The sequence below is a fragment of the Moschus berezovskii genome, chromosome 26 (assembly GCF_049115385.1).
Source record: "Moschus berezovskii isolate FMDL1 chromosome 26, NW_MosBer_1.0, whole genome shotgun sequence".
Taxonomy (NCBI): domain Eukaryota; kingdom Metazoa; phylum Chordata; class Mammalia; order Artiodactyla; family Moschidae; genus Moschus; species Moschus berezovskii.
The window spans coordinates 48,186,307-48,257,939 of NC_142485.1; the positions used below are offsets into that span (position 1 = coordinate 48,186,307).

General features: G+C 44.3%; 2 long non-coding RNA genes and 3 pseudogenes across 5 annotated transcripts; all 5 read left to right on the forward strand.

Annotated features, from left to right (window-relative positions):
* The first annotated feature begins 9,382 nt into the window (after window positions 1–9,382).
* LOC148773806 (uncharacterized) lies at window positions 9,383–14,165 on the forward strand. 2 transcript variants are annotated; one of them, XR_016036495.1, is made up of 4 exons: window positions 9,383–9,799; window positions 11,819–11,852; window positions 12,142–12,277; window positions 13,972–14,165. It is a non-coding gene; the product is annotated as an uncharacterized LOC148773806 (long non-coding RNA). The 2 variants fall into 2 exon arrangements; XR_016036496.1 differs by lacking the exon at window positions 11,819–11,852 and having other exon boundaries at window positions 9,392–9,799; window positions 13,972–14,162.
* Window positions 14,166–18,882: 4,717 nt separating this feature from the next.
* Window positions 18,883–19,807, forward strand: LOC148773807 (ankyrin repeat domain-containing protein 26 pseudogene; annotated as a pseudogene).
* An 869-nt stretch (window positions 19,808–20,676) lies between these two features.
* Window positions 20,677–26,232, forward strand: LOC148773808 (ankyrin repeat domain-containing protein 26-like; annotated as a pseudogene). The gene is made up of 5 exons (XR_016036491.1): window positions 20,677–20,766; window positions 21,526–21,693; window positions 23,728–24,017; window positions 24,608–24,777; window positions 26,009–26,232. The product of XR_016036491.1 is annotated as an ankyrin repeat domain-containing protein 26-like (transcript).
* A 6,022-nt stretch (window positions 26,233–32,254) lies between these two features.
* Window positions 32,255–40,852, forward strand: LOC148773809 (uncharacterized). 2 transcript variants are annotated; one of them, XR_016036480.1, is made up of 4 exons: window positions 32,255–32,366; window positions 37,270–37,374; window positions 38,391–38,460; window positions 40,805–40,852. It is a non-coding gene; the product is annotated as an uncharacterized LOC148773809 (long non-coding RNA). The 2 variants fall into 2 exon arrangements; XR_016036481.1 differs by lacking the exon at window positions 40,805–40,852 and adding an exon at window positions 40,197–40,590.
* A 13,490-nt stretch (window positions 40,853–54,342) lies between these two features.
* Window positions 54,343–55,719, forward strand: LOC148773810 (COP9 signalosome complex subunit 2 pseudogene; annotated as a pseudogene).
* Window positions 55,720–71,633: the final 15,914 nt, after the last annotated feature.

The window sequence follows — 71,633 nt, forward strand, 5'->3', positions numbered from 1 at the left end:
AAAGTACACACTGAGAGCATAGTATCACTGGTCAAAGTGCTAGATTTATTTTCCCAAAACTCATGTGGGTTTTGGCCTTTTGTTTTCCATACCTTATTTTTCTAAAAATAAATTCATCCTCAGCATACTGTTTTCTGGTTGCTGAAGTTTATACAGCTCCATATTTAATTCTCAGGGCCCAGATTCTCAGGAATCTCAAGGTATCACTTGGCTACTTTATCTAATTTTTAAAGTCCGTCTAGTCGTCTACCGATGACAAAAGGTAATCTAATCTTCCTAGAGGCCTTTATCAGAGTTCGGTGCTTTCCTCAATAAGGGAAAAAGGGGTGTTTTTTCTTTCTTTCTTAAAAGAAGAGAAGCATATGCCACTAAATTAGGCAGAGGAGTCAATTTGGAGTTGCAGCATGTCTAGGAAGGAGGACAAAAGGTCTGCTTTTTGGCCCAGAAGAACGGAAATTTTGAATTTTGGTTCCCTTCTGACTGTAGGCAGACAGAGCAGCAGAGCAGCTCAGCAGGTATAGAGGTAAATGACTGCTCTATAAGGTTGGTCAAACAAGATCTTATTTTACAGAAGTAGTTTGGAGAGACCTGTAATGTGTATTTACGGGAAAGGGGTTACTTGGCAAAGCCAATATCGCAGGAGCAAGGAAACAGAGACTTGACAAGGGGGACGTTACCTCCGTCTTGAGCCTTCTTTTAGCCTTTAGTGGTGTGCTGACAATCAAAGGGATAGAGAAATCCGTAGTTCTGTTAGGAAGAACCATTGACTCCTCACAATAACGCTTTCCGTCCGTACTTTTTTTTTTTTTTTTATCCCCATCCGTACTTTTAAGCAAATCAATGCCATCTTTTTCCTCCAGAAGAAGAAGGAAAAGAACACAGAAGTGTGTGTTTGAAGTACCACACCCCAACATAGAGGTCATAAGATAGGAAAGTGATGTAAAAGCTTAAGTGGGCTGGCTTTCAAGGATAGAGCTGAAAATAAAAGATAATTGAGATGCAATTCTTCTTACAGTGTTGCTTTTTCTTTAGTGAGATAACAGGTTCTTCCTCTCCCCTCCCCCCCAACTGCTTTGAAACTGTCAGGAAAGTAAGGTAAAGCCTTACCTTTACTTAAAGTAAAGCCTACCGTCCGTCCTACCTTCTCTTTCCTCCTCCTCCGTTATTTACTTATTTTTTTCTCATCCACTCATATTCCCTGCCTCTGCGTCTCTCCCGAATCTACGAGTGCCCTATTAATAGACGAAGAAAGGACTGTAGGTTCTTTCATCCCTTCTTCATCTTAGGTACTGTATTCCTCTGAGCTTTGTTTTGTGCTTTGGACACTGAGGTGGATTTTTGTGGAGAGAGCCCCAGCCATGATTGAGAGATTGGAAGCAGGGAGCCTTGCGGGGAAGATAAACAGTCAAGTGCACGTTCTTTCTTTGTATAGCACAATGCTGGGAGAGCGTCATCATTGAGCAGAGAGAGGGGCTTTTAAATTCCCTGTAAGTCCACTGTTGCCCACTTCACAGGCAAAGAATCTCTCTCTCCAACTTGAGTTTCATATGTGTGAGTAAAACTATGAGATTTCATAGCGAAAACTTACTCTGAGCATGTTAGTGTGTTGATGTTAGACTGCTGTGGACTTTATTTTCTTCAGAAGACTTGCGATAGGAAGCAGTTCTTAGCTGCATCTTTCCCTTCTTTCACAGCGAAGAGCAGTGTTGGCCTCAAGTGTTTTTTAACCCCTAAATCTCTAGAGTTAGAGACGTTGAAAGCTGCAGTTGGCCAAAAAAAGAACAGTAGTGCGAATGAAAAGCAAGACTTTGAAATATGTATGAGAGGAATTGTTCAGTATAGATTTGTGAGAAGAAGGGTCACAGCGTCTTGAGGAACGAAGTGAAGGTTTTTGATAGTGGCATTTCCAGAAGGTTACGAATGAATTTGCTTGGAGAAGGAAATGGCAACCCACTCCAGTGTTCTTGCCTGGAGAATCCCAGGGACGGGGGAGCCTGGTGGGCTTCCGTCTGTGGGGTCACACAGAGTCAGACACGACTGAAGTGACTTAGCAGCAGCAGGAATGAATGTTTGAAGAGTAACAGCTCCTCTTTGACTAGAAAGCAGTTTTAACTGACTGTTGCGTCAGAAATGATGAATCTATCTTTGAGTTACAACCTTTGAGTTATGCTGAGAACTAGCAACAGTTTTGGTGGGTCCAAGGAATGCACTGTGAATGAAGTTTAAGAGAAAACAACTAGGCTAGTAGGCCTAAAAATATCTTGGTTCCCAAAGTTTATCTCATGAAACTGATTGTATAGTCAAAACATGCAACCATGCTAAAGGCGGGGCGGGGGCGGGGGCAACAATCAGGAGCTTGATATTAGAGCATTTTCTGAACACATTTTAATGAAAAAGGGAAACCAGGCTGGAATTTCAACCAGATTTTTTTTTTTTTTTAAGTCCAGATTCTGGCCATCTTCCAACTTTCCAGTTTTGCTTTTAAGATCTTCTGCTTTCTCTAGTCTTAAAAGTAATGTATAATTTGTAAGATGGACTGGCTTTTGATGCCTACTGTTCAGTTGAATTTTGAACTTTACTGTGTTTGTTTTTCCTGTGTTTTTTAAAGCCCCATCACTCAGCACACTGGAAGATTAGATTACCTTTTGTCATCGGTAGACGATTAGACGGACTTTAAAAATTAGATAAAGTAGCCAAGTGATACCTTGAGATTCCTGAGAATCTGGGCCCTGAGAATTAAATATGGAGCTGTATAAACTTCAGCAACCAGAAAACAGTATGCTGAGGATGAATTTATTTTTAGAAAAATAAGGTATGGAAAACAAAAGGCCAAAACCCACATGAGTTTTGGGAAAATAAATCTAGCACTTTGACCAGTGATACTATGCTCTCAGTGTGTACTTTGCTGTCTGACAAGACGATGATTTTCTTGCGAGAAGAAGCTTCAGAGGTAGTGATTGCTAATCCTTATAATGCAGTCTTGGAAAACTCTGAAAGAAGACAAAAGCATATCCTCCTGTTCCAGTGTGTAGCCAGTGTGTTTGAGGCAACCTTTAATTTCTGAATTGGAAAGGCAAAATGTTACGTACGTGTATAGTGTGCCAAGATAAGGAAATCTAAGCTGAGAAAGATGAAAGGAATCACTTTCTGTACGGAAAGTGTAAATTGGAATAGAGTTGCTAACATCTTTGGTTGCAGGGCCTCGCTGACAAGTCCCCAGGGCCCACTTTTGTCATTGTCTCTTCTGGGATTCAGCCTGCTTTCTTTCCTCGTCACAGTTGCCATCTCCTACTTTTCCCAGCTGAGTTCTTTGGGTCTGGCTTTGTAGCCAGCCTCTGAAGACAGTCTTCCAAGATTGCATCCCCTTTATTGCTGGTCTTCAGGACAAGTACTCACCTTATTTTAGGGGCTTTTACTTTTTACCTTCACAAGAGAACTGGTCCATTGGGGAATATCAGATTGCTGATGTTACACATTGACAAAAATTAAAGTGTAGGGTTAAGTGTATCTAGTCCTTTTTGTTTTCTGATGAAATCCTCATCAGGTCACTTAATCTGAAGTTAGTTTTCCCGCATATCTTATACTGCTCTGTAAAGAACTGAATGTCTCTTTTCTCAGGGTTAGGGCATGGAAAACTGTTTCCAGAGCCCTCATTTTCTACTGGTCCTTGGCGCCCGAGACTGTTGCCTCCAGTTAATCCAGCAATTCCCTTTCTTCAGCTGAGATTCTGCAGACTTCTATAGTCAAAGATGTAATATCCAAAAGAGTGCAAAAAATCTTTTAACCTTTATGTAATCAGTTGCTGTATTCTGTCAGTATTTCTTGGTTTGCTCCATCTTCTGTGTCCTGCTGTCTGCAACTTAGAGCTTCTTCAAGGATGGTTCTCTTAGGAAAAAGGATTGTTGCTATCCATGCTCACGTGATCCTGCTTAGAAGCATTTATTTCATTACATTATTGCAAAAGAATTTAGAATATATATCCACTTTTTTTTTTAACTGTGCATAATATTTGGTTATGGACAGTAATGGCCGAAAGTGAAGAGGAACTCAAAAGCCTCTTGATGAAAGTGAAAGAGGAGAGTGAAAAAGTTGGCTTCAAACTCACCATTCAGAAAACCAAGATCATGGCATCTGGCCCCATCACTTCATGGGAAATAGATGGGGAAGCAGTGGAAACAGTGTCAGACTTTAATTTTGGGGGCTCCAAAATCACTGCGGGTGCTGATTGGAGCCATGAAATTAAAAGACGCTTACTCCTTGGAAGGAAAGTTATGACCAACCTAGATAGCATATTAAAAAGCAGAGACATTACTTTGCCAACCAGGGTCGGTCTAGTCAAGGCTGTGGTTTTTCCCGTGGTCGTGTATGGATGTGAGAGTTGGACTGTGAGGAAAGTTGATCGCCGAAGAACTGATGCTTTTGAACTGTGGTGCTGGAGAAGACTCTTGAGAGTCCCTTGGACTGCAAGGAGATCCAACCAGTCCATTCTAAAGGAGATCAATCCTGGGTGTTCCTTGGAAGGACTGATGCTAAAGCTGAAAGTCCAGTACTTTGGCCCCCTCATGCGACGAGTTGACTCACTGGAAAAGAGTCTGACGCTGGGAGGGATTGGGGGTGGGAGGAGAAGGGGACGACAGAGAATGGGATGGCTGGATGGCATCACCGACTCGATGGACGTGAGTTTGAGTGAACTCCGGGAGTTGGTGATGGACAGGGAGGCCTGGCGTGCTGTGATTCATGGGGTTGCGGAGAGTCGGACACGACTGAGCCACTGAACTGTTGTGAACTGATGAAGGAGAGAAGGGAATGTATTGTGACTTTATATATCTGTCCTGTATTTTGAAATTTTGTTTGGTTTCAGGTTGTTTTATTCATTGATGTTTGGATGAATCTGTGAATGAATCTTTGAGCTGTTTGTGTGCCTGTAACCTGGTGACATCTGGTATTTCCCAAAGGATTTGGTTGAAGTTTTAGATCATTGGAAGTATTTCTTAAAGAAGTAGATATTCAGCTGAAGATTAAGATTGACTTAAACTGTCATTTGATACAATGTTTTAGGTCTACGTTTTAAGTGAAGATTATGTCTTTTATCTAAACATTCGAAGTAATTTTAACTAAACATACAAATTTGTCAGCAGAACTAGACTTGGAAATGATGTCAGAGGAAGCACAAGAAAAACTTGATGGAGAGGAAAATAACCATTCACAGGTATGTAAAACTGTAAATTTCAGTTTCTGGTTTAATGCTGTATGAGAAAATGTGTATTAAACAAGGCAAATGAGATTGGAAAGATAAGTTAAAACCCATCACAAATGAGTTAAAGCAGAAGTTTGGTGAAATTTGTGAGAAACACAGAATTACCGTTTGTCCTGAGGAAGATCCACTACGTGATAACCCTAAAAAAAGGAGTAAACACAAAGGAAATAAATCTCCTAATATGACAAATAATATACTTGATTGTGAGGGAAAAGATGCATTTGGAGTATCTACGTCTCTAGTATTCCAAGCATTTCCTGAACAAAAAGAACCCAGTCTTGAAAATTTTTTCCATTGTCTGTAAAATCTGGGTCGCTGGGATATGCTTGTCGGTCATCGTCAAAGCTTTGTTTCACTGAAAATAGACGTTGAAAATGATCAATTAGACATTGAGCACGTGTTTATCAAAATTGAGGAGACTTTTTATAATGATACAGAAAATCAAAAAGTAGGAGACCCGGTAGTTACATTTGAAGGCAAAGAAGACCAAGAGTTTGATATGCAAATGTCACAAAATAAAAGGCAAAATCCTACTAATCGGAAATTAGACATCAGACAGTCACATCAGTCTAGTCTGTGGCTTGTCTGCTCTGGGAAGTTGAAACATTTTATTCAAATAAAGAGTGACGGTACCCCTGCTGTTGTTGCAAATACTGATCAGAAAAGCAAACCAATACAGGACTGGTTCCAGAAGCCACTGCATGTGGATAATTAGTAAGGATAAAAGCATGGAACTCGAATTAGAAAATGGGAATTCTTCACCAAAAAGTCACAGAGCATCCAAAGTGTATGTAAATAAAGAATTACAGAAGGATGTGCAGAGATTTAGAAAAAGAAAATTCAACTTTCAAAAGAGGTAGAGGTTCATTTGCCCTTGCTTTGGTTTGTCTCTTTCTCCATGATCTGGTCCATTTGATTTTCCACTTTTGAATAAAGTGGAGTCATCTAAATAGGTAATCGTGTAGAAATCGATTATTTTTGCCTTCTCAATAATAGGGATTCTGGAAACAGTTTTCATGGCTTTTGTCCTTCAATCAATCTAATATCTAATTCTGTCTCTGTTAGTCTTTCATGTGGACTGGGAAACTCATTTAGCTATGTACCATGTGGTCTGAGCCAGAATAAACACCAAGGAAATTGCTTAAGACATATAATCAGCTAGGGTTTTGCAGTTTTGTTTTTTTTTTTTTTTTTCTGTTGGATTAAATATGTTGTATTTCCATAGAATGTGAAGAAAGCAGTGACTGAGAGAAGGGACATAAACACATGTTCCCTCTAATCTCTTCATTGTGGTTGAATATGTGTGATCTTCTCTGCTTTCCACAATCACTGGGCACTTAGAATTCCAGCATGGCTGCTTCAGGATCTTTTTAATAACAAATGCATGTACTCCCACATATGCTTTAATCACCACTCTCAGATGTTTATTTTGAGGCAGTCCTTTCCATTATGTTTTTTACTAAAATGTAGTAAGTTCTGACATGTGCAATTTTGTCACATAGGGTGTGTGTGTGTGTGTGTGTGTGTATGAGAAAGTTGGTCAGTTGTGTCTGACTCAGGGCGAGCCCTTGGACTGTAGCCTGCCAGGCTCCTCTGTCCTTGGACTATCAGAGTAGGTAGCTGTTCCCTTCTCCAGGGGATCTTCTCAACCCACATCTCCCGCATTGAAGGTGGATTCTTTAATATTTGAGCCACCAGGGAAGCCCATAGGTAGTATAAATGCTCAGCAAAAAAGAAAAAATAAAAATTAAGTGTTTGTCTCCAAAGGAGAAAACTGAGTTTTGAGACACTGTGAGATTTTTCTTTCTTCAGTAATAGGTTTTTAAACTTGTTTGTTTGCTCTTTTGTGTAAGAGGTGCTTTGACTGAGTTTCAACAATAGACAAGGACAAAAAGGAGAAAAAAACTCTTATATATTCTCCTGTTTAAAAAAAAGGGAGATGAGCCCTATCCCCAACTAAAGCAATTTAAAAATACTGTGCCAAAGTCACATTTTTAACTTATCTGATTAATCTGATGAATTCATTTGGTAATTTATCACATTCAAGGTTACAGAATTGTATCATTTCTTGTGGTGCCGTAAAATGCTAGGGAGTGCCAGTTTAGGGACTTTGAACAAAACCTTGTACTTTTTAAAATTTTATTGCTGTTTTTGGTAAAGAGTGGGACGACAGAATGCAGTTATTTCTGTACCCTTTAGCTGTAAGGTTTGACGGTTATTGCATGTGGAATGGGGAAGCATTACTTATATTCCAGAATTCCACACTGACTAACAACTCCTCAGTTTCATTCTGCTCCTTGTGTTTTGGTAAACTTTGGTTCATATATTTTAGTGAACACCATCACTTTTTTGCTATCTCCCAGATCCAAATGAAAAAAAGAATTGTCAAAGGCAGAGGGAAAAGAGTAGCTTTAGTGCAGAAAGAAGAATGTTTCCCTTCTGTCTCTGAGGCACTGTGTCGCATCTGGCTGTTTAATGGAAAATCCAGGTGGTAAAGACCGAAGAGGACAGATTTTGTGTCTTTGGCTTTTTATTTCTCTGTCTCTGCCAGTCAGATGGGGAAGACTGAATGTGAATAATTGCATCTTATGAAGAAAACCATTTTTGAAATTTTGTTTCTTTTCTTCAAACAGAAGGGAGCAGATTTTACAAAAATTTCAGTGATTTGGAAGTGGTAAAATAAGCACAAAACTATTTTTATCACTTAAATGCAGGGCAAACGCTGAGGCAAATAATAAAATTGAAAACAAAATCTTTATAATGAAGAAGTAGCAATTATTCTTAGTGTCAAACTTTCACTAAAGGCTCAAGAAGAAAAGAAACACAAAAGTAGTGAAGTGGAAGTATCAGACAACGAATGTGATGCTGCTGATGAGAGTGGAAGAAACAGCAGCCAGGAGTTTCCTGCTACGGAGAATGAAGATTTTGATAGGTAATCCTGTATCAATATTTAACATCAGGTCATTTGTTATTCTTCTAAAAAGTAATTTCTGACTTGAACTAATGTTTGTGATTTACACATTTTATATTTTACTAGGGATATCGTGATTTTTAATACTCTTGTCCTTTAGCCTTAACACTAGAGTTACTTTGTTAACATACTATCATGTTACAGTATTATTCTGGATTTGACTGCATACTTGCCTTAAGCAGTGTGTTGTATATTTACATTTATTTTGTGTCACTAATGAACATCCTTTCATTGCAGTTTGAGGACTTCTTTCAGCATTTCTTATGAGACGGGACTAGTGGTGACGAACTCCCTCAGGTTTGCTTTGTCTGGGAAAGTTTTTATTTCGCCTTTATTTCTGACAGACAACTTTTCTGGATAGAGTACTCTTGGTTGGCAGTTTTTTTTCTCCTAACACTTTGAGTATGTCCATGGATGGAGGCCACATTGTTGTTGGTGGCGGGAGAACTGATGAGGCCCCTGTTTTTCAGCCATGATGCTCTTGTCTCCCCATCATGTGGGTGGTTTAAAAGCAAACTCCTCCCCACTCTGGCCAGATATTTCCTCGATTTCTTCTTTCGTATACATACCTCATGTCATTTAAAATATTATCTAAATTGTTACTTTTTTCTTTGAATTCTCTTTCCAATTTACTTTTGGCTGCACTGGGTCTTTGCTGCCGCAGTGCTTGGGCTTCTCATTGTGGTGGCTTCTCTTGATGCTGAGCATGGGCTCTAGGGTGCTGGCTTCAGTAGTTGTGCAGCATGGGTTTAGTTGCACCACAGCATGTGGGATCTTCCCTGACAAGGAATTGAACTGGTGCCTCCTGTATTCGCAGGTGGACTCCTAAGGAAAATCCAGGAAAATCCCTAAATTCACCATTACTATATTTAGAAGCAAAACAAAAAATATAGTGTAAATTTAATTATGACTCCCATGTCTAAGAGTCATGGTGTTTAGGCAGTGGACTCCAGGTTTTCTGTGTAACCCTTGAGGTTCTTCCCAATGTCTTTCCAGATGCATCTCCCTACTTTCTTCCATGTATTTTGTGCTCTTCCTTCCAGGTTCCTTGGAAACAACCTACATGCCATGTGCCTGATGTTTGTGCTCGCATTTGAATCTTCAAGTAGAATGATTTTCTCCCTTTTCTCTCTCTCCTGACCTCCTCTCTTCACTTCTTCTGTGAATCCTTCCTTATTCCACTTATGACTTTCATATGTCAACTCTTACGTATCATATTGTATCATAATTGTATATCTGTGTTTGAAGGAAGAATTTGTTTTCTTGTATACGGTTGGTACTTCATAACTGTTTTGAGAGTTAGTCAATGACTTAAGATGGGTAAGAGTTGGAATTTTTCAAGACCTGGTTTTTATTCTTTATCAGTTGAATTATTAGAAAACATGGGCTTTTTTGTGAATTTTTTAAAAAGTAGCGATCCTGGCGTGCACAGGAAGAAAGTAAAGAGAAAGAACAATGACAAACGGACCCCAGAAGACTGTGATTGCACCAATATCTGAAAAGACTGATTCACTGACTGGTGGTCTGCTGCACGTGAATGATGAAAGCCAAGTGAATCAAGATGATGACAGGTACATTCTACAAACTCTTTGTTTGTAGGGTAAGTAATATTAGCCCTGAGTGCTTCTTCTGGAAACAGAGCATCATGATACAGTGCACAGGCCAAGACAAGACATTCCTCAACTCTAGTGGACGAACTGTACTTGAAAGTTGCTGAAAGGTTAAGGTGAGGACCAGTGACTTTGGCTGGAAGTCATTCCAGTGAAGAGTCCCCTTGGAAGCTGGACTGTAGTGAATACACATAAACAGCTCCGTAGGGAATATTATTGGGACAGGCAGTGAAGAACTGGATGGTAATTGAAGAGGAATGTGGAGTTCAAAGGAGTTTCTTGTTTTATGTTAAGAGGGGAGCTTTTAGAGTGTGTATGCTCTTGGAAATGAGCCAGCGGAGGACATGTTTATTTAATCTTGCTTGCATTTCCAATATTAGAAAGCTTATTGATTGTATGACATTATCTTGAAACTATTCCAGTAAACTAATTGTACATAATACTTCTGCTCATATATAGTTTTATGGGAAGGGCTTGTTCATTGGTTCTGAAGTATAATATTCATATATAATTGAATATGCAGATGACTACTTAAGTTAATTCTATCACACGTAGATTTTCAAAAATTAAATAATTGTGAATTTACAAACACTTAGGCTACACTGAATAGGATTTGATAATTCCTTGATGATTCCAGTTGACAGTAACTTCGTGAGTACCTATGATTTTGTAAGGTACTGTGAAACATCACATCGTATTAACTTCATAGTTGTTTATAGATTCCAGGGAAAAGGGGAAGATTTTGTTGATATGAAATAAAAAAAAAAATATTAACAGTCTTTCACAGATTATTCCTTTTGGATGATAAAGATCTGAATGACAAAAACCATGTTTCCTGTACTAAGAGAGTCATTAACATACATTGTGTGTTCAATATGTGGATGTCAGATGCATGAAGAAACAGCAGAATGGTTGAATGAATGCCAATTTATGAATTTCTATACGAAAAACAAATCTTTATTGAAAGTAGATTTCCAGACTTGCCTCAGTTCAGTTCAGTACAGTTCAGTCGCTCAGTCGTGTCTGACTCTTTGTGACCCCATGAATCACAGCACGCCAGGCCTCCCTGTGCATCACCAACTGCCAGAGTTCACTCAGACTCATGTCCATCAAGTCGGTGATGCCATCCAGCCATCTCATTCTCTGTCGTCCCCTTCTCCTCCCGCCCCCAATCCCTCCCAGCATCAGAGTCTTTTCCAGTGAGTCAACTCGTCGCATGAGGTGGCCAAAGTATTGGAGTTTCTACATCTGGTCTTTTTATTTTTTGAGAAATACGTTTTAAGGTTCAGACATTATTATTTATAGTTATAGCTAGACATGGAATAATGCTATAGATTCATTCACCATCATGTTACTTAAAAAGACTTTTCAATATTACTTTCTCAGCGTATTTTGGAAGAGCAGTGTTGAAGCCAGATTTCCTGGGTTTGAGTTCTGGGTCTGTTGGTGATGTGCTGTGTGGGCTTGGGCGAGTTCCTCAGCCTTTCTGTGCTCCATCTCTTCTTATACCTATCTTCCGGAATGACTGTGAGGATTAAAATGCCTTTAAGACACGTCAAGTGCTTATAATAATGCATAGCAGTTGCCTAGGAAGTCCTCAAAAAGCTAATATCGTGGTTATTCAAAATGTGTTTCTTTCTTAGAAGGACTTAAGGAATATCTCCCAGATAGGTTTTATTGCCATAAAAGTTAGCTCTTATTGAAAATGACAGGTGCGAAAAACCCTGGTATACTGCTTTCTATCACATAACGCAAAAACGTTATGTTTTTCCTTTTCCTTGGATCTAAATGTAATGCTTTATTACTATTACTGATATATTATCTTTGTCCTTTAATGCTCCTATTACTAACTATTGCATCCTTTTATAGAAAATTACTTACCAATGCAAAGAGCTTATCTAAAAAAGAAAAGTTTAGGTATTGTTTGCATTTTTGAGTATTTATTATTAGCCTGAAAAGAATCATTTGTTTTTTTTTTAGGCCTGCGGGAAAAACACCGTATGAAAAGAAGAAGGTATCATAAAAAGACAAACAAAAATAATGAACTTTAAAAAATATTATCCTCGTAAAAAATACTTTGTAAAAGGAAGAGTGGCAAAATAGAAAGTCTTCCTTTGTTGTAGAGAACTGTACTTTGAACACATCATTTAGAAACACCAATGATAAAGTTATCCTTTTGATAAAAATCTATTCTTTTAAGAGTGTCTGTTTTTGCTTTGATAAAGAGATTTATCACCTCGGTACACTTAATCTATTTTACACATATTTTAAGGACATTGTGATACAGTATCATTTATGTGTAGGTCAAAGAACAAATTAATTATGTGAACCACCTGGATGACTTAACTCAGTCTTCTGAGACTGTTTCTGAGGATGATGACGTGCTTTACTCTACAAATTCCATGTTGCAAGTAGAACCACTTGGCTTGGGGCGTAAAGGTAGGAGCGCAGTGCAAATATTAACAGAAAGCCTGTTTGTGTATAGAGTAGTGATATACGCACATCTTCTCTAGTACTGCTCTAGAGCCAGGGATCTGTTACAGTGCTGTGCACCTCAGAAGTATGTTTTGCATTAGAAGAACATGAAAATGCGTGTATACTCTGAGCCACAGGCCTATGACCATTCTCATTCACTGTTCTTCTGCTGACTCTTCTTTCCTGTGCCTTCACTCAAGGTCATGTTAGCATCATTTCCCTCCTAGAGTAGCTGAAATAATCTCAGAACTTCCTTCCCTGCCACTCCACCTTGAGGAACCTCGGTCTGCACAGCAACTTTAATTATTTACTATTTTTAAAACTTCAGGTCTCATCATGTAACCCAAGTGTTGCTTCTCTTTGCTGTGTGGTTAAAGGTCATAGTTGTCTACTTTATCTGGTTTTATTTTTTACCCTTCTTTCAACATGAATGTTAGAATCAGCTTGCCAGTTTCCTACAGTGTCTGCTGGTCTTAACGTTCTCATTTTCCTTCAGTTCAAAATACTTTGTAATTCTTCTTTTCATTACCTCTTTGATCCGAGGGTTATTTCGATCCGTATGATTTTGTTTCCAAATATTGAGAGTTTTCCAGAGATCCTTTTGTGCTCGTGCTTCTTCTGATTTGTTAGGTGCATCCAGAGGGACCCTGAGGCTGGGGCTAGGGCTGATTATTTCCTGCCTTGGAGCCAAGACGTTACTGACTACCCCATTCATTCTACTTTAAGAAGTTTTTCCAGCCTGACTCATGAGAATAGATGGAATTCCTGGGACTGAGTGAGCACCAGTCACAGGCTCCTATAGTCTTTTCAGATGGTTTCTCCCTGGTCTCAGGTGGTTTCTCCCAAATGGGCGCTCTTCGTTGCTCTGCTGAATATCCGAGGGGCTCCTCCTCAGATCTCAAGGGTCCTTTTTCTCTCTGTCCCACTCTCTCCTCTCCTCGGGTCTGCTCTGTGATCTCTGCCCACTTTGGTTTCACCAGACTGTCAGCTTCATCACCTCCTTTCAGGGAGTCTGGCTGACTCAGCTTCTGTTCCTTCTCCCCTTGTTGGGGCCTGGAAATTCTCTCCAGGCAGTGAGCTGGGGCATTCCTTAGGCTATCCTCATGTGTTTCCAGGATCATTGTCTTTCATTCCCTGAAGTCCTTTGTCATGAAAATCATTGTTTAATGTATTTTGTCTTTGGCGTTGTTTTTGCTCGCTCCCCTCAGGAAGGTCAATCAGTATCTGTTCGCTCTGTCTTGGTTAGTAACGTACGGCAGCTGGAGACTGTCCACAGTGTTGTTCTTCCTACTCTACTTACTACTTCCTGCTCATCCTTCATTTCTCAGTGTGACATCTCTTCCCCAGGAAAGTCTTCCTGGACCCAATCTATGTCAAGTTATGTTGTGTGATCATAGAACTCTCTCTTCATAGAGTATCTATCTGAGTTCATAATTATTTTATTTGTCTTTCTCTTCTACTAGACTTCAAGCTAAACAGGAGCCGGGGCATCTGTTTTATCTGCTGAGCTTAGAATAATGTCTTCCACATTATAGACACTTAATACTTGTTCAGTGCGTGGATGAGTGAACGTGAAAGGCACAGTCCGTTATACTCAAAAATTACTCACATCAATTTTTTGTTTGTTTGTTTCTATTTTTGTTTTCTTCATAATGCAGATTCTGTTAGCTTGTTCAAAACTCAGGATACAATTCTTTCACATGAAAGATTAGTAGCTTTTCTTAGAAGCCAAAGAAGCCACTCTGAACTACTTAGAGGAGAATTTTACAAAATGAAAAGTCAGGTTCCTGGGCTCTGAACAAAAGAAACAAAAGAAATGAAATCACAGTCAGAGCATCGGAAAGTAGAACGGAAACAAGAGCTCATCAGCTTGAGATACGGTACATCTCGCTTTTAAAGAAATATTTGAACTGCTGTTTCCTTTAATAGTGCAGAGACGTAGCTGTATTATAAGGACTAACTTATCCTCTCGAATTTTACAGGGGAGAAATTGTCACTAGTATTGTGGAGTGTGAAATTCTTGGTTCTTAATAGTGAATGTTTCTAATGACTTAATGTATATTTTTCCAAATCATCATTTTCATGACCATACAGAAGTCTACCATAATGGAAGCCCCATTAAATATTTACCACATTGACTTTCAGTTGTTTTTCACTTTTCTGTTTTCTGTTTAATACTGCAAGGAACACCTTTTTCTATAAATTCATTTCTACATTTCTAATTATTTTGAATAGATTTTCTTTAATAATATCGTATTATTTGGTTAAAGTATGAGAATTTAAAAAAGGTCTGTGATCTATATTTCTAAACTATTCTTAGGAACGTTTATATTACTTTACATTCCCACCCGCAGATGTATGAAGTAGCCATTTTTCTCAAGAGAAGATGAAAACAAAATTCTGTGCAGTTTTATTCTTAACCCTCTGTCTGAACACAGTGATGATTATTAAGTGTTTTTCATTGTATTCTCCCCATGTTTACTATTTTAAACACTGTGAAGAGGGAACGAAAGTTATTGCAGCAGTGAATAATCTCATGATTTTCTAAGAAGAGCTTTAAATTTTGCAGAGTCACCTTAAAGCAAGAAGAAGAGACTAGAAGAAATGCCGGTATGTCATATGAAAAAGAGAGGGAGCACTTAAGAAGGAAAGAAGATGGATATAGTAAAGTAGTTGAAGTGAAACAGCAACTAGAACTCACTTTCCGAGCAGTGGAAATGAAACTGAAGACTGAAAGAAATAATCTGAATCAGGTAGAGAAACCTTTGGTGAAAATTTCAAATTTCTAACACTATTTCATCAGTATTATTTATAATATCCCCCCTTTAAAAAAAATACCAGTTTCTTTAGTGTTGTACCATTTATTTAGTGTCATTTTGTTTAGTGTTATAGGAAATTTTAGGTTACTTGTTAAAAACAAAAGAAATTCAAAATTCACAAAGTAACAAGGCCGGAAATAAGAATTGTATGATCCTGACATGCTGGGTGCACTTTTTCGAGCAGAGGGAGGAAAAGATCATGTCAGTATCTCACAGAATAGATACTGAGAAACCACAGGGTTGAGAATGGTCTCGAAACTGGAGGTTAAGCTCTCAGCCCACCTCAGGCAACAGATCCTTCAGCCTTGACAGACCATTCGTGAGTAAATAGGTCTAGAAGAGAAGGGGCACTGGGAGGGACCATCGTGCCTAATTTTACATCAGGTTGCCTCTGGCCTTCAATCTGGCAGGTGGCTGAGGGTCGTGGACCCCCCTCCCTCTGTGCCCTTCAGCCCTCCAGTCCACCTGCCCCATGAACAGCTCAGAGCTGGCCCCAACTTTCCCAGCTGGCTTCTCCCTCACAGTAAAGTCCTCAGGGACAGGTGTTAACTGGCATCCTCGAGAGGTGCAGGGATTTTTTTCCAGCAGTTGGTAGAAACCAGACACTCTTGAAGTTTGTTGTCCTTCATTCTGCAGAGTTCTCGAGGGGCATCTCAGAGCAGAGGAATTTGCTCCCACACCCGATGTCCCTCTCAAACACGGACTGGGTCCCATCCCCGAGATCCTAGCAGCAGATCTCCCACAACGAAAAGCAAAGAGCTCGGGAAAGTAGTATTTGTCATTCAAATCCATTTCTCTAGAGCAGTCAGGTAGTGACATGCGATGGCCTCTTCCAAGGAGAGGCCTTTAATATGTTCCATAGGAATCGATCTCAAATCTTTTGTGACTCTCTCGGAGGAGCTGGGACCCTGATGGTGGTTTAGGTAAGGAAGACCGTGTGTGGTCCACCATCAACTACACTACCAGACAAAGTCCCTCTGCTTTGGGGTGAATATGTCTGTCACTCCATGCACGTTGTCACCTTCAGTGTCTAAATCAGAGTCCGTTCTTAGCTCCACTGTCATTTCTTTAACCAATACCCTATCAACGACCTTTTCACATCACGTACTGTTTTTCATTTTGTAAAAACTGCCCCATCCATTGTGAAAACACTTTTGAACACTTTAAAAAGTTGTTTCTTTAGAATAAACTTATAAAAGTGCCCCCCCCCCACCAAGACGGGGGAACTCTTGTTACTAATAATAGTTATTCTGGGTTTTGGTAATGATTTCACTTCCTCAGCTGCTCATTAGGTTAGTTTATCACTTCCCCTGATGGTAAGGAGGAAACTATAGGCAGTTCAGAGACCACATTTTGGATGTCATTCTTCTACTTGTGAGGAAATGAGCACTCTGCTCTGTGATTGTCCTATTTCAGTACAGGGAACTTTTGAAAACAGTGATAGATAAGCATAGTATGTATTTAGTGATAGTTATTAAGTGTTTTTCATTGTATTTTCCCCATCTTAATATTTTAAACATTATGGAGAGTTAATTAAAGTTATTGCAGCAGCAAATAATCTCATAGTTTTCTAAGAGCTCTCTAAATTTTACCTTATTTACCATTAGTGTCTGTACCATGAATGAAATAGGAGGCTTGTTTTGTTTTGATGTGTTTGTCCTAGAGACACGTCGTTGGATGTAAGAGGACTAGTAGAGTCCACAGACCTGGTGGGAAGGCAGCAGCTTCCTCATATGTTTAGCTCTTTCCTTTTAAGAATCATTACAGCTAATGAGTTAAGTGATGTTTGTAGAAGTGCTTAGTACAGTTGTCAATAGGTGTAATTCTTGTAACTGCCTGTTAAAATGTTAGAAGTTAGCATATTCTCAAGGAAAAACTGCTTGTACAAAATTTAGTCTATTTATACAGAGTTAAGCCTCTTACTGTGAAGTAGCTGTATAGGAGGTATCGGATGCAGTGTTTGTAAACCTAGCAAGTGGTGCTGTTTATTGAATTATAGTTGATTAACAATATTCTGTTAGTTTCAGGTGTACAGCACAGTGATTCAGAGATATATGGATATGTGTGTGTATATTATATAAATGGGGCTTCCCTGCTGGCTCAGACTGTAAAGAATCTGCCTGCAATGCAGGAGACCTGGGTTCAATCCTTGGGTTGGGAGGATCCCTGGAGAAGGTGGAGAAGGCAGTGGCAAACCACTCCAGTACTCTTGCCCGGAAAATCCCATGGACGGAGCAGCCTGGTAGGCTGCAGTCCATGGGGTCTCTTAAGAGTCAGACACGACTGAGCTACTTCACTTTCACGCATTGGAGAAGGAAATGGCAACCCACTCCAGTGTTCTTGCCTGGAGAATCCCAGGGACGGGGGAGCCTGGTGGGCTGCCATCTCTGGGGTCACACAGAGTTGGACACGACTGAAGTGACTTAGCAGCAGCCTGGAGAAGGAAATGGCTACCCACTCCATTATTCTTGCCTGGGAAATTCCATGTACAGACAAGCCTGGCAGGCTATAGTCTGTGGGGTCGCAAAGAGTCGGACATGACTGAGTGACTAATACACATACACACTCACTCACACGTACACACATATTCCTTTTCAGATTCTTCTTGAAGAATATTAAGTGTCGTTCCTTATGTTGTACAGTAGATCTCTGTTGGTTATTTTATCTCTACTAGTGTGTATATGTTAATCCCAACATCCTAATTTATCCCTTCCCCTACCCCGCTTTCCCCTGTGATCACCGTAAGTTCGTTTTCTGTGTCTGTGAGTCTCTTGCTGCTGTGTGAATAGGTTCATTTTAGATTCTACATATAAGCAGTATGATATACTTGTCTTTGACTGACTTACATCACTTAGGGTGATAGTGTCTAGGTCCATCCCTGTTGCTGCAAATCGCATTATTTCATTCTTTTTTATGGCTTACTAGTTTTCCATTATATAAATATTCCACATCAGATGCAATTGCTAAGTGTAGTCAGATCTATGAATCTTTTATTTAAGCCTTCTGGGTTTGTTGTAGTTCAGAGAGGAAACCTCTCCAGTTCGGAGCTTCTTGAAAAGTCTCTTGGGATTTCTTTGTGACTTTCGTGGATTCATTGTCGTCCATTAAATTTTTGAACCTTTGGGAATGTCTCCTTGTATAAAGTCTGAGGATTGTATTGAACCTGATTTTTTCCTGTTGGAGACACCCTTGGTGCAGTCTTTTCATTGTATAAACATAGAGGTTAGTCTTTCATTTCAGAGGAGATCATGAAATGTCACTTTATTGAGTACTAGCTAAAAATCTCCTTTGTTTCACTCAGGTTTCCGATAGTTGTGAAGAAGCAAAAGACCTGTTGCACAAAAACCACATGCTGCAGGATGAAATTGCTGTGCTAAGACTGGAAAGAGACGCACTGAAAAATCAGCACCGGGAAAAGGAAGAGAGCTATTTGGAGTACATTGACTTTGGCCACCTCATGAGACGAGTTGACTCACTGGAAAAGACTCTGATGCTGGGAAAGGTTGGGGGCGGGAGGAGAAGGGGACGACGGAGAATGAGATGGCTGGATGGCATCACCGACTCTGTGGACATGAGTTTGAGTGTACTCCGGGAGTTGGTGATGGACAGGGAGGCCTGGCGTGCTGTGATTCATGGGGTCGCGGAGAGTCGGACACGACTGAGCGACTGAACTGAACTGAACTGAACTGAACTGAAATGCTCAAAGTAAACTATGAGGATCTTCAAAAGGCAATAAAACTGCATGAGGAAATGTTAACAAAGACTATATCCCACTTTCCAGGCCAGCTTAATGCTCTGAGAGCAGAGAATACAAAGCTAAACTCGAAGCTAGAGAATGAAGAAAGCAAAGAAAGGCTGGAAACGGAAGTGAAATCCTACCATTCTAGACTGGCTGCTGCCTTACACGATCATGAGCAAGGTGAGACATCAAAAAGAGATCTGAAACTTGCCTTCCAGAGAGCAAAGGAAGAGTGGTTATGCTTGCAGGACAAATTGAAGTCCGATGTGGCTCATCTAAAAGCTAACAATGAGATGCTTTCCCAGCAAATATCTACAGCGGAACGTAAGTTCAATAAGCTGAAAATCAAGCTGCATCAAATGAGAGATAATCTTCAAGAAAAGACTTTGATGTTAGAACATGTCCAGAGAGACCTAAGTCAAGCAGAGTGTCAAAAGCAGGAAACTGAACACATTTATCAGAACGAACAAGGCAAAGTGAATACATACCTTGGAAAGCAGGAATCCTTAGAGGAGAGATTATGTCAACTCCAGAATGAAAACCTGTTGCTCCGACAGCAGCTGGATGATGCACGAAACAGAGCTGACAGAAAAGAGAAGACGGTCATCAGCATCCAAGACCAGTTTCAGCAGATCGTGAGAAAGCTTCAGGCCGAACGTGAGAAACGAGATCTGATGCTGGAGGAAAGAAACAGGGAGTTAATCAACGAATGGATTCATTTAAAAGAGAGAATGGATCAGTACGAAAACGAGAAAGCAGAAGGAGAAGTGAGTATCCAGAAGGAGAAATAATTCTCAGCCTTCCTGAAAGAAAGTTCAAAGTGATTCTTGATTCTGGCGAAATGTTGAATCTAGTTGAATATAAAAAATACACAGGCTGTGAATCTATGGTCTCTAAACCAGCCTACAAGCATACCTTGTATCCAGCAAATAAAAATTAGACTGAAGAAATGCTTCACTTTGAGTAGGGACATCGTGTCGTTTGTGAAATGTTAAGAAATTCAGTTCTAAATTGTTAACATAGACAGGTATTAGCAATTTACTCTTTTAGTATTAAGGTAATAATTTTCATCTTTATGTTGCCACATGTCAGTATCATGATGAAGCAGATAAATGAAATGCTCAAACCTGAAATGAATATTTCCAAATTAAGCTTCAGTTACATGGATTACCTTGACAGTCAATTCCAGGTTTCCCCCAGGCTATATTTTATATCTCTTCCTTTGGCTTCAGTAGCTTTTCATAGCCTTTTGTTATATTTGTTGGTACAATTTTATTCAGGTCAGTTTGAGTTAATGTGGGAAACATTTCAGCCTTGAATCATTTATTCTTAAAGCCTCTCAACTCTTCAGGTGTATCTGCTTATCATTAAGTCATAATTTGGGACTCAGAGGGTGCGCTTTAGCAAAACTATTCTTGATTTAATCTTCCCACTGCTATCAGTCCTGGGTGTTCACTGGAAGGACTGATGCTAAAACTGAAACTCCAATACTTTGGCCACCTCATGCGAAGAGTGGATTCACTGGAAGAGGGTCTGATGCTGGGAGGGATTGGGGGCAGGAGGAGAAGGGGACGATGGAGAATAAGATGGCTTTATGGCATCACCGACTCGATGGACATGAGTTTGAGTGAACTCCAGGAGTTGGTGATGCACAGGGAGGCCTGGTGCGCTGTGATTCATGGGGTGGCAAAGAGTCGGACACGACTGAACTGAACTGAACTAGAACATTTTTACAAACAATTTGTTCATAATTCTCATTTTAAGGATCAATTACTACCATTTGAATCCAAGTTTGTCCTCTAAAAATGAAGGGTGGCGGGGTTCGTGAGCAGATGGAACGGAGTGACTCAGGGAGAGGGTTGAGGGGCCGAGGTCTGGAGGCAGGTGGAGGCCAGGTTATCAAGGCTCCTTGAAGCCCATGGGAGCAGCCTCAATGTTTAAATTTCATTTTCCTTGTATATTGAAATATAGTTGATTTACAATTTTGTGTTAGTTTCAGTTGCACAGGAAATTGATTCAGTTACACATACACATATATCCATTCTTTTTCAGTTCCTTTTCCCAGGTAGGTGACTACAGAATATTGAGTAGAGTTCCCTGTGCTCTCCAGGAGGGCCTCACGGTTAGCCAAGGGCAAAGGTGGGGAGGAGGGATAAATTAGGAGTTTGGGATTAACATAGACATACTACTAGATATAAAATAGGTAAGCAAGAAGAGAATGGCCTCATTTTTCTGCTGAGGTGGGAATGTGTTCGAGAGATCTGAGCACTGGTTGGAATATGTGATGATCTCTGAGTTAATCAAAACTTCTAATAAAAAAAAAAAGAGGGCAAATGTTTCCACAGTGTGGAAAATTTTCCACCACTTGTCCCACCTACACACTCATTTCTTTCTGGACACGAGGTGGTGAAGCTCTGCAGACATATTAGGAGGGGCAAGGCGTGGAGAGTGGGGCCGCATCCTTTGTCTGAGTAACTTAATATCAGGAAGGCTGGAGGGTGGCCACTTCTGTGTCTGTAACCAGATTCAGTGAGGAGGAAAAAGAAGGTGGGTTGCTGTTTGTGGTGATAATTTTCAAAGTACATCTGTTGGAGTTCTCCATTAACATAATAGTAGAGTGACTTGATAAACTCAGTGACAGAGCGTCTTCTTAGGCAGTTGTGAGACAACTTCAGCAAGAGCTGGCTGACACTGTGGGAAAGCAGTCTATGTTGGAGGCGTCACTGAAAGTCCTGGCATGTTACTGCGCTCACTTAGAAGCTGCGGCCCAGGATTTAAAGAACAATGTTAAACTACTACAACTCCGTCAACCCACAAGTCAGGTGTGTACGAAATTGAACATGTTGACAGTTAATATGTGGGATAAAGTGTTTTAGGACACCCATTTTCATGGTCAGCTCTCTTCTGTATTTTTGTTACAAGTAACTTACTGCACTTTTCTTATTTTTATAATGCACTCGTTTCTTAAACTCCAACTTTCATCCTGCCATTTGCATTATATTATTTTTTTCTCATGTTTTTTACCCTTAGGAAAGTTGAGAATTGTGCCTCATTGTTCACACAAGTTGAGAGCCTTTTTTTTTTCTTTGAAACAATACTTTTTAAGTGGTAGCTGCATTACCATGACGAGGCAAGCCAGATTAAAATCAGAGTTTAGTATGAGTTTAATGGAACGTTCAGGAAAAGTATCATTTCTCATCTTCCCTTTTGTGAATGGCTGTAGAGTTCCGTATATATTTATTTCATGGATTTCAGAATAACTTGTGCAGAAAGGGTATTATACAAACCAGTTGAAGTTTAGGCACTGCCTTCTTTCCTTTTCATTTTGAATATATGGTAAAAGCATGGAGGCACTCAGATGGTGCATACATCAGATGGTACACACATCCAAACTAGAGAATTAAGATAATCTGGATCCTGCCATTGGATTTTTTTTTGAAAAGCTATTGAGTTATGATTGACATATCATAGAATTCACCCACTCAACATGTGTAGTTCAGTATCTCTTAGTCTAGAGAGGTGTAACCTGTGACCACAGTCAATTTTAGAGCATTTCCATCACCCCCTGAAAAAAACCCTGTATCCCTTAGCCACCACCCGTGGCCTCTCATCTCCCTCAGCCCCAGGCAACCCCCAGTCTCATATCTGTCTCTGTAGACATGCCTGTTCTCGGTATTTTATATAAATGGAATCATGCAGTCTGTGCTCCTTTGGGATTAGCTTTTCTCATTTGACATCATGTTTTCACGGTTCATCCATGTGATAGCACGCATCGGTTCTTCCATTTCTGTTGGTTGTGAGCAGTAAGCTAAGCCATTTAGCCATTCACCATCTGATGGAGCTTTGGGTTGTTTCCACTTCGGGGCTAGTAATAATGCTGTTGTGAACACTGATTTACATGATTCTGTGTGGACATGTTTTTATTTCCCTGTGGTTGAATCTTATCCTCAGAGTTAGCTGGCTGATTTCACCTTTTCCTGGCCCTTGCTCAGACTGTCCTTTCTGTCTTTACAGTTGACCTGGCGCCCAGTCTCTCCTCCTTCATGGAGCTTTCCTGACTGTCCAGCTCTCATTGAACCTTTTCACATCAGCCCTTGTTACCTAGTCTCTGAAGAACAGTTTAGCCCCTAATTTTACACTGTTGACATTTCTTCCGTGAGGGGGAATCTTGGCTAAGTATACATCGGTGTACCAGGGAATATTTATTGATATGCACAGCACTTGTCTTGCATAAATGGACAGTAACAGAGGATTACAGGAATGAGGCATTTTTTGTTGTTGCTGTTTAGAAAACTGATCATCTCTGTAAACTGTTAGGAAATGGGATTTCTTTCACTTTGCAAATAATTTCTCTTTGGAATGCAATTCAAATTAGCAAAAAGTCTTTGTACTTCAGAGGCTTATGGGATTAGAATCCATATTTATGAGATTTATTCATTAGAGCCTTATTCTCACAGTCTTCTTTTGGGAGGCATTTATTAACTTCGCCCTTGATAATTCAATGCAGTATCCCTCAAACTCTTTAAAATCCTGGGACATTAAGATTGGGGAAGGAGTAAGAGACATTCTACTGAGAGGTGACTTGTACTCATATTATGAGGAAAGATAGAAAAATATTATTGTAGAACAATAAAAGAGTGTAAAATCAAGTGCAATTGCTGTGTGCCAAAGATGACAGTGAAGAATATATTTTGTGACTCTTGGTGGTTTGAACTTCTTTCTTGATCCTCTGAGTAATCCCTGGTCCTACATTCTACAATACAGATACCATCGTTATTTATTTGATCCTGGGTTTGGGTTAGGCTGTTCTCAGTCTACTTTCTTCATTAGCAAACGGTATCATTTTATTCTTGAAGACTGATGGTCTTCCAGCAGAGCTGGAAACTGCATCTTCAAAATGTCTGCACCTAGATGCAAAAAATCAAGTTTTTCAACAGGAGTTATTATTTATGAAGCTAATGCAAAAGAAATGTAAAGAACTAGAGAGAAGGAAAAGAAGTTGGGGCAAGAAGTTGTGACCCTCAAAAGTCATACAGAAATGAATATGATAGAACACAGTCCAGTAGAGCAGTATCAACAGGAGATTGAAGAAAGAAAGAGACAGAGTCTCGTAGAGAAATTAAAAGAAGTCAACCTGTTTTTGCAGGTTAATTTGTTGATCTGTCATGTGCTTGAATTCACTTTCACTGTCTATTACATTTTGGATGTATACAGATTATGTGTTTCCTCTACCTCCCTTACAGCAGTTAGTTTTGTAGATTTCTGGAAGGAAGGGGGACACTTGTTTTCCCTTTAAATATTTCAGTTTCCATCACAGTTATCACTAAATTGGCCTATCAGAATGATTCTCACTAGAGAATCCTTTTACTTAGAAGACCAATTTGTATAAAACAAGACCATTTGGAAGAAAAGAAAATATTGTGGTTTAAAACTGGCACCATCCTCTTGAATTATTCTTAAGTTGTCTTGTTCAGTTTTTAAAATTTTAAGTTGATCCTCTTATTCTTTGAATTATCAGATTATATAAGTACTACTATAACACTGATTCCACTTTAATTTTATAATTCAGATTCACTTCACATTGACGATAATTGTTTTAAAGTCCTGCTCTTTTTTTTTTTTTTTTTCACCTTTAAAATCGCTCTCTGAATCACTGACTCAAAACTAAAGGGAACAAGTGTAATTTTCCAGGTTAATGATTATTTTAAAGCTGTTATCTTTTTCAATTTGCCTTAGACACAAGCTGGATCTCAACAGATGGAACTCAGAATTAAAGACTTGGAATCTGAGCTCTCCAAAATGAAAACATTGCAAGAAGATTCTAATAAAGCAGAGTTGGAAAAATATAAGCAACTCTACCTAGTAGAATGTGAAGTTAGATAGTCATTGCAAGATAAACTAGACAAGTAAGTCAAAACACAGAATCACAAAAACTAAATTTAGTTCATTAATTTGTCTCTAAACCCTAATTTTTACAGAGTGGGGTACATGAGATTAGTAGGAAGTGAAAGCTAACTAGATGGTCACTGCTAAGGGGGCGCCTGAAGACAAACTATTAGTACTGTATCAAGTTTTTCCACGCTATGTCAAAGCATACTTATGAAATAGGGGGAAATTAACACATGGATTAAAGGCAGGGTAAATCACAAAGTGGCTAAAAGTAATGTAGTGACCTGAATGAAGGGATGTGTGGAGAATGGAAAGGGCAGATCGCACCTGCAGTGTCTAGTCCAGGTTTCCCCACTGTCTGAAAGCAGAGCATTCCTAGGAAGCCTAAGCCAAAACAGCATACAGCAAAGAAGCAGGTCCCCGAGGGCACGTTCTGCTAGTTGATGCATAAAGTGAATATGCACAAGGGAAGCACAGGTGCTCAGACAGAGTTCAGGGCTGTGGAGACTTGATGCTGGGATGTGGGCTGTGGCTTCCGGGGAAGGATCTCGGTGGGGCCGATCTCCCTGCTTGGGGACCGCGATGCCCCTCCCTGTAAAACGTACACTGAACACTGTTTAGAGTTTTGGCTTTTTAAATGAGACCAGAAATTGTCTCCAGATCTTTATTGTTTTTTTTTTTTTGGACCATCAGAGGTGCTTCGTAGAAGTGAAGTAACATAAAGTGAACTTTGGAAAAGCACGGGATACTTGTCATTGTTCCTGGGGCTGTTTTAGCTCTCTTCTGTCTCACCCATTGACTTTCTCATCCCCCGCTTGAGACTGTGGCGCTAGGTGATACCTCAGAGCCAAATGCTTAATTTCTCAGAGGTTATGAGTGAAACGTATGTACAAGGGTGGTGAAAGGAAGCACTTGAAAATGGCTTTGTGGGATAGTGTGTTTCTTCATCCCTGAACTGTTTCCTGGAGGCAGGTGTGTCCCAGAGGCAGGAAGTGTCACTGTGAGGCCACCTCCCTTTCTCTCTGACGCCCTTTCTCTCTCCCAGCTGTGATTTGTTACTTGAGGAGCCCCAGACGCATGGGTACTTGTTTAGAACAGGATTACAACTGTCATTGATTACAGGAGGTCTGCTCTGTGTCTTCAGTGTTCAAACAGTTTAATGAGAATTCCATTTACTATATGGCAACTTTAAAAATGCCAGTCATTTAGGGAAACATGAATGAAATTGGTGCTTTCCATCTTCCCCAGGACTAATGAGAGGCTGGCAGAGATGAGCACCAAACTTGAGGTGGAGAAACACCAGAATGGATCTTTATTCAGCCCTCTTAGCAGGAGGCCCATCCTGGAGCCCTCTTCTGTTGGAAATTTCAATCCTACTTCAGGGTTCAATGCAAATCTTATTTCAAGAGCGAACGTAGGGTTTTCTCTCTCAATTCCACGCCCTTCAAATGACAGCATGAAGACTTACTTGACCAAGGTTAGTTCTATTTTTTTCATTGGGTTTCAGATTTGTGATATAAGTGATCCTTGTTTTGAATTTGGTGAACTTGAGTTGTGTTTTTTTTTTTTTTTTTTTTACTTATGCACCCTAAGTAAAACCATAATCAACTGTGATTATCAAGGAGACATTTAATGATTTTTTTGTCCTAGATGTCTCGTTTTTAAGAGATACTTCTTAAAATCTTAAATTTCTTGAAAAGCTGCATTGAAATTCTACTTTAGGAATGAATTTTATTGTCTAGTAACCAAAAGTGTACTTGCAGAAGTTTGATTAACTTTCCAATTGATTTCACTTTGGCAGTCGTTCATAATCATTTCCAGGTTCTGCTGCTCCCACCACGGTTTTTCTACCCCTAAGCATAAGTGACTGACTGGCATCTAAACACTAACAACATATGGATGTTTTTTATTTGAAGGAATCCTAGATAAGTCCTTTTTATGAATTAAACAAACTTGTAATACTTAATCAAAAGATTAATTTCTGGTTTTAGGTTAACATTTTTTTGTTATTTTCTTATACAAGAGCACATCTTTAATTGCTATTTTACTTACAGAATTTTGATTTACATTTCTGAAACATACCTTGCCGAGCGGTTGTACAGTGTTTCTAAGTTAGTAGTTAAATCAAATATTTAAAACTTGTAAATGAAGCTCACTTTTGTCCCTGCCTTGACATCACCTGGCTGAATGATGACTGAGATAGCAATGATAGGGAGTCTTTAAATTGCAACTAGTTTCCGTTGTGTAATCATTATGATTAAAATATCCATTTCAGTCAGTGCACACGGGTTTATGGTTTTGATGGTGTTTTCATGATGTTGGTGATGCAGAGAAAAGTAGCCCTTGTTAAATGCAGTCTTAACCTGTTTTCTCATTTGGCTTCTCGCCATCATAGAAGAGCAGTCTAAGATTTCTTCGATAGCACTGGAGCTACGTTGGGTCTTAGTACTTGAGAGCCATGAACCTGGAGGATGTGCTTTAGCTGTGCAGTCACCGCGGGCCTCCAGAGACTTCATCCCACGTCAGATACTTGCCCACGCAGGCCTAAGAGGAGGAAGCAAATGCTTGACCCCCATCCCAGGGGCAGGCTGCCTGCTGCAGAACCCAAGTTCACGGTGCTGTGGGCACATAACCTCTTTTCAAAGAAGAGATTTGGAACCAAGCAAGCACTTCTTAGTTCCTTGTCCCAAACGCACCTGTTAGATAAATCTCCTCTCTTCTCATACGGAGGGTAGGAATATAAGTCCTCCCCTTGAAACTTCAGGCTGAGGAAATGAAGTTCAACTGTAATTTCTGACCAGATTTAGATTATAATTGAGATTACATTCATACTTTTTGTATATACCAACTAAAGATGAGAGCTTGGATAGAAGTATACTAGACAGTAAAGAGAGATCTGTTGTGTGTTTTAAATTTTGTTCTAAATAACCCAAAATGTGGATAATTCATTCTTGACTGATTTTAGTTAACCAGTTTTCATCTGGAGAAAATGAACATCCTTTTAAGGATGAATCTCTTCAGTTTTGGCCTGCTTGACTCAAATAAAGATTTTCTCCTTCAAGTCCCCTGTCCTGTTTTTAAAAAACATTTATCCTTTCTAAATTAACTGTATCGACTGCTACAGATCCGTCTCCGTTCCATCGCTCAGTCGTGTCCAACTCTTTGCGACCCCGTGGACTGTAGCCTACCAGGCTTCTCCATCTATGGGATTCTCCAGGCAAGAATACTGGAGTGGGTTACCGTTTCCTTCTCCAGGGGATCTTCCCGCCCGACTGCTACAGATAGGAGTTTGCTATTGATTTATTCTTATTTTTGCATTTAAAGCACATGATTTAGTTAGAAAGTAATGTCGTGCCATGCCACAAGCGTTGTTTAATTATATAAGAAGGATTTACATATTCATTTTGTCTCCATTATAGTTAAAAATCTGTGTGTTTTCTCTTAATCTGAGAAAGTAGCTGGCATAGGACTCAGTAAGAAGGCCATTGGCTTTGTTACTTCTTTTGTGGAATGAGGAACTTTGAGTAAATCAATGACTCTTATACCTTACAAAAAGTTTTTTCTTCAAAGAAAGCAACTTTTCTTTTAAAAAAAACTTCTGTGTGGAATTGCGTTCTATAAAATGGAGACAAGTATAGAACCGTTTAGCTAAAGAGTGGCCAGAGGCCCTGCAGATGTGACTTCTCTGTTCCTCAACACTGGCCTGTAAAAGCCAAGTGACCAAGTGGGCTTGTTGAGTTATATTTGATTCTTTGGGTGGATAAATGATGCTTGTTACAAACGAAGCCCTTTCTCTTTTATTTTTCCCTCTGTGCTATGCAGCTTGCAGGATCTTAGTTACCTAACCAGGGAGCAAACCCGAGTCCCCTGCAGGGAAAACACTCAGTCCTAACCGCTTTGCCACCAGGAAGGTCCCAGAGACCCTTCCTCTTAAGTCTCCCATCCCCCCGAATCTCCCCTACGCATATGAGCATATTCCCCCAAACTCTTGTGGTTTTAGGTGTTAAAAGGTCTCTGTATTTTCTCCATGTCTCACTTTCACCGCACTTTTTTCACCCTGGGTCCCTTCTGTGTATGCAGTGATGGAAAGTGGTGCCAGGCATAAGACGTTGGGAAATGACTCCCACTCCTTGTCGCTTCCGGAGCTGTTCGTTGCCCGGGTGTAGTGTCGGTGTCCCATTCTGGAGGTTGGGACCTGATCTGCTGGGGCCTAAACTGTTTCCTGGGCTCCAGCCCCCTCCGCTCCTGGGCCTGGTGGCTGCAGTGTCTGGAGGAATTGTCTGGCTCTGCCCACAGGACCTGCAGGACCACAACGACGAGCTGCAGGCGACCCTGGAAGGCCTGCAGGAACAGACGGCCCAGAGTCGGCATGGCCGCCTGCCGCTGGGACACGGCCCGGCAGGTAGGCGCTGGGTGCTTGGAGGTGGTGGGTCTGCTGGGAGGTGGTGGGTCGCATGCTCCTGCCCCGGGGACGCGGTGGCGGGCCAGCCCACTGCCCAGAGGGTCACAAGTCCTTCGGACCACTGGTGTGGGAGAAGGATCCTATCTGAGGCCAGGGGTTTTGGCAACCCAGAGCCCCAAGGGAGATGGAGGAGGATGAAGGTCCTACTGCTTGGACAGAGTAAGTGGTGAAGATTACGATGACCTTGCTGTGACCTCAGGGCAGGTGTGTCCCCTGTGAGCCTCCTAAGGCAGGGGGGATGGAAGGAGATACGGGCGGGGGTGATGGGGGACGGCTTGTGATGGCTTTGGCAAGGGCAGCCCGTGTCAGCTTTCCTCGGGGCCTCTGAGGGAAGACGGGTGGGTCTCCTGTGCACCTGGTCACTCAGGGAGGCCCTCACCTGCACCTGCAGCAGTGGACTCTGCTGGCCCCCGAGCCACAGCTCTGCTGCCCTCAGCCAGGGGTTGTTGGCTGATGTCATCGCATCCCTCGATGAGTGTCAGGGGCCCATGTGGCCACAGGGAAGGGAGCGGTTGTCTTTTTCCCTGGACTGGCCTGAGCTGCAAGGAGTGTGTGGCCCTTGTTGAGAGCCAGGACCTGTGCTCTGGGTGCGGTGGCCAGAAGGCTCTGGGTCATAGCACCGGAGGGAGCCCCGAGCTTCATGTTGGCACCGAGGCAGCCAGGGCGTTCTCGCAGTTGGAGCCTTTTCTCTTCCCCTCGCCCCCATCTGGCTACGGAGCATCTATCAGCCCCTTCTAGGGAGGAGGGGTGGTCAGGACAGCAGCACTGTTGTTCAGGGGTCACGTGGGTGGTGGAGGCCGGGGTGGCCCTGCATCCAACCACGGGGCCACTCCTGACCCAGGCGGCAGCTTCCTGTTGTCAGGGCGATGGGATGCTCTCTTTCCTAAGATGCTTATCCCGAGTTCTCTCAGCCAGATGTTGCCAAGTCTGTCCCTCTTCCATGGAAAACAATTTGGGAACTGAAAAGCGCAGGCAAGAGGTCAGGATGTGTATGTTCCTTTCACTTTCGAGCCCATCCTCCAGAATGGATGAAACCCCAGCAGTGGCCACACTCACATTTTGAATCAAGCCTTCAGTGTGCCCCCTACCACGCATGGCGTGGGGTCACCTGGGCCCAGGAGGGCTGGCAGCATGTGCTGTGGGTCCACGGGCACCTCTTTGCGACGAGCTGTAAAGCCGGGTGATGTTGCTGGTGGGGAGGATCTTCGGGACCAGGTGTAGCTCCCACCCCCTCCCTATGATCTGTTGGAGCCTCAGTCCACGACAGCTTAGTTTGCGTGACATTTTCTTTGAGACCCCCTCGTGCTTTATGTGATGTAACAGTGAGCGGCGAGGGCCTCTGAAAAAAGGAGGAAGCTGAAACAGAGCTTGAAGACATGGCTTTGTCACGCCTCGTCCCGAAGTGCTGTCTGAGCCCTGGTCACATTTTCCTGTGGTCCCTGCCCCTCTGTGTGCCTGCCGTGGTCAAACGGGTAGGCATGGGCCCCCTGTAGCCTCACAGATCTAGCAGGAGACCTCCTCCTTGTTTCTACCTTTGAGTGACCTGTGTTCTAGCAAAGACTTGAAATGCTGATCTGTAAAAATGCCAACTTGGAGAACTTGGCACAGCAGACAGTCCCCGGCCCGTGGCCTCTGAGCACCAGTGCCGCCGTCCTCTGTTAGAAAGAGCCCACGGAAGGCTGTGCTTCCTCCAGGGTCGGCTTGGAGTTTGGATCGGGTCCCGTGGTGTCCTGGGCAGAGCATCAAGGGACATGTCTTCTTATTTTCAGGCACCGTCACGTTCGTGGGTGATTCCGCCCCAGCAAGTATAAAAACAGATCACGTTGGAGCAGTTGAAGGAGCATTACGAAGAACTCAAGATCCAGCTGGAGACCAAGGTCAGGGGACTGAACGAGGCCACAGAGATCGGGGAACTTCCTGCTGCTGAGACGCATCTGCGTACACATCTGCCCATAGTGAGTGCCCTCAGCGGGACAGAGGTGTGCAGGGAATGTGCGTGACCTTGACTTTCTGCCTCCACCCCCTTCGGAAGGAGGCAGGACGGAAGGAGTAGCTAATAACGGGAGGGAGCGGGGTCCCTCCCTGTGTCCGGAGGCCGGTGCACAGGCCAGACCTCCCTGTTTGCCCTGCACTGGGAAGTCACAGCCCCTGGCTCTGTTGCAGCTGAAGCAGATTCTGGGAGCAGAATCGTAGTTCCTGGGATTGCCCCGCGCCAGGGGCTCCCCAGGTGGCACTAGTGGAAAAGAGGAGCTATGTCGCCAGTACAGGAGACATAAGAGCTGCAGGTTTGATCCCTGGGTTGGGAAGATCCCCTGGAGGAGAGCATGGCAACCACTCCCGTCTACTTATCTGGAGAATCCCATGGACAAAGGAGCCTGGTGGGCTACAGTCCACAGGGTGGCACAGAGTCAGACACGACTGAAGCGATTTAGCACACAGGGGCTCCTAGGCCTCCCTGGCCAAGCCTGTCTTGTTGGGTGAATGTGTCTCTTGCTCTGTCACTCGGTTGTGGTGGGTTTTGTGGAGAAATGGTGCCCATGACTTGCCAGGCGTCACCACGGCAGCGGGGTGGTCCTGCCCCTGGGTTCCTGCTGTGGCCTTGACTTCCATGCCTCGTGGAGGGTGTTGCTCCCCCCTGCCCTCCTCCTACGGCCGCCAGCCTCCCTTCTGCACCTGCAGGGCCTCCCCGCAAGGCTGCAGCAGAGGTTACAGGAAGTGACGGAAGCAGGCGGCCACACAAGCCATGGGGAGCCTTTCACGGGCCCCGGCAGCCTGTTGAAGCCGGGCCACCCGCTGTTTGGATGCTGGGTCCGGCAGCCTTGATTCGTCAAGTGAATTGTGTTTGGGGGCCCCCAGTCGACATCACTCATGCGTCTCTCCTCAGGTTAATGACCACGAGAGGGAAATGGAGGTGATGAAAAGGGCCTTTGCAGAGGAGAGGAGGAAGCTGGAGCGAGCCTTCCAGCTCAAGGTTGACGTGCTGCAGGGTCAGAAGGCCGAGCTGGCAACGTTGCACACAGAGTCTCAGGAGATGGACTGAGGCCTGTGGGAGCAGCTGCACAGGAGGGGGAAGCTGGAGCGGGGCCATGTGCGGTGGCTGAGCCCGGAGACAGTGCAGCTGCAGGAGGCGCTCCAGCTGCACAGGTTCGACACCCAGCCTCTGCAGGATCTCAGGTCCAGGGTTTGTTGCCCAGAACCCAGATTTGAAATTGAATTTGGGCAGATTGTTCAGAGTCACACAAGTACTTGTTACCTGAGTTTTGAGCCCTGAAAGAACAGGTTATTTTACAAAGGTTGTAACTTTTCTTTCTGCCGCACTGTGCACATGGCATGAGAGATCTTAGTTCCCTCACCAGGGATCGAACCTGTGGCCCTGTGGTGGACGCATGGCGTCTTCACCACTGGACTGCCAGGGAAGTCCCGAAGAGTCTGACTTTAAAAATACAGTCTCCATCATCTGTTATCTCGTGTCACACGCCCATCCTCTGAGCCCCACCAGGAAGCTAGGGGGCTGGAGAGGCCTGAGGGGAGGCTAAAGGTGGGGAGGCGGTCTGTGAGCCGGTGATGGAGCATCAGGTATGCAGCCTGGCCCTCCTCCCCGGTCCCCCTGGGGTTCAGGCCGGCACCCGCTCCATCTCAGGAGCCCAGGATGCCTAAAGATCTTTTCCAGAAGCCTCATAGCACCACCCAGGAGATGACCCGGGCGACTGCAGGCCAGGCACAGCTGTGTGTTGTGGTTTTGGCTCTATGCACTGTCTTTTGGCCCTGTGAGCGTCCACACAGCACTCCCACAAGGTCCCCGTGTCCTGTGGAGACAGAGGCTTCGTGAGGTGTGTCCCTTGTCTGGGCACAGGACACTGGCCCACAGCACACGCAGGTGAGTCCAGCTGAGGCGCCACCTCCTGCCCGCTAGGTGACCATGGCACGTGGCTTCACAGGAAAACGCATCATGTGGGATTTATGATGAACTAAAAGGAATAAATGTCAGTGCACCTCCCAGCTTGAGAAAGAAAATATTAGCATAGCCAGGAGCCCCAGGCTCTGTTCCCAGACCCCCCTCACTCCTCCCCAAGGCGCCTGGACTGTTTGTCACTCTCTAGACCTTGCTCTAGACCTCAGTCTTGGACGCAGGGGTCCCCCAATGACCTGGCGCCTTGGTCGTGGTGTGCTGGTTTCTGAATCCCCTCTTCCCTGCAGCAGAGGTGGCGCTGGGCCTCACGAGTGGCGCGCAGCCTCAGGGGAACGCGTGGACCCGCCGTTCCCATTGCGGCTGCGATCACACGCTGGGCTGGGGCCCGGTGGACCTGCGAGTCCACATCAGGCTGCAGGCACACTCGGGGACCTTCGAGAGCCCAGCAGCCACACGCCGTCTCTGCCGTCTGTCTCGGGCACTTCCCTGTGGACAGGCACAGGAGCCCAGCGCTGTCTTAGTCCTGCACCCAGCCCCCGGGCCCGGCGGGCTGTGCTGGTCCTCTCTGCTTCTCCTGACTTGTGGCACACCTTGGCTTGTTGGCCCCGCGGCTAACGTCACAGTTCAGGTCTCAGTGGTGTCTGGATCACTGGACGGGGTTTCCTGGGCACCTGTCACGTGCTGTCACAGCCGGGGCTGCAGCCGGGAGTGAGACAGGTGTTTGCAGCTTTCAGCCCTAGGTGGGTGGGCGGAGAAGGCTCCATTGTCCGGCATCTGTAACCCTTATTTGCAGGCCTGTTCAGATCTTATGTTTCCTCGTGAGTCTGTCCTGGTAAATTGTTTCAAGGCATTTGGACATGGACGATTTTCAAAACTCCAGCCTGGGAGTTTTACTGAATGGTCCTCAGCTTGGATGCCTGGTTAGATGCCTTCTTTATGGGACCATCTTCTTTACTCTGATGTGTGGCCTTTCGTGAAACTGTCTTTGGAGTACATTCCCTTAGTTTTTGTTTAGCTGAAAATGTCTCAGCTTCTCTCCCATTTCTGAAGGCTGGTCTTCCTAGAAGCACAAACCTTGAGGCGCAGCTGAAGGCTGCCCTCTGCCCTGGGCAGGCTGCTCTGTGTGAGCATCCATTTTCTCTTGCTGCGGTGGTGAGTTACCAGGAAGTCAGAGGCTTAAAGCATCACAACTTGGGATTTCATGGTGCTGGAACCTGGAAATCAGAAGTGTCTACGACTGGGCGGGAATCTCAGTGTCGGCAGCCACCTTCCTTTCTGGAAGCTCGGGAGGAAACCTGCAGGCCTCCCACTCTTGATCCACACCTTCCTCCTCTAACGCCAGCAGTGATGGACTGATCCTCCTCGCGCTCCATCCTGACTCCCAGTCTTCTGCCTGCTCTTCCACAGTGGAGGGCCCTCGTGGACAGTCGGAGACGCTCTTTCCATCTAAGGGCAGTGAATTAGCAGCTTTTGTTCTGTTTGTTGTATTGGTCCCTCTTTGCTATGAAAGGGCAAGCATATTTGCAGGTTCTGGGTGCAGACCTCTTTTAGAGGCTGTTATTATGTCCCCACAGTAGGTGATCTGAGTTGTGTCCTCTGGTTGCTATTAGCTTCTCCATCTTTTGTGGGTTTTCTTGGGGGTGTTTAGGTGTGTGTATTTCTTTCGTTTTAACTTGTTATTGAAGTGTTATGTGCACACACACACAAGACACGCGTGTGTTCAGTTGGAAGAATTGCTGATGCATTGGACACATCTGTGTCACCAGCACCCAGCACCCGCCCCCCAGGGTCACTCTTCTGAGTCAGGATAGTGCTGACCCCTGGGGGGCTCTGGGGAGCCCCATTTTTTTGTTCTCGGTGTTGGTGTACCTAAGAATGGACTTGTTGGGTCGTAGGGCATAGGTGCGGTTTTCTTTTTATTTACCGCACTTAGAAACGTTATGCCTGCTGAACATATAGATTTGTGTCCTATGAAAATCTTTCAGCCTTTCTTTGTAAAATATTGCCTCTCCCCTCAGTGGCCTTTTCAGTTGGATGTATGATATTAGATCCTTTCACTTTTCCTCCTTTTCTTAACCTCTCTTTCATTTCTTCCATCTTCTTTTCTGTACATGAAACATTCTGGGTACTTTTTCATATCTTTGTGTTCTAAGTCAGTGATTCTTTCTTCAGCTATATCTAATCTACCAGTGAGCTTTTATTTTGACATTGATTTTTTTTTTTTTTTCATTTTCAAACATTCTATTTGGTCCTGCCTGATCGTTTCTGATAGCATCTTGTGGCTTGCTTGTCCACTTTTTATTCCCTTCATTTATTTAAGTAAACATTTAATAATATTTATCCCAAGTCTGTGGCGGACAGTTCCAATATCTGGGATCTAATTCTGTTGTTTTGGCTTCTGTCATAAGTGTTCCTTTCCCACATACGTTGTGGTGACCTTTGATTGTGAGCTCATGTTCACATGAAGTTTATCTCTGGGAATCCTGAGAGCTGTCGTAGAGGATTCTCCCTGCAGAAAGGATGTGTTTTGCTTTTGCCAAGATGACTTGGGAGCCTCTTAATCTGGGACCACTTTAACCTATTCCAGGGAACCATCCCAGGACACGCGCCCCTGGTGTGGTTTCTCCACACTGATGTAGGTGTTGGCCTCAGGGTAACCCCGTGTTTGTGTTGCTTCATGCTCACAGCTTTGGTTTCAGCATTCGGGTTTTGGTTTGAGGGCCACTGGAGGTCTCTATAACCTTCTGTGAGGACACCACACGTTAGATGATCAGCTTTGCACAGGCTCTGGTTATCTGCTGAATGTGGAGGGCTGGAATAAGGCAAGCACCATCTTATTCGAGGTCCAGGAAACTGGAAACTGAACTCCCCCCCACCTCGTGCGCATGCGCACACACACGCACACACACACACACACACACACACACGCACACGCACACACACACACACACCTGCTTCGAATCCATTTGGTTTTCCAAATTGACCTCATTTGTCACACACACCTCATTTGTGACACACACACACACACACACACACACACACCTGCCTCGAATCCATTTGGTTTTCCAAATTGACCTTATTTGTCACACACACCTCATTTGTGACACACACACACACACACACACCTGCCTCGAATCCATTTGGTTTTCCAAATTGACCTCATTTGTGATCACTCTCCTCAAAACCCTTCATGTCTTTTGAAATTCCATTGACTTCTATGTCTTCATTTTTCTCTTTAATTCCTCATGAGAAAAATGAAATCGTACTTATGCCTATGAAGGAGATACTTATGCTTGATATTATAAGAATAACATATTAAACATACGAGGTCATGTGCTTTGAGTACTTTTAGATTGAAAAAACTAGAAGCTAATGCCAGGTAGAGACCTAATGTTTAGGGGAATAAATGTCAGTTAGGATAGATTTTCTGGGCAGCAGGTGTGTGTTTCAAGTTGCCTCCCCGTGACCTTCATTGAGCAGTTGCTCATTCATTGCACATCAATGGAGTTACCTTCCAGGGAGACTCTAAGAGCATCGGAAGCCAAGACTCCAGGCAGACTTGGCCTGGGCGGCCTCTGTCAGTACTTGCTTTCCCCTCCTGAAGGTTCCACACTGCATCGGATCACCCTCCGTCTGCTAACGTGGGCATCTTTCCAGTTTGCTCCAGTGCCGAACTCAGGGTGTGGGATAAAGGACACTCCCCATAGGATTCAGCTTCCCGAGTCCTTGTGTTCCTCAGCTTTGTGCTCGGAGTCCCTGGGGGGGGGATTTCCTTGAAAAACCTCATGAGGACTCTCATCCAGCATCTTGCATTGGTGCCAGCTGTGAGCACGCTGACATTTCAGTGAAGGTAAGGAGATGCAGGAACAGGCCAGCTCTAAACACAGAGAACCACGGTGACGAATACGTTAGTCAATGGCTCTTTTAGGAGCTAAGAAAGCTTTGTTTTCCTGTAGCTTATCTCTTGGGAGGTGCAAACCAGAGCAGGTTCATGCTGGACACAGGGAAGGAACTGGTGCTTTGTGTCCTCATCTAGGAAAAGAAAGTGTGGCTGTGGGTCATTACAAGCCCAGACTCTGTCTGGTGACCAGCTCTTTGAATTCCCACTCTTCTTTCTTTTTAAAGTTTGTTATCCAGAATCAAGTTGGAAAAGTGTTCTGAAGAATGCACGCTCTTGAAAAATGAGCTGGGGAGGAGCCGACAAGAGCTTGAAGCTTCAGAAAGGAGGCAGGCTGCCTAGAGGTAAGGGCCAGCTCAGTGGTCCCACCCCAACCACCCATCCCGGACATGATTTGCTCATCGTAGAAGAAGCTCAGAGGGCATTACTGTAGAAAGTGGGATGTGTTCACAGATAACCCATGTTCCAGGAACAGTCGCAGAGAACTGTGCTGCCCTCCGACCAGCATTGATGGGCACGGGCGGGCTCAGGCATCCTACAGAATAATCCAGAGCGTGTTCAATGGTCAGAGGAGGCATCCTGCATCCCTGTAGGGGCAAGAGGGCCTCTTACAACCTTCCTGGACCAGTAGAATCTGTTTGTTCTTGTCCTGATAATGGTTTCAGCTGTGCTTTTGTCCAAGGTTCATTCTTGGTCTGTTGATTTCAGTGTGTCAAAGTCAGGGGTCTGGGGCAGGGGCCTGAGCACTGAGACAGGAGCTGTGTGTATTGTGGAGGGTTACCTGTCAGTGGATTTCAGCTTTCACCATCAGAGCCTCATCTCAGAAGGGTTTGGCTTTTCTTTTCTTTTTTTTTAATTTAAATGAGCTCAGCTCTAAACTGCCGAGGCTGTGGGATTGATTTGATAAAAGTGCCTGACGATTAAAGTGCAGAATTCAGAGTGGATGGTCACCCAGCGATCACTATTACGTTACAGCAATTCTGAAATCCGAAAGGTTTCTTCCCTCCAGGAACCATTTTCCCTAAGTTTGGTGCTGGGACCCTTTTGACAGCAGACGTCAGCAAATGTAAGGCTGTGTTGATCGTTATGCTTCTGGGTGTGAAGAGCACTCCCACGTGCTGGAGAGAGATTACATGTGCTGTGCGGCTGAGGAATGTCGTGGAAGGATTGTACTTAGTGCTGGCAGGGTTCCTCTGGTTCCCAGGTTGGGATCCAGTTGGACCAGTGGCAGTAACAGTGCAGGACACTGACAGACCAGTGGCTGGCTGTAGGGTATAGAGAACAGGTGTGCAAACCAGCCACCACAGTGACCCTGAGCAATGACTCATCAGTGATACTGTTAACTTTTCTTCTTCAACAGGAAGGAAATGGAGGATTTAAAGAGAGACGAGGAAAAGGCCTGCTCTGAGATGCAAGGGCTCTGCACACAGGTTAAGTATTGACCCCTGGCGTGAAACTGATGCCACCCTCCCTTTTCCATTGTTTGGAAATAATCTCAAACTTATAGAAAGGAAACACAGGACATTTTAATGAAAGTTACAAGAGTTGCTGGCCCATCAGCTCCCTCCCACTCCAAGTTGGGAACTCACTGTGGATATGACGGGTTGTGGCCCCCTCAGCCACAACCGGGACCTCGTGTGGCTTCAGTCTGCCTGTCCTTCTTCTTAGGACCTGGTGCTTTCAAAGGTTATAAGCAGTTGTTTTGGTGTGTCTAGAACTTCAGATTATGTGGGAATATCCCCTTCTCATTCCATCCTGTCCGGGGACGAAAGCTTTAGTGACGTCCTTCGATTTGTGGTCAAGTGGTGTTGGCCAGGCTTCTTCACAGAGTTACTTTCCCCTTGGTGATTCCTGAGCATTTTATGGGAAAATCCCTTGATAGGATATGAGTGTCCTGCTCTTCAGTTAGCTCTCACCCAATTGTCCTCCCTGTTTTATTCAATGGGTTGTCATATGTTACCATCAGTATTTATTTCCATGCTCAATTGTCCCAGATTTGGCTAAAAAGAGGCCCCCTCAGGGTGAGTTCTGGGCCCTGGTCATTATCTGAGCACTTCCTTACTTTCTAGTGTCCCACGATAGTCCAGGTTCATCTGGTACTTCCCTTGCCCCAGCCCTGGAAGCAACCACTTCTCCAAGGAATCCTTGGTGACTTTTAGCTCAGAATGGTACTAGGAGACCAAGATTTGGGTACTGGGAGTGCTCACGGCTCCTGGGGCATCACTGAGTCCAAATGCAGTTAGTGCGTAGAATTAGGGAATGTGTATTTATTATGCTCACATGCACGTGGTTTCAGGTAAATTTATTTATACACCTCTTTACCAAAAATCATAAATTCAAACTCTACAATTCCCATATAACAGGGATGATTCTAGTTTTCTCTCTTTCTGTGTTTATAACTTACGCCTCTTGCAGTGAAAAGCCTGGTTTCCACCACACTGGTCTCCCTCTGCCCCATGAATAAATGCTTTCTGCACTTGGTCTCAAATGCTTTCTGCACTTGGTCTCACTTACTGGCTTTTGTACCGAAGCACACAGCTTGGAGGGCTTCCCTTGTGACTCAGCTAGTAAAGAATCCACCTGCAGTGCGGGAGACCTGGGTTTGGTCTCTGGATTGTGAAGATCCCCTGGAGAAAGGAAAGGCTACCCACTCCAGTATTCTGGCCTGGAGAATTCCATGGACTATATAGTCCGTGGGGTCGCAAGTAGTTGGACATGACTGAGCTTCTTTCACTTCACTTCACACAGCTTGGATGTGTCATTTTATTTTAAATTTTTTAAAAATTGAAATTATTATTGATAATTGCAGGCTCACATGTGGTTATAAGACCTATATTACAGAGAAATACACTTTCTCCAGTTTCCCCCAGTGGTCACGTTTTATGAAACTTTAGTATAGTTTCTGTGTTAGTTTGCTTGGGCTGCCATAACAAAGCACTACAGACTGAGGGACTTACACTACAGAAGTTTGTTTCCTCACAGTTGTCAGAGTAAATCAATGACTCTCATACCTTACAAAAAGCTTTTTCTTCGAAGAAAACAACCTTTCTTTTAAAACTTCTGCATGGAACCGTGTTCTATAAAAGGGAGACAAGTATAGAACCGTTTAGCTAAAGAGTGGCCAGAGCCCCTGCAGCTGTGACTTCTCTGTTCCTTAACCCTGCAGTGACCCCTGTGAGACCTTCCGCTTCTATGGGACATAGTTTGGAAACCAACACTCACGAGAGAATCCTTCTCACTAACACCTTTAGAATTCAGTCTTGCTGGTACATTGTTTTCTTGTGTATAATTTTCTCACTTTTTTTGTTTTCGTTAAATGGACAAGTTTAAAGAAAATCACAGATGTGTTCTCCTTATTAACATTTGAGTCAAACTACTTCCTGCATTTGAACAGGATCCTCACCTAGAAATCGAAATAAAGTCTCAGAAGTACATATGTAGGCCAGGAGCTTTTAGGGGAGAAGATAGTAATCTTGTGGGTCATTCCGAGGATTATGGGTCATTCCCTAATTCTCTGAAATTATGTGTCCTTGATAGACTGGTATTTATTGTACTTTGATCAGATTAATCTAAATAGCATTCCGTATATATGTTCTCTGTTATCTATAAGCAGAATAAGTAGGAATTCATTTTCTTTTATTTATGTGATTTTTTTCTTCTGAAGTAATCTTCAAATTAGGTCTAGTCTCTAAAAGTATTATTTAAAAGTAACATTTAATAAGTCATAAACATATAACTTGTTTATGTTAAACATAAATATTTGACTTATTTCAGATGCGATGGGAGATGGACAGGATAGCTAGAGAACTAACAGAAGGTATGTTGCCAAAACATATGAATTAAATTTAGACATTGATTTCTGAAATACACTGTAAACAATAAATGGCATCTCTTTCCATTGCTTGGATAACAGATGCTGTGTTAAATATTTTTTTTTATACGTAGCTAATGAAAAATATGAAAGCATGAGCAGTCATAGTGAAAAATATCCTTCTTCCTCATTTATTCATCATGTACCATAGCTTGAAAAGCAATCTCTGAAGGTCTTTGTATTTCTTTTTATTTCTAGCTGTATCCTTCTACTTCCTCCATCCCTGGAGCTATCTTCCTGCACCCTGACACTATTCTCAGAAAACGTGGAGTTCATCAACTTCTCAAGTGTCTGGTAGTGGTTAAGGCTAGGAAACCCAGACTCAAACAGTCACGTTTATGTGGCTATCACTTGGTGGGTGACTTTAAAGTTTCTCTGTCACTGAATACGTCACCAGTTTATCTTTTCCCCTCAGGAAATGCTCCAAACACCCACATCAATTTGGGTCCTGCCCAAGTACTAGGCCTTATCTCTTTCCCACCTTACTCTGCCCCTTAGCTCTGCATCTGACCAGCCAGACTCTGTGGGATCCCACAGATTCCTTTCCTCACCTCCGGTCTTTGTACGTGCTTCTCCCCTCCATCTCCTGTACTTTCTCCTGTCCTTCAGGCAGCTACATACATATCACCTCCACCAAAAAGCTGGCAGTATTGACACAAAGCCGGCTGCCCCTTCCTGGCGTTCCTTGTGCCATCTTTTATATCTTCGCATTTGTGACTCTGTGTGGAAATTGCCTGTTTGTCTGTTTTTCCAGTTAAGGACATATCATTTTTCAGGGTGGACTGGGTCACCTTCATCTTGTAATTCCAGTGCTTGTTACAGAACCTTTGCACATAGTTATTGAGTGAATGAATGAAGAGTGAGAAAACCAGGAGCTCTGATACGCAGCCCCACATGCGACCATGAGCTGATTATAAAATTGTAATCGTGATCAGTATTTTATGTTGTTTCATCTGTAGATAAATTTCATTTTTCAGAATACTAGGAAAGGTCTCAGGGTTTTTTTTTTGTTTTTTGTTTTCTTTTACTAATCTTAGTTAGCCCAAGTATTTTCTGTAAAAAATATAATTCTTTCCTTCTCTTTCAGTTGATGCTCAGTTTGCATCTGATGCCTTTAGAGTGTCTTCTCAAGGATCTACAGATGGGTCAAATGTGTGATGACCCAGTTTTGTAAACAGAAGAACAGATACACAGATTTGGAAGGAAAAAACACATGATTTAGAAAGATAAATAGTAAAAGTTTCCCTACTGGACTGTTTCCATGACGTTTCATTATTTCCTATTAAACATGATGAGCAAATCTTTCTTAACAGAAAATGTTTTTGTATTATGTGTGTATGATGAAAATTTATATAGCATTTTAAATGATGTTTCTCTGCATCTAACTTACTTTTTAGCAGATTTAAACATCAGCACTGTTGAGTTTCTATATTCTAAGTGATAGTGTTAGTCAATCATGTCTGACTCTGTGCGATCCCGTGGACTGTAACCCACCAGGCTCCTCTGTCCATGGCATTCTCCAGGCAAGAATACTGGAGTGGCGAGCCATTCCCTTCTCCAGGGGATCTTCCAGATTCTGGGATCAAACCCAGGTCACCTGCATTACAGGTGGATTCTTTACCATTTTAGCCACCAGGGACACCCTTTACAAACTCAAATTGAGCCCTAATACCAGCTGTTTAAACAGCACCCAAACAACCAGACTTGTCATTAATATTTAGTGGTGTTGATTGGTAGCGTTTTTGTATTTTCCAGTTTTTATCACTGTATATAGACCTAAAGATTTAGATACTGCTGTTATGGCTTCTCTCAATGTTTTGATGTATTACAATTGTTAATAGTGGCATAAAACTTACTATATGTAACTTTAAACTCAGAATCATAGGCCTTTCCTCAGGGAGAAATAAGATTTGCCTGCGTTTTTACCTTTTAAATGAATTAACTTTTTATAATTTTTATTTTTAATTAGAGGATAATTACTTTACAATATTGTGATGGTTTCTGCCAAACATTGACTCGAATTGGCCATAGGTGTACATATGGCCCCTCCCTGTTGAACCTCCCTCCCCGTTCCACCCCTCTAGGTTGTCACAAAGCACCAGCTTTGGGTTCCCTGCATCATACAGCAAATTCCCAAAGACACATGTTCCCCAGTGTTCATTGCAGCACTACTTACAGTAGCTAGGACATGGAAGCAACCTAGATGTCCGTCAACAAATGAATGTATAAAGAAGCTGTGTATTGTTCAACTATAGCAAGGAATGCATTTGAGTCAGTTTTAATTGACTTTTGATTTACTTTTGGAGATAGTGTTAAAATCAGAGAAAGTTCGTCATGAATAAATATGATTTGCCTAAGACTTTTCACCTTATCTTTACCTACCTACCAATCGATCTATTTTAGCTTTGCTTTTTGGAAAAAGTCTGGGAAAAGACTATTTTTTGGAAAAAGCACCAGACAAACAGACAATATCACAAAACTCCCCATATCTCCCATATATCCTCCTAAGGATTTATCTTTCCTAAATGTGATTTGTTCTCCCATAAGTGCCTCGCCCAAGTCACCTGTTTTTCAGAAGATGCCTTTTTCTCCTACTCCCTATCATTCATTAAGTAGTATATCAACTCCCAGGAATCCCATTAATGCTGAAGAAGCTGACGTTGAAGACCTACGAGACCTTCTGGAACGAACACCCAAAAAGATGTCCTTTTCATTTTAGGGGACTGGAATGAAAAAGTAGGAAGTCAGGAGATACTTAGAGTTACAGGCAAATTTGGCCGTGGAGTCCAAAACGAAGCAGGGCAAAGGCTAACAGAGTTTTGCTAAGGGGACACACTGGTCATAGCAAATACCTGCTTCCACATACATAAGAGAAGACTCTATACATGGACATCACCATATGGTCAAGACTGAAATTAGATTGATTTCATGCTTTGCAGCCATTCAGGTATGACCTAAATAAAATCCCTTATGATTATGCAGTAGACGTGACAAATAGATTCAAGTGATTAGATCCGATAGAGTCACTGAAGAACTGTGGACTGAGGTTCATGACATTGTATCGGAGGCAGTGATCAAGACCATCCCCAAGAAAAAGAAATGCAAAAAGGCAAAATGGTTGTCTGAGGAGGGCTTACAAATAGCTGAGGAAAGAATAGAAGCTAAAGGCAAAGGAAAAAGGAAAGATATACCCTCCTGAATACGGAGTTCCAAAGAATAGCAAGGAGAGATAAGAAAGTCTTCCTCGGTGATCAATGCAAAGAGATAGAGGAAAACAATAGAACAGGAAAGACTAGATATCTCAAGAAAATTAGAGATACCAAGGGAACATTTCATGCAAAGATGGGCACAATAAAAGACAGAACTGGTATGGACCTAGCAAAGCAGAATGTATTAAGAAGAGGTAGCAAAAACACAGAAGAACTGTACAAAAAAGATCTTCATGACCCAGATAATCACAAAGATGTGATCACTCATCTAGAGCCAGACATCACAGAATATGAAGTCACAGCCTTAGGAAGCATCACTACGAAAAAAGCTAGTGGAGGTGATGAAATTCCAGTTGAGCTATTTCAAATCCTAAAAGATGATGCTATTGCAGTGCTGCACTCAATATGTCAGCAAATTTGAAACACTCAGCAGTGACCACAGGACTGGAAAAGGTCCGTTTTCATTCCAATCCCAAAGAAAGGCAATGCCAAAGCATGTTCGAACTACCGCACAATTGCACTTATCTCACACGCTAGCAAAGTAATGCTCAAAATTCTCCACGCCAGGCTTCAACAGTATGTGAACCGTGAACTTCCACATGTTCAAGCTGGATTTAGAAAAGGCAGAGGAACTAGAGATCAAAATCCAGTGGATCATCGACAAAGCAAGAGAGTTCCAGAAAAACATCTGCTTTATTGACTACACCAAAGCGTTTGACTGTGTGGATCACAACAAACTGTGGAAAATTCTTAATGAGATGGGAATACCAGATCATCTGACCTGCCTCCTGAGAATTCTGTATGCAGGTCAAGAAGCAACAACTGGACATGGAACAACAGACTGGTTCCAAATCAGTATGTGAAGGCTGTATATTGCCACCCTGCTTATTTAACTTATATGCAGAGTATGTCATGCAAAATGCTGGGCTGGATGAAGCACAAGCTGGAGTCAAGATTGCTGGGAAAATATCAATAATCTAAGATATGCAGATGACACCATCCTTATGGCAGAAAGCGAAGAAAAACTAAAAAGCCTCTTGATCAAAGTGAAAGAGGAGAGTGAAAAAGTTGGTTTAAAACTCAGCATTCAGAAAACTAAGATCATAGCATCCAGTCCCATCACTTCACTGCAAATCGATGGAGAAACAACGGAAACAGTTAAAGACTTTACCTTTTTGGGCTCCAAAATCACTGCAGATGGTGACTGCACCCTTGAAATTAAAAGATGCTTGCTCCTTGGAAGAAAATATATGACCAACCCAGACCGCATATTAAAAAGCAGAGACATTACTTTGCCGACAAAAGTCCGTCTGGTCAAAGCTTTGGATGTGAGAGTTGGACTGTGAAGAAAGCTGATCGCCGAAGAATTGATGCTTTTGAACTGTGGTGCTGGAGAAGACTCTTGGACTGCAAGGAGATCCAACCAGTCCATTCTAAAGGAGATCGATCCTGGGTGTTCATTGGAAGGACTGATGCTAAAGCTGAAACGCCAATACTTTGGCCACTTCAGGTGAAGAGTTGACTCACTGGAAAAGACTCTGATGCTGGGAGGGATTGGGGGCGGGAGGAGAAGGGGACGACAGAGAATGAGATGGCTGGATGGCATCACCAACTCTATGGACATGAGTTTGAGTGAACTCTGGGAGTTGGTGATGGACAGAGGGGCCTGGCATGCTGTGATTCATGGGGTCGCAAAGAGTCGGACACTACTGAGCACCTGAACTGAATCTATGTAAACGAAACTATTTGTATGATAATCTGCTCTTCTACAAGATTCAAGTCAATCGTTTTATGGCCTGGGATGAATCATCTGGTGCCATGATTATCCCAAAATGCATCTTATGGATGAGGGGCCTGGTACCATTCTGAGTTTTAAGACATTCCTTTCTTTCATTAACAGACTGCTAGTGACTGTATAACATCCAGCTGAAGACTAGCAGCGGGGTACTCTTTCTGCCCCCTTCTGATGCCTATGTCAGAAACTTTCTCTATCTCCTTTATACTTTAATAAAACTTTATTATACAAAACCTCTGAACGATCAAGCCTCGTCTCTGGCCCGGATTGAAATCTTCTCCTCCAGAGGCCAAGAATCCTGGCGTCTTTTCATTCAGCAACAACCTTTCATTTCATCACGTTCTCTCTGAAGGAGAGATCCACTGGGCCTAGGTCAGTCTGAAAAATTCTAGGATACTGCAAGGTTCCATCTAGTGTACCAGATACCTGGATACCAGACCTTGATGGCAAATTCACATTTTTCTCTAGGTTGGCCCTAAAATGGTGCGGCCTATCAACTGCTTGAAAATCCATACAACTGCTGTTTTCTTACTTCTGGCAGCAATAGCTTTTGCCCCCCACTTTGGGATTTCTGAAGCAAGCAGGCCATGCGCAAATCCTACTGATGGCCCATTTCCAATGGAATGTCACCTCACTCAGGTAACAACAGTATGGCACCCAGCACTCTCAGCACATTCCCGCAGCCTGTTTCCTCATGGGCAGTTCTGATATGACATAGAAATGTGGTTAAAAGCCTGGGTTAATACAAGGAAACACATTGCCTGACTCTGGAAGTTAGGTCCACAGGGCAAGACTGGAGGTCTCATATCTTAGACAGTTTCTGACAGATAAAGGATTGAAAACTCACTATCTGTTGATGCCTTTCTTTCCTCAAAGAAACATAGTTTTCCCAGCATTCTGCTTCCTGAGTGTCACACACTGCTTGAAAACACTTGCTTGGAGGCCATTTTTCAGTAGGAATTTCACCTGAAAGTGTGACTGGAGGGAAGGCCCCACATTCACAGTAAAAGGGAAACCGCATGCAAATGTCTATTCCATCACTTTTGCTCTGTAGGAGAGAGATAGTGAGACTAAGTCCATCTGGAAAAGTCTTGGATACTGTGGGGACACATGCTTGACTGTGAACCTTCATAAGCAGACCTTGGGAGCAAGATTCGCATTTATCTCTCCATTGGCCATAAAACGGTGAGGCATAACAATTGCTTGAAAATCCGTTTAATATCTATTTTCTTACTTCTGACAATGATAGCTTTGTTCCACCCTTTGGGATTTCTGAAGCAACAGGCGGCTCGTAACTCCTAGCCCCTGGCCGATTTCCAGTGGAATATCAGCTTATCTAGGTAAGGACAGTATGGCACCGAGCACTCTCAGACACTTTCCCATAGCCTGTTTCCTCATGGGCATTCCCATGTGATCTCGAAATGTGTTTACAAGGCTCAGAATTTGCAGGGAAACACTCTGCCCTGACTCTGGAAGTTGGGTCTTCTGGGCAACTCTGGAGATCTCACATCTTAGAATATAGACAGATCCTGAAAGATAGAGGACTGAAAACACACTCTCTATTGATGCCTTTTCTTCCTTGAAGGAACATAGTTTTCCCAGGATTCTGTGTGCAGAGAGACACACTGCTTGAAAATGCTTGCATGGAGGCCATTTATCAGTAACGGTTTACCCTGATGGTTTGACTGTAGGGAAGGCCACCACACTCACAAGGAACAGCAAACCAATATACAAACATCTTTCTGTAGGATGTTTCTCTGTAGGAGAGATCCAGTGAGCCTAGGTCTGTCTTGAAAATTCTTGGATGTGTAGGGACACATCCTGAGTGTGAACCTGGATACCAGACCTCAGTGACAAAATTCACATTTTCCTCTCGGTTGGCCCTAAAATGGTGAGAAAGCTATGGTCCTTCAAGGAATGAAAGGCATCAACAGAGAGTGTGTTTTCAGGCCTCTATCTATCAGGAACTGTCTAGATTGTAAGACGTGAGACCTCCAGTCTTGCCCAGATGAACTAACATCCCAACTCAGAGCATGTGTTTCTATGCACTCTCTGAGACTTGTAAACACATTCCTGGGTTATACTGGGACTGCCCATGAGGAAGCAGGCTGTGGGAGTGTGTCTGAGAGTGCCGGGTCCCATACGGTTCTTACCTACATGACATGACATTCCACTGGAAATGGGCCTGTGGCTACAAGTTGCAAGCTGCCTGCTTGCTTCAGAAATCCCAAAGGTCGAAGCAAAGCTAGCGCTGTCAGAAGTAAGAAGACAGCATTTGGATGGATTTTCAAGCAGTTTCTAGGTCACTCTGCTTTAGGGACCACTGAGAGAATAATGAAAATTTTGCCACAGGCCCAGTATGCAGATTCACACTCAGGATATGTGCCTGCAGGTCCAAGAATTTTCCAGACAGACCTAGGATCACTAGATCTCTCCTTCAGAGAAAACGTGATGGAACAGATGTTTGGATGTTGGTTTGCATTTCCCTGTGAGTATGAGGGCATTCCCTAAGGTCACACCCTCAGGGGAAATTGCAACTGAAAAATGACCTCCAAGTGAGCATTTTCAAGTAGTGTGTGACTCTCAGCACACAGGATGCTGTGATCGCTATATTCCTTCAAGGAAGGAAAGGCATTAACAGAGATTGTATTCAGGCCTCTGTTGATCAGGGACTGTCTAGCTTCTAAGATGTGAGACCTCCAGGCTTGCCCAGATTGCCTAACATTCAGAGTCAGGGCAGTGTCTCTCCCTGCACTTTCCGAGCCTTGTAAACACACTCTTACATCATACTGAGACTGCCCATGAGGAAGCATGCTGTGGGAATGTGCCTGAGAGTGCTGAGTGCCGTTCTGTGGTCACCTCGTTGAGGTGACATTCCAGTGCAAATGGGCCCGAGATGAGGACTTGCGAGCTGCCCACTCGCTTCAGAAATCCCAAACGGTGATACAAAGCAAGCACTGCTAGACATAAGAAAACCGAAACTGGATGGATTTTCAAGCAGTTGCTATGCCTCACCGCTTTAGTACCCACCGAGAAAAAACTGAGAATTTTGTCATCACGGTCCAGTGCCCAGGTTCACACTCTGGATGTGACCCAGCAGGACCCAAGAAGTTTCCAGACACACCTGGGCTCTCTGGCTCACTCCTGCAGAGAAAACACATGGAATAGATGCTTAGCTGTTGCTTTGCCTTTCCGAGTGTGTGTGCGCAGGCCTTCCCTATGGTCACAAAGTTGGGTGATATTGCGACTGAAAAATGACTTCCAACCCAACAAGTGTTTTCAAGCAGTGTGTGATTCTGAGCACACAGAAAGCTGAGAAGCCTATGTTCAGTCAAGGAATGAGAAGCATCAGTAGAGAGTGTGTCATCAGGTCTCTCCAGTTCAGTTCAATTCAGTCGCTCAGGAGGAGAAGGGGACGACAGAGGATGAGATGGCTGGATGGCATCACCGACTCGATGGACATGAGTTTGGGTGAACTCCGGGAGCTGGTGATGGACAGGGAGGCCTGGCGTGCTGTGATTCATGGGGTCGCAGACTGAGCGACTGAACTGAACTTTCACTCTCCTCTTTCACTTCCGTCAAGAGGCTCTTTAGCTCTTCTTCGCTTTCTGCCATAAGGGTGATGTCATCTGCATAACTGAGATTATTGATATTTCCCAGCATTCTTGATTCCAGATTGTGCTTCATGGAGATTCCTTAAAAAACTCAACACATGGGTACCGTATGATCCAGCAATGCCACTTTTGGACTCAGATATGGAGAAGAAACTCATAATCTGAAATGACTGTGCGCCCCTGTATCCAGAGCAGCACTCTTATGAGAGCTGAGATGGAGACTCAGCCAGCAAGTTCAGGGGCGGGAAAGAGAAGACTGAGTGAGACAACCAGATACTGGAATCCTCCTCACTCACAGAGCAGAATCAGATAAATAACGTCTTTGAAGCAGCAGAGATGGAGCAAGACACGACCATGCACAGTGAAGTCAATCAGAGAGAGAGAAATATCATTAGATATCACCTATAGGCGGAATCTATCAATTTATACCAATAAACTACTAAACAAAAGAGAAACAGACTTACCAACTGTGACAACCAACTTACAGTTACAAAAAAAGTTAGGAAGAAGGATAAATTAAGACTTTTTCATTATCATATACACTAATATGTATCCGATAGATAATCATAAAGGACATACTGAGTTGCAAAGAGAGCCCTACTGAACACACTGTTCAGAGCAAGAATAGACACAAATCTACATATATCTGAATCAAGTTCCTGGACACCTAAAAAAACATACTATTCCAATATATAATAAAGGCAATGACAAAGAATATTCAAAGAACCATACAATTGCACTCATTTCACATTCCAGCAAGGTAATGCTCAAAATTCAAGTTAGAAGTAGGATAAACAGAGCTCCCCATTGTTTAGGGGGCTATATTGAGCTATTACCATTTGTAACTTTATGGATTCAATCTGAGAGGTTATGAACTGGGTAATAGCATTGAGAATAAATACAAGGGCCAAACAAGAGCGTCACAAAGCACATGAAGAGAGGACAGGTTAAAGGGAGAAGCCACGATGTCCAGCTCCAGATATTGTTCCAGTTACCCCAGGAATTTACTAGTTTCTCTCTCCTTTTTATGGTTCATTTCCCTTAGCTGTTGGCCATGTCCCAAACTATGCCTGATTGGTTTACATAAAGCAGCATTCTTCATTCAAGAAGAGGCAGAGTCCTCCCTTTTCAGCTGTCAGTAGATCTAACTCCCTCCTTTTCTGTAAAACCACCTCAGCCAGGGAATCCAGTTCGTCCTGTAAGGCCACTAAAGATTTGGCTACTCTCTCAATGTCGTCTGTGAAGTCTTTTGATAGTGTACGGTAAAAGGTGGTTGATGAAGCAATTCCTTGTATTCCCATAACTGTCCCAGCCATGGTTCCCAGACCAACAAGTAGGGGTATAAACTGGATAGCTCTTTTTGATGGCATATGTGCTGTGAAACATAGGTTGAGAGTCTGGTTGTTAGGGATAATATTCATCTAGGGACTGAGGAAGGCTAAGGTGCAGATACCCATCTAATTGACAGGTAGACATAAGTAAGCATCTGTCCCACAAACAAAGAAAAGGCCTTGATGAGGGCGGCACCATCTGTTACAGCACAGGACACCAAAAGGCTGCAAAGCAGCCTGTATGTAACAGATAACTGAACACTAGCAAAAGGTTTCCTCCCCATCTTTGGGTTGTCACGGCTATAGCAACTGAGCCTATCACGAAGGGAGGTCAGTTATACTGTGGGGCAATTTAGTTAATAGGGAGAATTGATCATAAGAGACAGCTAATAAGAATGGGGCTTCCACCACAGTGAGATAACAGACAGCTAACTGCAGCTTCTGACCCAAATCCCAATCCCAGGGTGCGACTGAAGCTAGTCCTGTAGCGAACATCATAGCAACAATAGCAATCAGGGGTAGAGTCCAGGGTTGACAATGAAAATCCATTGATATTTTGATAGCCAGACTCTCAAGCTTCCACCATGCATTGACCAGTCAGCTGCCGGCGTGTGGCTGGAGCAAGGCTGTAGAATCCTCAAGCTTCTGCTGTGCGTTGACTAGTCAGCTCCCAGAACAACCAGAGTAGAGCTCAGCGTCCTTCATGGGTGAGGGCCGTTGTCTTTGGAACTGGACCTTGAGGAGGTTTTTGGGGTCCCTAACTGCTTTTCAGGCGTCCTCATCACAGGAAGCTGCTGTCTCCTTGACTCTGGTGCGGTGGATCCAAGGGATGACGCCTGTAACTTTATCAGCAGTAGGGGTTGCCAGGACGATCCTGTGAGGGCATGTCCAAACTAGCTGAAGTGGTTCCTTTTTCTAATCTTTAACCCATACCTCATCTCCTGGCTGACAGGGATGAACCCAATTACCCAGTGAAATGGGTGTCCTTTCTCAGGCGATATGGCAGAAGGCTGCTCCCAGGGCCTGGAGGTTGGGACATCTCCAGGTCAGCTAGTTGTTGGTGGTCTCCCTTGAGCTTTTTGATCACTGGGGGTGGTCTTCCACATAAGATCTCAAAGGGAGAATAGCCTGAGGACCTCGGGGTTCATTTACAGAGGGAAATGAGAATAAGGCAGCTTGTTGTGGCAGCACTGTCTGGGTATTGTCCGGGGGATAACAAAAAGATTTTTAAAACACTTAAAGGCAAAGAAATTCATAATCTGTTATCAAAAGCTGCATTTTAAGAAAACTTTGTTATCTAAACAGAGAGAAGACCAAATTCCAGTCTGGTACCAGCTTACTGTTAATAACAAAATTTGTTTACCTGTTTAATCTTAGAAAGTCTTTTCCATAAATCTTGAAGAACTATCAATATTCTTCTAAAAACATGAGAGTAAAACCATAGAAGGCATGTTTAAAATCTGATTCTATTGCAATTGACAAAGAAACCTGGTCATAACACTTTAATATGGTAACTAGAATTATAATTGACCATATTTCATCAGGGAATATCAGATATATATGAATTTCACATAATTTTAGAATATCTACATTAGTAACATCAACCAGACAGTATAACCTGAAAAGATTTTTCACCCCTTTAACAGTAGTTCCCATGTAGTAATTTAACATGTCCAGTGAACCCAGGTAGCTTAATAGCTCTGTGGGATGTCTCAGGGGCCTCTGAAGCATCCCAAAGTTAGCTAGAAGCCAAGTTATTTAGGAAGTTTTGTCAATAAATATCAAAAGGGTTTATAATAGTCAGGTAGGATCATATAAGTTACCGTGAAATAATAGTTATTTACTCAGCCAAAGTTAACAAAAGATTTCAAAGGTAAATATAAAACAGGTCAATTAAGAGGTAAAAAAAAACACAAATCTATTATTAAAAGCAGTTCAACATCTGAAGAAAGTTTGTCCTCGTAACAGAGAGAAAGGCCGAATTTGTTTTTCCACCAGCTTACTTTAAACTCATTTAGGTAAACTTGATTAAATTTATTTTAAACTTAGTCAGCCCTGACCATGCACAAAACTTCTTCAGGGTCTACCTTCCACAAACCTTTTAATCACTTTCTGTAACAGCCACCTGTAAATCAGACCTACTTTCTTTTCCCTTTATAAAATGTAATTTTATTTTTTTATATTTTCTTTATTAAAAACAAGCATCCTACTTTCTTATTAGATTACCAAACAAACATTAATACTAGATATTTAACATTGAATATTTCCCAGTTCACTTAAATCTGAAATTTATTTAGGTTAATTTTTCTTGTATTTAGAAATGTTTGATTTGTAAGGGCTTACTTTTCCTTCAGTTCAGTTCAGTTCATTCTCTCAGTCATGTCCGACTCTCTGCGACCCCATGAATCATAGCACGCCAGGTCTCCCTGTCTATCACCAACTGCCAGAGTTCACTCAAACTCATGTCCATCGAGTTGGTGATGCCATCCAGCCAACTCATCCTTGGTTGTCCCCTTCTCCTCCAGTCCCCAACCCCTCCCAGCACCAGAGTCTTTTCCAGTAAGTCAACTTGTCGCATGAGGTGGCCAAAGTATTGGAGTTTCAGCTTTAGCATCAGTCCTTCCAATGAACACCCAGGATTGATCTCCTTTAGAATGGACTGGTTGGATCTCCTTGCAGTATAAGGGACTCTCAAGAGTCTTCTCCAACACCACAGTTCAAAAACATCAATTCTTCGGCGATCAGCTTTCTTCACAGTCCAACTCTCACATCCATACATGACAACGGGAAAAACCACAGCTTTGACTAGACGGACCTTGGTTGGCAAAGTAATGTCTGCTTTTTAATATGCTATCTAGGTTGGTCATAACTTTCCTTCCAAGGAGCAAGCGTCTTTTAATTTCATGGCTGCAATCAGCATCCGCAGTGATTTTGGAGCCCAAAAAAATAAAGTCTGACACTGGTTCCACTGTGTCCCCATCAATTTCCCATGAAGTGATGGGACCAGATGCCATGATCTTAGTTTTCTGAATGTTGAGCTTCAAGCCAACTTTTTCACTCTCGTCTTTCACTTTCATCAAGAGGCTTTTGAGTTCCTCTTCACTTTCTGCCATAAGGGTGGTGTCATCTGCATATCTGAGGTTATTGATATTTCTCCCTGTAATCTTGATTCCAGCTTGTGCTTCTTCCAGCCCAGCATTCCTCATGATGTACTCTGCATAGAAGTTAAATAAGCAGGGTGACAATGTACAGCCTTGACGCACTCCTTTTCCTATTTGGAACCAGTCTATTGTTCCATGTCCAGTTCTAACTGTTGCTTCCTGACCTGCATACAGGTTTCTCCAATTAAATTAGAACTCTTTTACAACTTCAGCAGTATTTTCAGAAAAAAAGCTATATAGTGAGACATACATAAATCCAGACAGACTGACTGACTGAGATCTTATAGTTTTCTGTTTGAAATTTACAATATATCTTTGCATCCCAGCCAAGATGTCTGACATGGAGGATGATTTCATGTGCGATGATGAGGAGGCCTACGACCTGGAATACTCTGAAGATAGTAACTCTGAGCCAAATGTGGATTTGGAAAATCAGTACTCTAATTCCAAAGCATTAAAAGAAGATGACCTAAAAGCAGCATTAAGCAGTTTCCAAAAGGTTTTGGAACTTGAAGGTGAAAAAGGAGAATGGGGATTTAAAACACTGTAACAAATAAATAAGATTAACTTCAAGTTGACAAACTTTCCAGAGATGATGAACAGATATAAACAACTATTGACCTATATTCGGAGTGCTGTCACAAAAAATTATTCTGAAAAATCTATTAATTCTATTCTTGATTATATCTCTACTTCTAAGCAGAATTCTGATTTTTTATGTCAGACGGATTTACTGCAGGAATTCTATGAAACAACACTGGAAGCTTTGAAAGATGTTAAGAATGACAGACTGTAGTTTAAGACAAACACTAAGCTTGGGAAGTTATGTTTAGAATGAGAGGAATATGGAAAACTTCAAAATATTTTATGCCAGTTACATCAGTCCTGCCAAACTGATGATGGAGAAGATGCCCTGAAAAAAGGCACACAGTTATTAGAAATATATGCTTTGGAAATTCAAATGTACATGGCACAGAAAAATAACAAAAAACTTAAAGCACTCTATGAACAGTCACTTCACATCACGTCTGCCATCCCTCATCCACTGATCATGGGAGTTATCAGAGAATGTGGTGGTAAAATGCACTTAAGAGAAGGTGAATTTGAAAAGGCACACACTGATTTTTTTGAAGCCTTTAAGAATTATGATGTATTGGGAAGTCCAAGATGAACCACTTGCTTAAAATATTTAGTCTTAGCAAATATGCTATTGAAATCGGGAATAAATCCATTTGACTCACAGGAGGCCAAACCGTATTAAAATAATCCAGAAATTCTGGCAATGACGAATTTAGTAAGTGCCTATCAGAATAATGACATCACTGAATTTGAAAAGATTCTAAAAACAAATCACAGCAACATCATGTATGATCCTTTCATAAGGGAACACATTGAAGAGCTTTTGCGAAACATCAGAACACAAGTGCTTATAAAATTAATTAAGCCTTACACAGGAACACATATTCCTTTTATTTCTAAGGAGTTAAACATGGATGTAGCTGATGTGGAGAGCTTGCTGGTGCAGTGCATATTGGATAACACTATACATGGCCGAATTGATCAAGTCAACCAATTCCTTGAACTGGATCATCAGAAGAGGGGTGGTGCCCAACGTACTGCACTAGATAAATGGACCAACCAACTAAATTCTCTCAACCAGGCTGTAGTCAGTAAACTGGCTTAACAGAGAACAAGCTTTTACAGACATACTTAAGTCATCAGTGCAGAGACATAACCTTTAAATGAAAGGGAATGGCAAAACTATTGTCGGTTGATGTGTCCTGAAAATTATTGGAGTTATGGCAGAAATGTTTTTTTTTTTTTTTTTTTTGATTAACTGGTTTGTGTTTTGCTGCTGCATTTATCCCAAGACAAAAAAAAAAAACAGCTTTAATCTCCATAAGAAAACCAAAATGCCATGGGATTTATGCTCTATTGACATCTTGCCCTAAAACATACAACATCATAATAATTTGCTGTGGGCAACATGACCAGAGAGAAGATTTTTGTCATGATTTTAAATACACTGACACGCTACTGTTGATTAAATTTAAACATGTTTTACCTGCAGAAATTCTCTCACAAATAACCTGCAATAACTCGAAATGCATACCCTTTTGAACACTTCCTTTTCTCATGTATAAATTAAAATGTTTGTGCATTTTGCAAAATAAAATAAAATATATCTTTAACCCCTTTTTTTTCCTTCACTTGAAGTTTTAATTTGCCCAAGACTGAGGTCTCAGGCAAAGCTGGTTGTGTATTTCAAGGACATGGAAACAGTTTACTTCAAGCTTTCCCCAAGGCAGGTCTTTTTATAAGCTAGTTGTTTTTAATTGCATATGCAAAAAGAATTGGTTTTTCAGTTTCCAAAAAGAAAAATTTCTCTCACTCTCCTCAATCAGCAATCACACACTCATAATCATTCAGAGGCTATCACAAAGCTTCCCTTACCCTGAGTTCCCAGGTCTCCCTATCTGATGCTTCCTTTCTAGGAGCCCAAGGAGGTGATCAGTCTCCTCTTCCACCCATTTGGGGTAGGTTCCTGCCTGGGGATCGGCCCTGGGGTCTTACCTTATCCTGTGGCCATTCCTGATGGGTTGGTCCATCCCTCCAATGAGTACAGTTGGAGCTCAGCCGTCGGGAGAGTCGGAATGCTGGTCCAAAAGAGAACCCGGAATACGGTCAGGTGGCTCGCCTCCTCGTTCATCTCGGGGTTCCTTCACTCCAGCCCGGCAAAGCCACCAGTCTGGAGCCTCAAGGGACTGGCGTGGTTGGAACCTCGCTGGGGCCTTCAGAAATGTTGCAGAAACCAGTACTCAAGAAACCAAGCACCATACTTGAAGAGTTGGAGAACTCAGGTTTATTATGCCAGTGGGCTCAGAGGAGTTAACACTCCAAGCTCTGAGCCCTGAACGAAGGGATTACAGAGTTTTAATAGACAGACTGTAGTGGGCAACACTAGGTGTTAATAGGCTGGTTTAGACTAAGGGGTTTCGCACGCATGGGAACAGCGGTCAAGATGGAGAGAGGGAAATCTGACCTGGACAGGCATGATTAAGCAGGTTTGCAGGGGCTGGGTGATTGCAAAGAGCAGGACAAGGGTGTGTGAGATAAACTCCAGTTCCTAGTATTGCAAGTCCCCACTTTCTGAGACTATGTGATCCAGACTTTGCAAGGAGGAAGATGATTACAGAGGCAGAAGGAGGTAAAATTTTAACTTTTCCTCTCCAGGAAGAGAAGGGAATGACAGAAGATAAGATGGTTGGATGCCATTATGAACTCAATGGACATGAGTTTGAGCAAGCTCCGGGAGTTGGTGATGGACAGGAAAGCCTAGCGTGCTGCAGTTCATGGCATTGCAAAGAATCAGACACATCTGAGTGACTGAACTGAACTGAACTGGGCAGCAAAGAGATCAAACCAGTCAATCCTAAAGGAAATCAACCCTGAAGGACTGGAAGGATGCTGAAGCTGAAGCTCCAATACTTTGGCACCAGATTTGAAGAGCTGACTCATTGAAAAAGACCCTGATGCTGGGGAAGACTGAGGTAGGAAGAGAAGGGGGCAAGATGGTTGGATTACATCATCAACTCAATGGACATGAGTTTGTTCAAACTCTTGGATTTAGTGAAGGACAGGGAAGTCTGGTGTACTGCAGTCCATGGGGTTGCAAAGAATAGATGCAATTTAGCAACTGAACAACAATAAAAATGAAATTACCAAAGGAAAAAAAAAAATATTGGGGCGTGAAGAAATGCTGCCATCTTGTAGCCATTCATTGTAACAGCAACTTTTAAGGTGTGTTTGTGGCTCAGTCATGTCTGATTCTTTGTGACCCCATTGATTGTAGACCTCTAGGCTCCTGTGTCCATGGAATTTCTCAGGCAAGAATACTGGAGTGGGTATACATCCCCTTCTCCAGGGGATCTTCCCCACCTGGGGATCGAACCCAGGTCTCCTGCATTGCAGGCAGATTCTTTGCCATCTGAACCACCAGGAAAGCACTTAAAAGGTGTACTGATGGGCATTTAATGTTCACACGACCTGCGGGGCTGTAAGTAAAAGTCACATGCTCTCAAGAAATGTCCTGGGCATGGTCATCGATTTTAAAAAGTCCAATACACAGCAGAAGTTCAAGAAGCCAATTTCAAGAGACATGTTTCACTCACACCCTTTTAAAAAATCACATGAAAAGAAAGATGCCAGCATTGCTAAATATTAGAGAAATGCAAACCAAAATTACACCGAGGGATCACCATAGAGCGGTCAGAATGGCCATTGGCAGAAACCCTACAAAGGATAAATGCTGGAGACAGTATGGAGAAAAAGGAACCCTCCCACACTGATGCTAGCAATGCAAATTGCGAACAGCCACTCTGGAGGACAGAGTGGAGCTTTCTTAAACAATGAAAAGGCCAGTGAAATTAGAATACTCCCTAACGCCACACATAAAATTAAACTCCCAACAGTTTGAAGATCTAAACGTAAGGATGGGTACTATAAGACTCCTGAGGAAAACGTAGGAGAACACCCTTTGATGCGAATCACAGCAAGTTCTATTGGGATCCACTTCCTACAATAAGCAAAAACAAAACAAGAATAAACAAATTGTACCTAATTAATCTCAACAGCACTTGCACAGCAAAGGAAATCCTAAAATAAATTCACTTCTTCTTCTCCAGAAAATAGGTTGCACTGTAAATACAACCGCAAACTGCGTCAAATATTATATTAATGCTTTCCTATTATCCAGACAAAATATATCTTAGAGATGTTTTCTTAGGAAACATATATATATATATATGCCTGATATATATACAGGCAATCAATATATCTCCTCAGATATATATCTGTATTTATATATGTCTGATATATATATATATATATATATCTGTAACAGATATTCAGTCATAAAAGAGTCACCCTCTTGATTTTCTCCTAACCCCCACCTTTACAGATTAAAGTCTTGGTGACCAGTGACTATTTAATAAATACATTTAAGAAGTTGTTGGCTCTTTTAAACAATAACTTGTAATTTTATCTCAGAACATAATTTACCTACAAAAAAACACTTCAAGTGTGGGGAAAGATTGCTTCTGTTTCCCTCAGCTGCAGGGATGACTGCAGTGGGATGCAGTCTCCCCTCACGCATCACCCTGGGAAGGCCTAACCCTTGGTCGTTCACTGGAGCGCAGCTGCAAGGCTGTCCCAAGGCGTCTCGAGCCTCTTCTGTAGAGGGGGACTCAGACTCATGCTCCCCTAAGAGACCACAAAACGTGGACCTAGGAGAGCCTCCTCTGTCAAGGGGGATTCAGACTCGTGCTCCCCTCAGTTCATTTCAGTTCAGTTCAGTCGCTCAGTCGTCTCCGACTCTTTGCAACCCCATGAATCACAGCACGCCAGGCCTCCCTGTCCATCACCAACTCCCGGAGTTCACTCAAACTCATGTCCATCGAGTCGGCGATGCCATCCAGCCATCTCATTCTCTGTTGTCACCGTCTCCTTCCGCCCCCAATCCCTCCCAGCATCAGAGTCTTTACCAGTGAATCAACTGAGGTGGCCAAAGTATTGGAGTTTCAGCTTTAGTATCAGTCCTTCCAATGAACACCCAGGATTGATCTCCCTTAGAATGGACTGGTTGGATCTCCTTGCAGTCCAAGGGACTCTCAAGAGTCTTTTCCGGCACCACAGTTCAAAAGCATTAATTCTTTGGCTATCAGCTTTCTTCACAGTCCAACTCTCACATCCATACATGACCACGGGAAAAACCATAGCCTTGACTAAGAGCCCACAAAACGTGGAGCTAGGAGTGCTCGCTGCAGCCCCCAGGCACCGCATGGTCTCATGAGGAGTTACTGTGGGAACAGAGGTGGTTCAGGCCTACACTCCACATCAGTTCAATTTACCAACTCTGATTTGTGTCCTGAACTGCTTTTCTTTCCTTCTTCTTCTTTTAGAAAGCTATTTTTCTGGTTTTATCTATATTTGCTTATTTATTGGTGTCACAGTATGGTTTTCGGGTTCTTAGTTCCCTGACCACACTGGTGCCCCCTGCAGGGGAAGCAGGGGAATAACCACAAGGGAGCTCCCTGAAACTGCTTGTTGTTCTTGGGGGTGGTTCTGCTGTGTCTGTCTTTCACCCTTTAATTTTACAAGATAACCATTAGAACCAGTTTGCAGTTGAAGACAAAAGGATGATTTTTTCACTGGGAATTAGCCAGTTATTTTGCAAATCCCTTGGGAATTTAAACATTGGTGAGTATTCCTATATGCAAACAGTTATTATATAAGACTAAATGCCATGTTACGTGGTTACACGATGTTGTCATGCAGAATCCACTTGCATACAACAACTTGCACCTGGAAGGACCCAGAAATCCCAGGTCCCACCTTGTCCCAGGCCCTGCACCCACCGAGGCTGGGGGCATGTGGAGAGAATGGTTTGCCCTGCGCCTCCTGTTCTAGGACCACCGGTCCAGGATCCAGGCAGCTGCTGTCCGTCAGCCAGCATACCCAGTGGAATTTCACATCCAGTGGAAAGGATGGACAGAGAAACAGAAAATGACAATGTGGTGTGGCACGTGCTACGAGAGGAGACATTCAGGGGAACAACTCAGACAACAGGAGGGCCAAGGGGGTGTGCAGGGCTGGCCAGACCGGGGTGGAGCTGTAGAGGCTCAAGGAGGTGGACACAAAGGTTTCCTTCAACAGCTACAGGGGTCGGTGCGACCAGGAAACGACCAGCAGGGGACGCTGAGGGGCTGACCAGGCACCAGGAAGAGATGACGGCTGGCCCAGCTCAAGACAATCAGCCAGCACCTTGGGTCACCCAGGCCTGCTCTGGCCTTCTGTTTCCCCAGACACAGGCCACCGAGACAGCTCTGGGCAAAACTGTGTCCTCACCCACCTCCACCCAACTCCCTTCTCACCCACCTCAGATCTTGCTGAACCCAGAGCACCAGGGATGCCCACCATCCTTCCAGTTGAAGCCCACCAGCCAGCCCTTCAAGGTCCTGCCAACAACTCTCATGAGTGGTCATGAGATGCAGCTGGAGTCCAAATAGCAGAGTCCACTCATTTCACCTTGAGTTACTAGGAAACAGCTCTTTACCCATGAATCATACTTTGCATCTGTAGTTTCATGCATTTCTGGTCCTTTACAAAACACATTTTCTTAGGGACTTTTACACCAAAGTGTCTTTTGCAAAGCAAACGTTCAGTTATAACATTTATTTCAGTACAGTTTCATTTTATGTGCATAGATGTGAAAGAGGGCCATGTATAAAACGAGCTGCTTAGTTTGCCATTTCTTTGAAGTCTGAGGCACCTGAGGGTGAGCTCGCCTGGTGTTTAGGATTGTTTTCTTAGAGTACTGTCTTTCCACCTTCATCTCCAGACACAAGGGAGATGACAAAACAGGTCTGCCTGCTGCAAAATGTCTTCAGGAATCTTCAAACCCAGCTTCTTCCAGGAGTTCAAGGTTAGGGACTAGGACAGTGAGAGGATGTGTGTGGGAGGGAACAGCAAGTCACTGAAACCAAGTGTCTGTGGCCAGCCCACCTTCTGTCAGGAGCACCATCTGGAGCCAGTCTCTGCATGGGCTAGCCCTGTGCTGAGACGGGGGAGCAGCTGACCCAGAAACCACCAGCAAAGTGCCTGTGGGACCAACTGTCAGCCCCGAGCCAAGGTTAAACTATAACTACACTTACCTGCATATTTACTGTGACAGGCAATGTGCTCAGTACTCTGGGTGACTGTATTCTCCCCTATTCCATTTTCTATAAACCTGCTTTATGAAGGTATGACTGACATACAGATAGCTGAGTTTGGAGACAGGTTACACCCATGAAGCCATGACCACAGTCTACACCATAAACATTTTTATAATTACCAGTATCATCATCATTTATATGTATTGTAAGACTACTTAAGATAGGATCCATCCTATCAGTAAATTTTAAGTACATGGTGCAGTATTGTGAAGTACAGGAGCCATATTTAACAGCCAACCTCCAGGACTTATTCATCTGGCTTCACTGAAATTTGTGCTCTGCACCAGCACCTCCCAGCTTCTAAGGGACTCAGGAGGGTGAAGTATTGCATTGGGCCTTTATAGCTGGGATTGTAGCAGCAGAGACTTGGTGTCTTCCTGCTCTGTCCAGACCTACTTGAGGTCGGTGAATGCTCTGCTCCCAGCCCCAGCCCCTTGCTCACACACTCTGGTACAGAGCACCGAGTTTGGACCCCACACCCACCCATGCACAAGCAACAGAAGCCCTTGCTCCCTGGACCTCTCTGCTCCTCTTTCCTGTCTTTTCTCCCCCTAGCACACCCCTCCTTGCTTCCCACTGGAGAAGGAGCTGGTGGAGAAAAGTGAAGCCATCATGCTACAACAGCGGCTCACGTGTAGCTGTTTCCTGCCACGAGGGGCTGCTCTGTGTGTCCTGTGGGGTCACACGTTAATCTTCATGACAACCTCGTGAGGGGAGTTCTCATCACTATGTCCACTTCACAAATGAGGGCCTGAGGCGGGACAGTGCAGGAACGTAGCCACTCTCGCACACAATGAGACCCAGACATCCTTAACCTGTGGCTCACCTGTCTCCAGCCACTGCCTCCTCAGGTTCTTGGAGACTCTGCTAGGTCCTTTCCACAAATCCCCTCAAGACTTACAGGCTCTTGACTAATCTATGTGGGCAAGTTACTTCAAGTTTGCCTGAAAAACAACCCCAGGCATGTTTCTATCCAGCTATGAGCACACGGAAAACTGAAGACAGACGGGAAAGCCCAGGTCCCAGCAGACAGGAAGCAGCTGCTTTCACAGGAAAAGCAGAGGCAGACTTTGGGACTGGACAAGAGGAAGTGGGCCTGGGAAGGAGGGGCAGCAAGGCCCCCTCACAGCGCCGTCCTCCACTCAAGCACAAGCCCACAGCAGAGTGCTGGCTCCGCGGTCAACATACGAAAGACGACATGCCCTGCAGGCCAAGGCCAAGCGCCAGCCAACGTCCACAGAGGCGAAGAAAAATATAAAGCAAAGAGCTGTGCTCTTGGTGTTTGCGATTGAACTGTGATGGGCAACACCAGCAGCACCCCTCTCTAGTAGAGGTCTGTGCCCAGAGTAGCGTTCTCCACGGGCAACTGTGGACATTGTGGAGCACTGCTGTTGCTGTTGTTCATTTGCTCAGTTGTGTCCGACTCTTTGTGACCCCATAGACTGCAGCACACCAGGCCCCCCTGTCCCTCACCACCTCCCAGAATTTGTCCAAGTTCATGTTCATTGCATCCGCGATGCTGTCCAGCCATCTCATCCACTGCTGTCCTCTTCTCCTGCTCTCAATCTTTCCCAGCATCAGCGACTTTTCTAGTGAGTCGTCTGTTCGCATCAGAGGACAAAAATCCTGGAGCTTCACCTTCAGCATCAGTCCTTCCAGTGAATATTCAGTGCTGATCTCCCTTAAGATTGACTTGTTTGCTCTTCTTGCTATCCAAGGGACTTCCAGGAATCTTCTCCAGCCTTCTTCGAACCACGGTTCAATTCTTTGGCGTTCCGCCTTCTTTACGGTCCAACTCTTACACCCATACATGACCACTGGGAAGACCGTAGCCTTGACTATATGAACCTTTGCCAGCAGAGTAATGTCTCTACTTTTCAACACATTGTTTAGGTTCATCATCGCTTTCCTGCCAAGAAGCAATCATCTTCTGATTTCAGGGCTGCAGTCACTGTCCGTAGTGATTTGAGGAAGCTGAGAACCACAGAACTCAAGTCTCCCAGAAAGAAGCGTGCCCTGTCTATAGGTTGTACGTTGTTTCAGAAGGTCAGCACTGCTGGCCAGGCCCCAACTTCACACAGGAGGTCAAGAGTCGGGCAGGATCCTTTTGCAAAGCTTCCCCACTAAGCTTCCATTCTAACAAGGTCTTGATTACAGAAATGTATACTCATGCAGATATTTTTACAATGCAGAAAATAATGGAGAGGAAGTCAAAACTCCCTGTGATTCCATCCCAAGACACACTCGCCACTAACCTATGGATCCATGTCCTCTCTGCCTCAGGCTGACTGACCCCTCTGACCTGGACTTTAGTCTGGGATGGACATCACATCCCACACTACCCCTAGATATCCAGGGCAGAGCTGGCAGCACGCTGAGGGTCGAGGTGGGGGTGTCAGGCTGGGAGAGCCGTCTGGAGGGGCACAATCTGAAGGGCCTGGGCTGCAGACTTGGTGTGAGTCTGTGTCCTTGTCAGACCTCTGTTTATCAGCTGACCCAGAGCCATGTGACGAAAGGGTGCTCCACAGAGCAGCCACGGCCTCACTACTAACTGGCCCGGTCTGTCTCTTTCTACCCAAATTCCACGTTATGTATTACCAGTGAGACCAAGACCAAGCCTGCTAGCACCAAGCCCAGCAGCACCCCTGACTTTTCAGACCCTGCTCCACAGCAGAGGGGAGCGCAGGGAATCGGGGAGCTAACCAGGCCCTCGATATCCAACTCCTGAGGCCAGGCCACCAGGTCACTCACAAACAGTGGACAACAAAATGTCCTTAAGTCTCACCAAGCTACAGGATAGGCTCGCCCCTGACTCATGGGCAGGGAGAGGGATGGGCTGTCCTCCTTCTCTGTAGGCCGGCATTACCACATGCCTAGGCTTCTCCCCCTCGGCGTTGCTGACATTCTGGACTGAACTGCTCTGTGTAGGGCTGTCTTGGGCACTGAGTGTCCCGGCAGGGAGGGCCACATGGTTCTTACCTGGAACCCCTCACTTGCCCCCCTGCTCTGGTCAGCCCAGGCGCCCTCAGGCAGGACTCACCAGGCACTCTGGAGTCGGGGATGGGACTAGAGTCTTTTCTCCACCGCAGCTGGCATCCAAAAATCCTGTTGATTCAGTAACTCATGTGATGATGACATTTCTCCTCTCTGTTATCAGGGTCTTAAAAAAAATTTATTTCTGTGTTTTCATTATTAAATCCCTTTTCATTCTGATGAAACACCTTTGGTCTTCAAATACGTAGAAGTTTTTTTTTTTTTTTTAAGATGTCCTTTTTTTCCATTTATTTATTTGGCTGCACTGGTTCTTAGATGCAGCATGCAGGACCTTTAGTTGCAGGATACGATCTCTGGGTTACAGCCTGTGGGATCTCGTTCCCTGACTAAGGATCGAACCTGGGCCCCCTGCAATGGGAGTGTGGAGTCTTAGCCACAGGACTACCAGAGAAGTCCCTAGAGGTTAAGATTTTAAGTCTACTGCTACTTTCATTTTGGATACTGACGACTGTGAGGGCATACCCAGGACTTTGGGGAAACATAATTCACTGGGCCTGTGGTATGTTTCCTTCGATACGGGGGGGATGGGGTACCAGTTTCAGATGGACTCTTTGAAGCCATAGACATGAGGAGGACTGCACCCCTGCACTTGCCCGTTTTCCTTCTTGGTCTCTGTGTGTAGTCTGTAGCCGTGTACATATGGGGAGTGTGCACCTCTGCAGCTGGGCCTTCCATGCAGACACGCCTCTGCTGGGCCATGCACACTCCCGACACCCTCTCCACGAGGCCCAGCTGTGGTCCAGGGACGGTGCAGCCTCTCTGACTGACAGGCCTCTGTAAAGACTGCAAAGCGGGGCCACGTGGTGTCCTTCTGCTGCCAGGATACCGCCATGAAGTGGGTGAGAGAAGAGCCGCAATGCCCACCTCACAAATAGAGAAGGCTGAGGCTCAGCTGAGAGGACAGTCCAAGCTCGGCCAGACCCAGGCCCCTCACAGGTGCCAGCAGGACGCACGACTGAAGTAAAAGGCCTCCCCGTGCTCCCAGCCCTCTGCTGAGGGCCTCCTCATTTAACTGCACTCACAGCTCTGGACACTTGAGGCAGCCAGCTCAGTGGTAACTAACAGAACCGCATCTTATGTCGGGACTGTGGGGCAAGCGTGTACCTGCCAGCCGCAGACAGCCTCCCAGTGAGGCCTCCCAAGGTTCCATAACCCCACGGTGCCAGTCAGGTCAGGACTCACAGGGAGGTTTTCAATCAAGTTTCTGGACTTTGAAGAGATTTTCCCATTGGAAGACTCTACTAGGCAAGTTGATTGTCTACACTGAACCCACCCACAGGCTTGAAGCCCTCAAGGACCTTGTTCGAGTCTCAGCTGGACGCTTGGCCTCCACACGCAACCAGCCAGTGTTCCCAGCCTTTCCTCCTGCTGATCGCGCCAACCGACAAGAGACTGCAGCAGAGGAGAGGAGAGATGGGTAGGAAAGGCCGCAGTGAGCCTGGGGCCACTGACAGCACCGAGCAGAGACGTGGCGGGGCTCTGACTGCGGGCCACCAGCGTGGCAAAGATGACAGCTGCTCCACCAAGTCCGGTGGCCTCAGCCTCCTCTCTCCCCCGCCCAGGGACGTGCTCATCTCAGCCTCTTTCCCTCCTTCTTAGAACGTTTGGGCGGGAGCACCCCGTGAGCACACCCGGAGCTGCTCCTACCCCCGGGGGACAAGTGGCAGCAGCAACCTGAGACTGTCCTTGGGGCCGAAAACTTGCATTAAGCTTAGGAAATTTCCCTTTGAGAGAAAGTCAGCACTTCTGTACACAGTTCGCTCTGCTACTTGCCCAGTGTGTATCTTTGACATTTTTTGGTTCTACCTGGAATGAATGAGACTTCGTGTAGATGACAGGTTGATCCCAGTCCTTTCTAGCTGTCAGAACAATGCTCATGCTCAGTGTGCTGTCTGGAATAGTCTCCTCTTGACTCTGCAGAAATCTCTCAGCGTTTCTTCTGTCTGCCTGTTTACTTCACTTGTTCTGGAACTCAAGTTCTGGCCAGCCTGCTGTTTCTCTTAAGAGCAGGGACTGTAAATCACTGCCTCTCTGATCATAGTCCCTAGCATGCAACAGCATATTTATTAAAAGGAAATAAAAATTAAAATTTAAGTACTGCAATTTTGCAATCTGTATTGAAGAGGTTAGAGATATGTGTGCTTTATGGCCTAGTATTTTCATTTTTAGGAGTTGATTCTAATGAAATCAGAAATAAGTAAATTCAAGAAACACAGGATTATATAAAATCTAAACACTGGAAACATTCTAAATATCCAATAATGGAATGATTAAAATTATACCTGTATACAAATATTAAAAACAATATTTTCTAAGAACATTTAATGAAATTGCTTCTTATATAACATGAGGTAACAAAAAGATCAAAATTTTGTAAGATATATCAATATATATGCAGAAAAAGAAATAAAGATAAAATATACCAAAAGGTAATAAAATTGATTGCTAAGTAGTATGACTATGACTGATTTTAACGTTTTCTATTTTGTGTTCGAATTCCCCAGATTTATTTCACAATGAATTCATGGGCTTCCCTGATGGCTCTGTGGGTAAAGAAAGAAAGTGAAGTTGCTCAGTGGTGTCCAACTCTTTGCAACCCCATGAATTGTAACCTAGCAGGCTCCTCTGTCCATGGAATTTTCCAGGCAAGAGTACTGGAGTGGGTTGCCATTTCCTTCTTCAGGGGATCTTCCCGACCCAGGGTTCAAACCTGGGTCTCCTGCATTGCAGGCAGACGCTTTACTATCTGAGCCACCAGGGAAGCCCCAGTGGGTAAAGAATCCGCCTGCAATGTAGGAGACAATGGAAACGCAGTTAGATCTCTGGAGTAGGAAGATCCTCTGGAGGAGCACATGGCAACCCACTCCAGTATTCTTGCCTGGAGAATCTCACAGACAGAGAAGCCTGGCGGGCTACATTGAATAGGGTTGCAAAGAGTCGGACATGACTGAAGCAACTTAGCACAGCACAGTGCATTTTAGCAAAGGTACAGTAGTTAATTTCACATTCTATTTCCTGTCATTTTATTTTGTGAATGCTGATCAATGCAGTATTCACATATACTGGATCTTCATGTTGGCATACCACCATTTTCATTATAAAGGCTCATTGTGTGTATGTGTCCCCAAAAATAGAGCCTTTTACTTAAATATCATGTAAGAGATTCCAAAGTCTGGTGAAAAGAGTTGATAACAACTGAGTAAACTTAACAGGAGTAAGGAATAACATTGTCCTTAAAACATTTTTGTCCCTATGATTTTTTTTTAAACCCGCTCACCTGTGGTTTCTCATTTCCTATGGACAGGGTAACGCCTTTGTCCCTAAAGCCACGTAACCTTAAGAGGCCCGTCCCCTCTCTCTCACTGTGTTGAATCTCACCCTTCCTGTGTCACTGTGCTGTAGTTGTATCTCCTTTACCATCTTTGACTGGGTATTACTTAATGAACAAATCTGGAAGTCTTAAGATAGGTGTGTTTATCTCATTCACGTTTATAGGCATGCAGGTGTATATACATTCAGTTCCTATTTATTTTAAGTTGTGTTTTCTGTCTGTGGAACTGCTTTCTGGCTGCAGGGGCTCTGCACTGCAGTCTGCAGCTCCTCCTGCTGCACATGCACCTTTGGCTGCTCGGCAGCATGTGGGACCTTGGCTGCCTGGCCAAGGATAGAAACCCTGTCCCCTGCATTGGAAGGTAAATTCTTAACCACTGGGCCACCAGGTAAGTCCCTATCTAAAGAATTTTATAAGTATTTCACAGTATGTTTGCATTAGTTTTGCACTCTCTCGATATATAGAATGTTCTGAAAATTTGGAGAGGCTATATTTTTGTTCTAATTCTGTTTTTTATTACATTTAAACCCATAAATTTAACTAATACACCCCTCTGTGTGTATAATTAGCATGCTTGTATTTCTTCTTCCTTTTTCTCCTATGAATTCAACTAAGAAAAAGTGATATAATCTACTAAATTGGATTGTAAATTTGTGTAGCACGCTTCACAGCACTCTTGAAGCACCTACTTCTTCTGTGTTCTTGGCTTCATCAGAGATTCCTCAAGAGCGAGGATTTCGGTTTCTGCAGCCCGGCTTCCAGAGCGCTCTAGATAGTAAGCACCCATGACATCGCTCACAACTGACGACGTCTTTCTTCTAACAGTTTCTTGCTTCTACCAGCCCTGGCAAAAGTCTTCCTTCTCATCAGACAGGCCAACAGGTGCTTCTGACCCTTCCGAACCCTTTTCCTTTGGCCTGTGCTAGACTACGCCTTAGGATTTTGCTTCCCTGCAGAACCTCTGCCCAACCATCTACCACCTGGCAGCTTTAACGGACAGGTGGACCCAAGGGGGTCAGGCCTCCGTGAGTCCGGTATCACCCAAGAACAACGTTAAAAATCAGCCAAAACAGACCCCTTTCCTGGACGACGGGAGGATGCTAATAAAATCTTGGCCGAAGCGAGCAAGGGAGAAAAAGTGTGGGCGCCGAGGTGGGAATGGGGCGTCCCGGACGGCTCAACCGGGCTTCTCTTCCCGGCTCTTGATTTTGCGGACGGGAGTGAGCACCCCCGGGAGCCGCGTCCTCGGGGGCGGGCCCGTGGGCGGGGCTCGGGGCGGGGACCGGCGGCTGCGTCTCCGGGGGCGGGCCGACGAGCCCCGGGTGGGGCGTCGGGTGAGTCCTCGGGACGGGGGGGCGTGTCCTCCAGACTCGGAGGGTGGGTCCTCAGGGCGCGAGGCTGGGCCTTGAGGTTCGTGGGACCGGTCCCCGGGATGTGAGCCGGGTTTTCTCGGCGCCGGGCCGGTCCTCGGGGAACCGGATTAGCGGCGGGTCTACGGGCCGCCGAGCAGGACGTGGGCCCTTGGGGCTCGTGGGGTGGGTCCTCCGGGCTCCGGGCTGGTCCTCGGGGAACCGGTGCTCTGGGTCCGGGGCGGGGACTGGCGGCGGGTATTCTGGGCGCTGGGCAGGGATTGGTGGAGGATCCTCCGGGCTCGGGGCGGGATGTGGGTTCTAGGGTATCGGGGGTCGGGTCCTTGGGGCGGCGCGAGCCGCCTTACCCCGCTCCTCCAGCGTGCGGCCCCTAGAGTGCCCAAGGCGCGCGGCCAGCCCTGCTCGGGCCGCTGCACTCTAGCTGCCCCGCGGCCGAACGAGCGCGGGCCGGGGCTGGGGCCACGGCGGCGGGTGGCGCACCCAGGGTCCTTCTGCAGTCCCCATAGCGAAGAGCGAGGGCGAAGCCGAGGCTAAGCGGGAACGGAACCATGAACCGGAGTTTCCACAAGTCTCAGACGCTTGGCTTCTACGACTGCAGCGCGGTGGACGTCAAGAGCAAGGTGAGCTGGGGGACGGCAGTCTGCGCACCCCCACGCTGCACGAATGAATGGGCACCCCGAAGGGGACGGCGGCGCGAGAGGGGCCGGCCACAACTTCGGAGCGCGGCGCGCGTCGGTGAGATGCGCCGGGTCCCGCCGTCTTTCCCGCCCCTGCGTGCGCACAAAGCCCGCCTGCCCGCTAAGGTTCGGCTCGAGCCCCGGCGCTCGGAGGGCCGCGCGGCCGCCGGACCCTTCGCGAGAGTGGCTCTTTTGTTCCACAAGCCGGCGGCGATCTGGCGCACCGCGCGGTGGAGGGGCGATGTTTCTGGGGAGACCCGGGGGCTATTCGGATTCGGGGCCCTGGAGGGGCCTTGGGGGCCCGGGCCGGGGGAGGGCCCTGGCTGCGCCGCCTCCTTCGCAACGGAGGAGCCTCGGAACCGGCGAGGGGGAGACAGGCAGCGAGTCCTCGATCCCCGGACCGGACTCCCGGTCCCCAGCACGGCCCTGCGTACCAGCGCCTCAGCCTCCGGACGCGCCCCAGGCCCAGGTTACCCGGGCGCGTCGGACCGGCGGCCCCTCCCGCTGTCCGCGCCCCGGCCCAAAAGTGCGCGTTTGGATAATTGGTTGATAGGATCTGTCGCTTCTGCCCGTTGCGTGGGCGGCACCTTTGCGGCAGAAGCTTTTGTCTGCGAGGGTCTCAGGGGTGGACCTTGCCGCAGATGAAGAGCAGCAGTTGTTCAGGGTCCTGGAGGAGGGGGCCTCGGGCTTACAGCTGCCTGGGATACGGCTTTCGCCCTTTCTCTGCGCTTCCCCCGCCCGGCTTGGTCAGGCAAGGAGAAGAACCTGAGTGGTGGCAGAGGGGCCAGACCCGAGGGTGGGCTCAGACCTCCAAATCTGTGCACGCTTGGTCGCCGGCGTGCGTGCCCTGGTTCGCTCTCTGGGGAGACTAACCCGGTGGCCCCTGTCTGGGCTGCCCTGTACGGATCAAGATGGGGTCCTTTGGCGTAGGATTTCCAGGGCTTCCTCCGAGGATGGGGATTCTCTGCGGGAATCCCACAGAATGAGTTGTGGGATTTCATCACATCTTGTTGGGCAGTCTATTTATAAACCCTCATATCTAATTACCTCCAATGCTAATTCTGTGACCCTGGCCCAGCACTCATCTCTTTTTAGCCCCAGAACTCCCCACACCCCCAAATCAAAAGTGACCACTGTGATTGTGTGGGGGGAGGAACCGACAAGCCTGAGTGGGAGCACCAACTAACTGGCGTTTCTTCAACTCAGTGGGAATGTGGCTTCTTAGCAGTCATTGTCCCCTGACAATAACCACTGAGCACCCATGGTGTTTGGCTGTAACTGTTTATTTTGAGATCATCATAGATGAACAGGCAGCTGTGAGAAAGAACAGAGACTTCCCCACAGGTACTGTCCTGTATCACAGTGTCACACCCAGGGCCGTGCAGTGTTTTCAGGTCACAGTTTGTCACGCGTGC